Source organism: Pristiophorus japonicus, chromosome 17 (assembly GCF_044704955.1).
Source record: "Pristiophorus japonicus isolate sPriJap1 chromosome 17, sPriJap1.hap1, whole genome shotgun sequence".
In the NCBI taxonomy this organism is placed as follows: domain Eukaryota; kingdom Metazoa; phylum Chordata; class Chondrichthyes; family Pristiophoridae; genus Pristiophorus; species Pristiophorus japonicus.
In genome coordinates this window covers 72,398,536-72,470,624 of record NC_091993.1, presented here as the reverse complement: position 1 = coordinate 72,470,624, position 72,089 = coordinate 72,398,536, and the positions used below count along the sequence as shown (strand labels likewise).

Here is a 72,089-nt window from a genome sequence, read left to right as displayed (position 1 = left end):
TGTATCCTAACATGCTTATACATGACTGTAATAAGATATGACCTGTAACCACCAGCATACCTTACCACCAGGGGTGCACTTGCAAGAGACAGGTATATAAGGACAGGTCTCAGGCAAGTGCAGCATTCCAGAGCTGTGAAATAAAGGTGCAGGTCCAGAGTGACCTTGACTTCACTACATGCCTCGTGTGAATCTGTACTGAGGGGACAGGACTTTACAGTGGCGACGGGTTACGGGATTACAGAATCCACAAAATGGCGAACAACGGATCAGATGAAAAGTACAATGCGGGAGACAATTGGGAGGACTTTATAGAAAGGCTCCAGCAAAACTTTGTAACCAAAGACTGGTTAGGCGACGATAAGGCAGACAAGAGAAGAGCCCATCTCTTGACCAGCTGTGGCTCGAAACATATGCTTTAATGAAGAATAGTCATAATTCTCATAACTGGATCAAAGGATTGTGGATTTAACACCTCACACCAGGACTTGAGTACATAGCCTTGGCTGACACTTCAGTGCAGTACTGAGGGACTGCCGCATTGTCAAAGTTTTCGGCCCTTTGTCTCTCCAGGTGGACAATCATTAAAGATCCCAGGGCAATATTCTTTCCTCAACCAACACCACCAAAAGCAAATTGACTGGTCATTTATCTCACTGCTGTGTGAGGGATCTTAGTGTGAACAATTTGTCTGCTGTAGTTCCCGAATCAACGTCCAACAATGAATTATTTGCCTCTGAAGGACTTTGAGGATGTGAAAGGTGCAATATAGAACATAGAACATAGAAAATAGGTGCAGGAGTAGGCCATTCAGCCCTTCGAGCCTGCACCACCATTCAATAAGATCATGGCTGATCATTCACCTCAGTACCCCTTTCCTGCTTTCTCTCCATACCCCTTGATCCCTTTAGCCGAAAGGGCCATATCTAACTCCCTCTTGAATATATCCAATGAACTGGCATCAACAACTCTCTGCAGTAGGGAATTCCACAGGTTAACAACTCTCTGAGTGAAGAAGTTTCTCCTCATCTCAGTCCTAAATGGCTTACCCCTTATCCTAAGACTGTGTCCCCTGGTTCTGGACTTCCCCAACATCGGGAACATTCATCCTGCATATAACCTGTCCAGTCCCGTCAGAATTTTATTTGTTTCTATGAGATCCCCTCTCATCCCCCTAAACTCCAGTGAATACAGGCCCAGTTGATCCAGTCTCTCCTCATATGTCAGTCCTGCCATCCCGGGAATCAGTCTGGTGAATCTTTGCCGCACTCCTTCAATAGCAAGAACATCCTTCCTCAGTTTAGGAGACCAAAACTGAGCACAATATTCCAGGTGTGGCTTCACCAAGGCCCTGTACAACTGCAGTAAGATCTCTCTGCTCCTATACTCAAATCCCCTAGCTATGAAGGCTAACATACCATTTGCCTTCTTCACCGCCTGCTGTACTTACATGCCGACTTTCAATGACTGATGTACCATGACACCCAGGTCTAGTTGCACCTCCCCTTTTCCTAATCTGCCATCATTCAGATAATATTCTGCCTTCGTGTTTTTGCCACCAAAGTGGATAATCTCACATTTATCCACATTATACTGCATCTGCCATGCGTTTGCCCACTCACCTAACTTGTCCAAGTCACCCTACAGTCTTTTAGCGTCCTCCTCACAGCTCACACCGCCACCCAGCTTAGTGTCATCGGCAAACTTGGAGATATTATACTCAATTCCCACATCCAAATCATTAATGTATATTGTAAATAACTGGGGTCCCAGCACTGAGCCCTGCAGCACCCCACTAGTCACTGCCTGCCATTCTGAAAAGGACCCATTTATCCCGACTCTCTGCTTCCTGTCTGCCAACCAATTCTCTATCCACTATCCAGTACATTACCCTCAATACCATGTGCTTTAATTTTGCACACCAATCTCTTGTGTGGGACCTTGTTAAAAGCCTTTTGAAAGTCCAAATACACCACATCCACTGGTTCTTCCTTGTCCACGCTACTAGTTACATCCTCAAAAAATTCTAGAAGATTTGTCAAGCAGGATTTCCCTTTCATAAATCCATGCTGACTTGGACCGATCCCGTCACTGCTTTCCAAATGTGCTGCTATTTCATCTTTAATAATTGATTCCAACATTTTCCTGACTACTGATGTCAGGCTAACCGGTCTATAATTACCCGTTTTCTCTCTCCCTCCTTTCTTAAAAAGTGGTGTTACATTAGCCACCCTCCAGTCCATAGGAACCGATCCAGAGTCGATAGACTGTTGGAAAATGATCACCAATGCATCCACTATTTCTAGGGCTACTTCCTTAAGTACTCTGGGATGCAGACTATCAGGGTCCGGGGATTTATCGGCCTTCAATCCCATCAATTTCCCAAACACAATTTCCTGCCTAATAAGGATTTCCTTCAGTTCCTCCTTCTCACTAGACCCTCGGTGCCCTAGTATTTCCGGAAGGTTATTTGTCTCTTCCTTTGTGAAGACAGAACCAAAGTATTTGTTTAACTGGTCCGCCATTTCTTTGTTCCCCATTATAAATTCACCTGAATCTGACTGCAAGGGACCTACGTTTGTTTTCACTAATCTTTTTCTCTTCACATATCTACAAAAGCTTTTGCAGTCAGTTTTTATGTTCCCAACAAACTTCCTCTCATACTCTATTTTCCCCCTCCTAATTAAACCCTTTGTTCTCCTCTGCTGTATTACAAAATTCTCCCAGTCCTCAGGTTTGCTGCTTTTTCTGGCCAATTTATATGCCTCTTCCTTGGATTTAACACTATCCTTAATTTCCCTTGTTAGCCATGGTTGAACCACCTTCCCCATTTTATTTTTACTCCAGACAGGGATGTACAATTGTTGAAGTTCATCCATGTGATCTTTAAATGTTTGCCATTCCCTATCCACCGTTAACCCTTTAAGTATCACTCGCCAGTCTATTCTAGCCAATTCACGTCTCATACCATCGAAGTTACCTTTCCTTAAGTTCAGGACCCTAGTCTCTGAATTAACTGTGTCACTCTCCATCTTAATAAAGAATTCTACCATATTATGGTCACTCTTTCCTAAGGGGCCTCACACAACAAGATTGTTAATTAGTTCTTTCTCATTACACATCACCCAGTCTAGGATGGCCAGCCCTTTAGTTGATTCCTCAACATATTGGTCTAGAAAACCATCCCTAATACACTCCAGGAAATCCTCCTCCACCGCATTGCTACCAGTTTGGTTAGCCCAATCAATATGTAGATTAAAGTCGTCCATGATAACTGCTGTATTGCAGCTACCCTAATTTCTTGTTTGAGAACAAAAGTTTGTTCTCAATTGGTCAGTTGTTTCGATGCTGTTTGTAGAATCATTTCTTTATTCATTCTCCGGATATGGGCTTCGCTAGCAAGGCAGGCAAGTATTGCCCTTCAGAACGTAGTGGTAAGCCGCATTCTTGAACCGCTGCAGTCCGTGTGGTGAAGGTACTCCCACAGTACTGTTAGGGAGGGAGTTGCAGGATTTTGACCCAGTGTCACAATTACTGCGCTGTGCATAAAATAACTGTCTATATAAGCACACTGATTGCACTTCAAAGACATTCATCGTGTTTGAAGTGCTTTGGAATGTATCTGAGAGACGTGATAAAGTGCTATATAAGTGCAATCAATGGGCTGAAAATGTAATGGATGATTCTTTTTTTTTAGTGATTTGAATGATTTTTCGGTGACAAAAGTGAAAGATAAGCTCCCTCTCACAGTTCAGTTGGTAAGTGTATTCGCCAGTGAAGAACAATGCCATACAGACTAAAGTACCCCTGTGATCAATCCCTTGTGTATGCTGAGCTAGCCATCTCAGCTGAGATAGCAGTGGGAAAATAATCAGTCTGGGATCAGCCGTGGCTCAGTGGGCAGCACTGTCACCTCTGGATCAGAAGGTTGCGGATTCAAGTCCTACTTCAGAGACTTGTGCACAAAAATCTAGGCTGACACTCCAGTGCAGGTGCTGAGGGAGTGTTGCATAAGAACATAAGAAATTATAGCAGAAATAGGCTATCTGGCCCCTCGAGCCTGCTCTGCCATTCAATAAGATTATGGCTGATCTGATCATGGACTCAGGTCCACATTCCCGCCCGCTCCCCATAACCTCTTATCCCCTTATCGTTTAAGAAACTGTCTATTTCTGTCTTAAATTTATTCAATGTCCCAGTTTCCACAGCTCTCTGAGGCAGCGAATTCCACAGATTTACAACCCTCTGAGGGAAGAAATCTCTCCTCATCTCTGTTTTAAATGGGGGGCCCCTTATTCTAAGATCATGTCCTCTACTTCTAGTCTCCCCATCAGTGGAAACATCCTCTCTGCATCCACCTTGTCAAGCCCCCTCATAATCTTATACGTTTTGATAAGATCACCTCTCATTCTTCTGAATTCCAATGAGTAGAGGCCCAACCTACTCAACCTTTCCTCATAAGTCAACCCTTCATCCCCGGAATCAACCTAGTGAACTTTCTCTGAACTGCCTCCAAAGCAAGTATATCCTTTTGTAAATATGGAAAACAAAACTGCACGCAGTATTCCAGGTGTGGCCTCACCAATACCTTATATAGCTGTAGCAAGGCTTCCCTGCTTTCATATTCCATCCCCTTTGCAATAAAGGCCAAGATACCATTGGCCTTCCTGATCACTTGCTGTACCTGCATACTATCCTTTTGCGTTTCATGCACAAGTACCCCCAGGTCCCGCTGTACTGCGGCACTTTGCAATCTTTCTCCATGTAAATAATAACTTGCTCTTTGATTTTTCAAAAATGACCCAGCCTCCACTGCTCTCTGGGTTGGAGAATTCCAAAGATTCACGACCCTCTGAGAGAAGAAATTCCTCCTCATCTCAGTTTTAAATGGGCGACCTCTTATTCTGAGACTACACCCCCGAGTTCTAGATTCCCCCATGAGGGAAAACATCCTCTCTGCATCTACCCCGTCAAGCTTCCTCAGAATCTTATATGTTTCAATAAGTTCACCTCTCAGTTTTCTAAACTGCAATGAGTATAGGCCCAACCTGCTCAACCTTTCTTCATATGACAACCCCTTCATCTCAGGAATCAATCTCGTGAACCTTCTCTGGACTGCCTCCAATGCAAGTATATCGCTCTTTGAATAAGGAGACCAATAGTGTACACAATACTCCAGGTGTGGTCTCACCAATACCCTGTACAGTTGTAGCAGGACTTCCCTACTTTTATACTCTATCCCCTTTGCAATAAAGGCCAACATTCCATTTGATTTCTTAATTACTTGCTGTACTGCATGCTAACTTTTTGAATTTCATGTACAAGGACCCCCAGATCCCTCTGTACTGCAGCATTTTGTAATCTCCATTTAAATAATAATTAGCTTTTTTATTTTTCCTTCCAAAGTGGATAACCTCATATTTTCCCACATTATACTCCATCTGCCAAATTGTTGCCCACTCACTTAGCCTATCTATATCCCTTTGCATATTATTTGCATCCTCCTCATAACTTGCTTTCCCACCTATCTTTGTATCATCAGCAAATGTGGCTACATTACACTCGGTCCCTTCATCCAAGTCATTAATATAGATTGTAAATAGTTGAGGCCCCAGCACCAATCCCTGCGGCATCCCACTAGTTACTGTTTGCCAATGAAAATGACCCATTTATCCCGACACTCTGTTTTCTGTTAGTTAGCCAATCCTCTATCCATGCTAATATATTACCCCTAACCCCGTGAGCTCTTATCTTGCGCAGTAACCTTTTATGTGGCACCTTATCGAATGCCTTCTGGAAATCCAAATACACGACATCTATTGGTTCCCTTTTATCTATCCAGCTCATTACATCCCCAAAGTACTCCAGCAAATTTGTCAAACATGATTTCCCTTTCATAAAACCATGCTCACTCTTGTTGACTGCATTATGATTTTATAAATGTTCTGCTACTACATCCTTAATAATGGACTCCAGCATTTTCCCAATGACAGACATTAGGCTAACTGGTCTCTAGTTTCCTGCTTTCTGTCTCCCTCCTTTCTTAAATAGGGCTGGTACATTTGCGGTTTTCCAATCCGCTGGGACCTCTCCAGAATTCAGGGAATTTTAGTCGATTACAACCAATGCATCCACTATCTCTGCAGCCACTTCTTTTAAGACCCGAGGATGCAGGCCATCTGGTCCAGGGGATTTGACCATCTTTAGTCCCATTAGTTTGCCTAGTACTTTTTCTCTGGTGATAGTGATTGCGCCCCCTCCACCCTCACAATAGCTCCTTGATTATCAATTGTTGGGATCTCTTTAGTGTCTTCTACCACGAAGACCGATACAAAATATTTGTTCAAAGTCTCTGCCATTTCCCTGTTTCCCATTATTAATTCCCCAGTCTCATCCTCTAAGGGGCCAAAGTTTACGTTAGCTACTCACTTCCTTTTTATATACCTTTAGAAGCTCTTACTATCTGTTTTTATATTTCTTACTCTCATAAGTTATCTTCTATCATTTTTATAGTCGTCTTTTGCTGGTTTCTAAAAATTTCCCAATCCTCTGCCCTTCCTCTGCACAACATTGTATGCCTTTGTTTTCAATTTGATACTATCCTGTACTTCCTTAGTTATCCACGGATGGTTCATTCTTCTCTTAGAGTCTTTCTTTCTCACTGGAATTTTTCTTTGCTGTGAATTATGAAATAGCTCCTTAATTGTTTGCTATCTATTGTCTTAACATTTAATTTATTTTCACAGTTCACTTTAGCCAACTTTGCCTTCGTAACTTTGAAATTGCCTTTATTTAAGTTCAGGACACTAGTTTGAGACCTAGCTTTTACACCATCAAACGGAATTTGAAATTCTACCATGCTATGATCACTCTTCCTAAGAGGATGCTTTCCTATGACATCATTAATTAATCCTGTCTCATTACACAATGCCAGATCTAAGATAGCCTGCTCCCTGGTTAGTTCCACAATGTATTGTTCAAGGAAACCATCCTGGATACACTCCATGAACTCTTCCTCAAGGCTACCTTTGCCAATTTGATTTGTCCAATCAGTATGAACATTAAAATCACTCATGATTATTGTCGTGTCGGATGTGCTGTCATGAGGTGGACATAAAATATCCCATGACACTATTTTGAGGAAGAGCAGGAGAGTTATCCCTGGTGTCCTGGCCATTATTTATCCCTCAATCAACATCATGAAAATAGAATATCTATTCATCATTGTAGCGTATGGAGAAAGAGTCAGACTGAACACCGTGAGCTCAAAGTAAAGTGTGACCTTAGTCTTTTATTGCAGATCTCCAGAATGCCTCTCCAACCTGTGAAGCACGCTTAAGTACCTGTGCTCCCAAGGGATTATGAGATCCCTTGGGACTCCGGGGAATGAGCCCTCTGGTGGCTGTACAGAGTATATACAAGTCTAGCAACATAACAACATTTCCCCCCTAAAGTCAATAGTGTAACTATTTACAATGTGAGTTGATCTGGGGCCCTTCTTGCCCAGGTTGACCGTCTCGGTGTGAAAGCTGGTGTTGTTGAATCATTTGTTGGACCCTCGCTGGGCTACTGTGCAGCTGGCCTTGCTGGGCTGCCTGGTGTGTTGGGCCCTGCAGGGCTTCTGTGGATAATGGGTTCTGCTTCGTGGTCAACCGTGGTGTCGGTTGCCACTGGTGTGTGTGTTGGGGGATTAAAAAAGGTAGGGTCCAAGGTGGGTTGCTCAGGGTAGTCTGTGAATCTGAGTTTGATTGGTCCAAGTGTTTCCGGTGAATGAGTCCATTTGAAAGTTTGACCCGAAACACCCTCTTCCCCTCTTTGGCCACGACAGTGCCAGGAAGCCACTTGGGACCTTGCCCATAATTTAATACAAATACAGGATCATTAACTTCAATCTTGTGTGACACATTTGCGCTATCATGGTATGCACTTTGTTGAAGCCACCTGCTCTCTACCTGTTCATGTAGATCAGGGTGAATTAATGAGAGCCTAGTCTTAAGTGCTCTTTTCATGAGCAGTTCAGCAGGTGGGATCCCAGTGAGTGAGTGGGGTCTCATGCGGTAGCTAAGCAGGACTTGGGATAGGCAAGTCTGCAGTGAGCCTTCAGTTACCCTCTTCAAGCCTTGCTTGATGGTTTGGACTGCTCTCTCTGCCTGACCATTGGACGCTGGTTTAAACAGGGCAGATGTGACATGTTTGATCCCATTACAGGTCATAAATTCTTTGAACTCAGCACTGGTAAAACATGGCCCCTTGTCACTCACCAGGACATCGGGTAAACCATGTGTGGCTAACATGGCCCGCAGGCTTTCAGTAGTGGCAACGGACGTGCTAGCTGACATTATCTCACATTCAATCCTCTTGGAGTACACGTCTACAACCACAAGGAACATTTTACCCAAGAACGGGCCTGCATTTCGACGTGTACCCTAGACCACGGTTTGGAGGGCCAAGACCATAAACTTAGCGGCGCCTCCCTGGGTACATTGCTTAACTGCGAGCATGTATTACATCTGTGAACACAGGACTCTAAGTCCGCATCGATGCCGGGCCATCATTCATGGGATCTGGCTATCGCTTTCATCATTACGATGCCTGGGTGGGTACTATGGAGACCATTGATGAAGGTGTCTCTGCCCTTCTTGGGGACCACTACTCGATTGCCCCACAGAAGGCACTTTGCCTGATTAGACATTTCATCTTTGCGCCACTGGAACGGTTTTATCTCTTCCTGCGTTTCCACTGGGACACTGGACCAGCTCTCGTGAAGCACACAGCTTTTGACTAGAGATAATAAGGGGTCCTAGCTTGTCCAGGTTTTGATCTGCCGGGCAGTGATGGGTGATTGCTCACTCTCAAATGCTTCCATAACCATGGCTAGATCTGCGGCTGCGCCATTTCCACCCCCGTAGTGGGCAATGGCAGCCTACTGAGAGCATCGGCGCAGTTTTCTGTGCCTGGCCTGTGGCGGATGGCGTAGTTGTATACGGACAACATGAGCGCTCATCTCTGGATGCGGACCGATGTGTTGGTATTTATCCCTTTGCTCTCGGAGAACAGGGATATAAGTGGCTTATGGTCAGTTTCCAATTTGAATTTTAGCCCAGACAGGTATTGATGCATTTTCTTTACCCCATAGACACATGCTAATGCTGCTTTTTCAATCATGTTGTAGGGTCTCGCGGCCTTAGACAGACTCCTGGATGCATAAGTAACCGGTTGCAGTTTCCCGAAATCATTAGCTTGTTGCAATACACACCCGACGCCATATGACATGCTAGTCCCAAACACTTACATGGATCATACAACACAAGCAATTTGTTTGAGCATAACAATTTTCTCGCTTTTACAAAGGCATTTTCTTGGCTTTTGCCCCAAACCCATTCGCCTCCTGTTCGTAGTAAGACATGTAGTGGTTCTAGCAGGGTGCTGAGACTCAGTAAGAAGTTACCAAAGTAGTTCAAGAGTCCCAGGAACGACCGCAGCTCCGTCACGTTCTGTGGCCTCGGTGCGTTCTCGATTGCCTCCGTCTTCGCATTGGTGGGCCTGATGCCGTCCGCTGCAACCCTCCTTCCCAAGAACTCCACTTCAGGTGCCAGGAAAACGCACTTCGAGCATTTTAACCTGAGTCCCATGTGGTTGAGCCGACTAAGAACCTCCTCCAGATTCTGCAGATGCTCGACTATGTTCCGACCTGTGACCAAGATGTCATCCTGGAAGACCACGGTGTGTGGGACCGACTTCAGTAAACTTTCCATGTTTCTCTGGAATATCGCCGCCGCTGATCAGATTCCAAATGGGCATCTGTTATAAACAAAAAGACCTTTGTGCATGTTGATGCTGGTGAGGGCCTTCGATGATTCCTCCACTTCCTGCGCCATGTAGGCTGAGGTCAGATCCAGCTTCGTGAACGTCTTTTCTCCTGCCAGCTTTGCAAAGAGGTCGTCGGCTTTTGGAAGTGGGTATTGGTCCTGCAGGGAGAAACAATTGATAGTTACTTTGTAATCTCCACAGATTCTGACGGTGCCATCTCCCCTGAGAACTGGGACAATAGGACTGGCCCACTCGCTGAACTCGATTGGTGAGATGATGCCGGTCTATCTCGATCTCTATCCTTTCTCTCATCATGTACGGTACTGCTCTCGCCTTGTGATGAATGGGTTGCGCCCCCGGGATTAGGTGGATCTGCACTTTTGCTCCTAGGAATTTCCCGGTGCCTGGTTCGAACAGTGAAGGAAATTTGTTTAAGACCTGTGCACACGAAGTGTCGTTAGCGGGCAATAGCACTCGGATGTCATCCCAGTTCCAGCGTATCTTTCCCAGCCAGCTCCTGCCGAACAGCGTGGGACCATCGCCCGGTACCACCCAGAGTGGTAGCTTGTGCACTGCTCCATTGTAGGAGACCTTTACGGCAGCACTGCCGATTACAGGAATCAATTCTTTCGTATAAGTTCTTAGTTTCGTCCGAATTGGAGTTAAGACTGGCCTTGAGGCCTTGTTGTACCACAACCTTTCGAAAGTCTTTTTGCCCATGATGGACTGGCTCGTGCCCGTGTCCAGCTCCATTGACACCGGGAGTCCATTTAGTTCAACCTTCAGCATTATCGGGGGACAATTCGTGGTGAATGATTTAACCATGTACCTCTGCCTCCTCTATCAGAGGTTCTGTTTCGTCGTGATCCTCTGTGGATCTGTCCTCCTCTGCAACGTGGTGGTTTGCAGGTTTAGCAGGCCTAGCAGTTCACCTGCACACTCGTTGGATGTGTCCCATTGTTCCACAGCCCTTGCAAATGTATCCTTTGAATCGGCATGAATGGAAACGATGATCACCCCCGCAGCTCCAACAAGGTGTTAATGGCCTTGCATTCATCACCCTTGATGGTGGACTCTGAGATATCTGCGGATGTGTAGCTGCAGGTATGTGTGACCTGCCCTGTACGTTACAATTCAAAAACAACATCACTTTGTTCACAGTACTTGTAGCAGCACTTGTGTGCTGAGAGATTTGCTTCGTATTGTCACTGGTGGCAATGAACACCTGGGCTATCACTATGGCCTTACTCAAAGTTGGGGTCTCTCCGGTCAAAAGTTTGCAAAGTATGGTTTCATGGCCAATGCCAAGTACGAAAAAGTCTCTGAGCATGTGCTCCAAATGTCCTTCAAATTCGCAATGTCCTGCAAGGCATCTTAGCTCAGCGACATAACTTGGCACTTCCTGGCCTTCAGATCTTTTGTAGGTGTTGAATCAGTACCTCGCCATCAGAACGCTTTCCTTCGGGTTCAAATGCTCTCGGACCAGTGTGCACAAATCGTCGTCCAATTTCTCCGTGGGTTTCGCTGGAGAGAGCAAATTCTTCATGAGGCCATACGTTGGTACCCCACAGACGGTGAGGAGGATCGCTTTACGTTTGGCAGCGCTCTCTTCCCCATCTAGCTCGTTGGCCACGAAGTATTGGTCGTGTCGCTCCACAAAAGTTTCCCAATCATCTCCCTCCGAGAATTTATCCAGGATGCCCACTGTTCTCTGCATCTTTGGGTTCGCTATCTGCATCTCGTCGCCAGTTGTAGTGTATGGAGAAAGAGTCAGACTGAACACTGGGAGCTCAAAGTAAAGTGTGACCTTAGTCTTTTATTGTGGGTCTTCAGAGTGCCTCTCCAACCTGTGAAGCCTCCTTAAATACCTGTGCTCCCAAGGGATTATGAGATCCATGGAAACATAGAAACATAGAAACATAGAAAATAGGTGCAGGAGTAGGCCATTCGGCCCTTCTAGCCTGCACCGCCATTCAATGAGTTCATGGCTGAACATGCAACTTCAGTACCCCATTCCTGCTTTCTCACCATACCCCTTGATTCCCCTAGTAGTAAGGACTTCATCTAACTCCTTTTTGAATATATTTAGTGAATTGGCCTCAACAACTTTCTGTGGTAGAGAATTCCACAGGTTCACCACTCTCTGGGTGAAGAAATTCCTCCTCATCTCGGTCCTAAATGGCTTCCCCCTTATCCTTAGACTGTGTCCCCTGGTTCTGGACTTCCCCAACATTGGGAACATTCTTCCTGCATCTAACCTGTCTAACCCCGTCAGAATTTTAAACGTTTCTATGAGGTCCCCTCTCATTCTTCTGAACTCCAGTGAATACAAGCCCAGTTGATCCAGTCTTTCTTGATAGGTCAGTCCCGCCATCCCGGGAATCAGTCTGGTGAACCTTCGCTGCACTCCCTCAATAGCAAGAATGTCCTTCCTCAGGTTAGGAGACCAAAACTGTACACAATACTCCAGGTGTGGCCTCACCAAGGCCCTGTACAATTGTAGCAACACCTCCCTGCCCTTGTACTCCAATCCCCTCACTATGAAGGCCAACATGCCATTTGCTTTCTTAACCGCCTGCTGTACCTGCATGCCAACCTTCAATGACTGATGTACCATGACACCCAGGTCTCTTTGCACCTGCCCTTTTCCTAATCTGTCACCATTCAGATAATAGTCTGTCTCTCTGTTTTTACCACCAAAGTGGATAACCTCACATTTATCCACATTATACTTCATCTGCCATGCATTTGCCCACTCACCTAACCTATCCAAGTCGCTCTGCAGCCTCACAGAATCCTCCTTGCAGCTCACACTGCCACCCAACTTAGTGTCATCCGCAAATTTGGAGATACTACATTTAATCCCCTCGTCTAAATCATTAATGTACAGAGTCCCTTGGGACTCTGGGGAATGAGCCCTCTGGTGGCTGTACAGAGTATATACAAATCCAGATACATAACAATTATCACATTGCTGTCTGTGGGAACTTGCTCTGTGCACATTGGCTTCCGCGTTTCCTACATTATAATAGGGACTACACTTCAAAAAGAAAATTACTTAAGCACTTTGGGACATCCGGTGATTGTGAAAGGTGCTATATAAATGCAAGTCTTTCTTTTTCCTTTTTGGGATCCTGCTCCTGATTGCTACCCAGCGACTCTTGCTGGGACGTGATCATATGTAGATGTTGGTGATTACAGGATGTGCTTGCCTGTGATGTTCCCACAATTAAATAGCCTGCTAACAGTCTCTGTCTGCTGCATTTAGGGAGATACCAGAATATGCCTGGTGTCCCAGCTTGAGTCAGCACTTTCACAAGAGGAGTGAATTGGGGGGAAAAGTGTAAGGAAGTGAATAAGTTTGTAATACACAACAGATAACTGAGGAGGCCTATTGGCACAGATCTTGGGTGGAGCTGAATTTTTGCTATACTCCATATTGCACCCCGGTGTCAGGGGTATTAAACTGCTTCAGATAGGCACAGGCTCCAGTTGCGGCGCCTGCCTCAGTTTGCAGAGAGGGGCGGGGGGGGGCTGCGGGATGGAAATCACAGTGGTACCTACCTCAGGTTGGGGGCTAGATGTGCTGCCATTAAAAATATTTTAATTAGAAGTGTTGCTAGCTCCTGAAATAGCAGTTTGCCTATAGAAATACAAATAATGAAAGTCTTGCATTTATATAGCCCCTTTCATGACATCAGGATGTCCAAAAGCGCTTTACAGCCAATGGAGTACTTTTGAGGTGTAGTCACTGTTGTAATGTAAGAAACGCGGCAGCCAATTTGCGCATAGCAAGCTCCCACAAACAGCAATATGATAATGACCAGATAATCTGTTTTAGTGATGTTGATTGAGGGATAAATATTGGCCAGGACACTGGGGAGAACTTCCCTGCTCTTCTTCAAATAGTGTCATTCGATCTTTTACATCCACTTGAGAGAGCACCTCATCCGAAAGACGGCACCTCTGACAGTGCAGCGGCTCCCTCAGTACTGCACTGGGAGTGTCAGTGAAAAGATTTCAGTAAGGAAATCGGCTACGTACAATTTGCCACCATGTCCCCCTGAAGTTCTTAACAACATTGGATTCCAAGAACTGGCAGGTGTTCCTTGTGCCCGAATGTAATTTTTCTTTCCGTTCTTAACATTTGTGCGTCTCTGGAAAGGCCGGCATTTATTACCAATCCCTAGTTTCCCTGAGAAGGTGGTGGCGGCTTTGATACAACTGCGTGGCTTGGTCGGGCACTTCACACAACAGCTAAGAGTCAACCTCGTTCGTGTGGGACTGAAGTCACGTAGATAAGGACGGCATATTTCCTTCCCAAAAGACATTTAGTGAATCAGTTGGGTTTTTACGACAATCTGACAGCTTCGTAGTCATTTTTACTGATACCTGCTTTATGATTTCCAGATTTTTTTAAGTTGAATTCAGATTCTCAAACTGTTATAGTGGAATTTAAACTCATGGGGAGCCATTTTGTCTTTGTGCGATAGTGTAAAATGGGTGCTAGAGAATAGGCAGCCCGTTTTATATCTCTCCCCAGTATTATTTCTAATGACGAGTTGGGAGAGATGTAAAATGTGCTGCTGATTCACCTATACCCATTTTACACCTAAAGTCAAAATTACCCCCATGTTCTCTGGATTATTCATCTTGGTTTCTGGATTACTGGTGCAGTAACACGACCACAATACAAGCGTACCCTGCCAGGAAATACATTGTATGACATTCTTCCTTCAGGTGCGTGTATGATGTGCCCTTCCCCACTTCCGGCAGGAGTTTTGTTGGGCAGTAAACAGTCAGAGTCCTGGCATAATCGGGTCATGCCCAAATTCTGCCCGCATCCATTCAGAATACCGCAATCTTCGTACAACCAGGAATTTCAGGGCTAAGCTATCCTGGTAATATTCCTCCATTTCTATCGTGCGATGTCATGCTTTAAAAAAAAATTATTTACTCATTCAGGGGTGTGGGCGTTGCTGGCAAGGCCGGCATTTATTGCCCAGCCTTAATTGCCCTCGAGAAGGTGATGGTGAGCCGCCTTCTTGAACCGCTGCAAATTGTGGTGAAGTTACTCACACAGTGCTGACTTTGTTGCAATGGTTTGGTACAGTTGAGTGGCTCGCTAGGCCATTTCAGAGGGCAGTTAAGAGTCAACCATATTGCTGTGGGTCTGGAGTCACATATAGGCCAGACCGGGTAAGGACAGCAGATTTCCTTCCCCAAAGGACATTAGTGAACCAGATGGGTTTTTACGATAATCCGGTAGTTTCATGGTCACCATTACTGATACTAGCTGTCACGGGAATTTTTTTGCTACAACCTTCTTCCCGTCGCGTGGTGTAACCGTTACGACAGAGGATGCCGCACGGAACAGGGAGGAGCGTGGGTTTGCTACTGTTTAATTACTGTGAAAAGAAAACAACTCTTGTACCAACAGGGAAGTCCCACCATCTTGGCTTTGAGGCTTGGTAGTAGCATGTAATTCACACCGAAATATAACCAACCATATAACCTCTTTAAAGAGGCATTGCCTGCATGAAAAAATATCTGGCCATTTTTTTCAGAGGGTAAAGAGCCATGTATCACTTTTTATGATGTCACAAGCATCTCGGTGTCATCCTCAAATGAGAAGAGATTTTGCAAACACTCCTGCAGGGAGGTCATGCAGACTTTATTTTAAATAAAAGTATAACATTTATCAATAGTTGAAGACATTTGTTGACAGGTTGGAGAAATTAATGATAATTTCTAATTGGGGTGCATTTTCCCAGGTCCCACCCGTACAATGTAGGAGGGACCCAGAAGATAGCAGAAAACCCAGAAGGTCAGACATCCCGGCATGGTCTCCACAGCGTGCATGCAATGTCACAGACGGGTTCCCTGCCCGGATGTCAGCCTAATTTCCAATCATGCAGGGAATTCAGAGAAGGAGGCCACAGGATGGTGGGTGGGGGTCCAAGGCCAGAGGGATGTCTGATCCCCTGGGGATTTGTCTGATCCCCGGGGCGGGATCTGATCGGAGTTGCGAACCCCAGGGGAGGAGATCCGATCTCTGACCCCGGGTCTCAGTCTCGAACCCCGAGGAGGTCCGATCTCTGATCCCGGGTCTCAGTCTCGAACCCCGAGGGGTGGCCGATCTCTGACCCCAGGTCTCAGTCTCGAACCCCGAGGGGTGGCCGATCTCTGACCCCGGGTCTCAGTCTCGAACCCCGAGGGGTGGCCGATCTCTAACCCCAGGTCTCAGTCTCGAACCCCGAGGGGTGGCCGATCTCTGACCCCGGGTCTCAGTCTCGAACCCCGAGGCGTGGTCCGATCTCTAACCCCAGGTCTCAGTCTCGAACCCTGAGGGGTGGCCGATCTCTGACCCCGGGTCTCAGTCTCGAACCCCGAGGAAGTCCGATCTCTGACCCCGGGTCTCAGTCTCGAACCTCGAGGGGTGGCCGATCTCTGACCCGGGTCTCAGTCTCGAACCCCGAGGAAGTCCGATCTCTGACCCCGGGTCTCAGTCTCGAACCCCGAGGGTGGCCGATCTCTAACCCCAGGTCTCAGTCTCGAACCCCGAGGGGTGGCCAATCTCTGACCCCGGGTCTCAGTCTCGAACCCCGAGGCGTGGTCCGATCTCTAACCCCGGGTCTCAGTCTCGAACCCCGAGGGGTGGCCGATCTCTAACCCCAGGTCTCAGTCTCGAACCCCGAGGGGTGGCCAATCTCTGACCCCGGGTCTCAGTCTCGAACCCCGAGTCGTGGTCCGATCTCTAACCCCAGGTCTCAGTCTCGAACCCCGAGGGGTGGCCGATCTCTAACCCCAGGTCTCAGTCTCGAACCCCGAGGGGTGGCCAATCTCTGACCCCGGGTCTCAGTCTCAAACCCCGAGGCGTGGTCCGATCTCTAACCCCAGGTCTCAGTCTCGAACCCCGAGGGGTGGCCGATCTCTAACCCCAGGTCTCAGTCTCGAACCCCGAGGGGTGGCCGATCTCTGACCCTGGGTCTCAGTCTCGAACCCCGAGGGGTGGTCCGATCTCTGACCCCGGGGCCGAGTTACAATTCAGAGTGTTCCAGGAGGGAGGGAGCGATCCCTGGGGAGATCAGATATCCGACCTCAGGGAGGGCCGGGCTGATAGTGGGGAAGCTTTGAGGGGGGGGAGCCAGGATGAAACACTCCTGCTCCTCCCAGCCCACAAGCATTGCTCCCTGAGGCTGAGGCTGCCTTGTTGCAGCCACCGGGAGTCCCAAGCCCCGAGATCTCCAGCCGCCTACATTAAAACCTGCCGGTTAAAGTAGAGGCGTCAGGCCTCATTATAATATGTAAATTGCCAACCCACCTCTTGGCAGCGGGTTAGCTGCCCAAATCCCCCATCTCACCTGAGTGAAAGGTGAAAGTGGGCAGGTGAGAGGCAGGTTGGGATTCACATTGTTCCAACGTTCACACCCCCCCCTCCCCCGCTCTCCGCTTTTACCTCAGAAAACTCCAGCCGATGAATCTAGGGTAAGAGCCAAGGCCCGTATTGAAAAGCACCACTGAAGCTACAAAACAAGGATGAGATGGGACCAGGCTTGTATTTTAGAAGCCTGTAAGGTTGTAGGAGGAATGATGACATTGTGTGAACTCACTCAACTTCCCTTCTCCCCAAATCAACACACACACAGCTGAGAAACTGTTTACCTTGGGCCCAGCAACAACAATGAAGGTCAGCAGGGGGCGGGTGAATGGATTGTTCAGCTGTAACCGTTTCACATAGACACTGGGGAATGTTCGGAGGGGGCTACTCAGTGTGGTTGCCAACTCTGGTTGGGAGCATTCCTGGAGGTTTCATCACATGACCTCCCGCCACCCCATCTGTTCCAAAAGCTTTTCCCCCACCATTTCCTTATAGCTAATAAATAGAAGTGTTCAAAGCACATATTTCTTTTTAATGCCCCTCTGACTCTTCCCTCCCCCCCCCACACCCCCGTTGCTTACAGCAGCATCCAGGAGATTAATCTTTAATTTCTGGGGACTCCAGGTCAATCCTGGAGGGTTGGCATCCCTATTGCTCAGGGAAGCGAGCGAGGCTGATAACACAACAACAACAACTTGTATTTATATAACACCTTTAACGTGGTGAAACATCCCAAGGCGCTTCACAGGAATATTATGAGAGTAAAAGAATTTGACACCGAGCCGCATAAGTAGAAAATAGCGCAGGTGACCAAAAGCTTGGTCAAAGAGGTATGTTTTAAGGAGCATCTTGAAGGAGGAAAGAGAGGTAGAGAGGCGGGGAGGTTTAGGCAGGGAGTTCCAGAGCTTGGGGCCCAGGCAACAGAAGGTATGGCGACCAATGGTTGAGCGATTATAATAAGAGATGCTCAGGAGAGCAGAATTAGAGACGAATACAGTTTTAAGAGTGAGTTGGACCAACACTTGACTCAAAAATCAGCTGAAGGATATAGGCAGTGAAATGTGTATTCTGTCTAGTCACGTAATGCCCTTTACTGGTCCTGCACATTCTTACAGAATTAATTTTAATCTGAAAAGTTGTAAATAAGGAGGTGATGACTGAGCTTCTTTCTGTCCTTCACACGCTCATTGATGTACTTTCTGAGTCAATAACACTGAGCTGTCACACGCTGTTGGAATATAATGGAAAACTTTGGAGTTTATTTGTGAAAAAATAAATATGTTAACTCTAATTATTCAACACTTTCTGCATTTGCAATGTTTACTAAAGTGAATGCACTTCTGCACCAGTTTTACATCTATCGTGCATTGACAAGGGTTCAGCTAAATACAAGGGTGTGCAGTTAATCAGGAAACTGCAGTCCTGTGAGTCTGAAAACATGGCTTTCAGTCTCAGTGCATGAGCTATGTACACGCACAGGAACTCAGCACACTGCAGTAGAACAGTGAACTTTCTGTACTGACAGTGTCACATCCATGGGCATTCAAGTACAGTATGCATCCTGTTAATCTCAGTCTGGTTCAGATCCATATATAAACAAGTGTTGGATAGACTGTGTTAGCACAGCAACATATTGCTGGTTTTGGTTCCAAATTTACATTAAAGTACCCAATAATCTAACAAAGTATAGGCAGTTCCAGGCCTATATGCGTTGCAGAATGACTTAATAGGCTGTACTAATACAATGTTACTTGCAGTCCCAAATCTATATGCGGGTACTCAATGGCCTGTCTCAGCACAGCGTACATACTGTTAGGTTCAGTGCATGATCTATGTACTGTCACTGGTGCAAAGTGCTTTACTATGCATGCTATGTTCAGTTTCATTCTCAGGATCTTTTCCGTATCCATATCCATATATGGGTGTGACTAAACTGTACTAAGACAGTGTACATGCTGTTAATGTCAGAGATGCAATTCCCAGTCTAAGCGCTAGATCCAAATCCAAGATATAACTGGATGCAAGTTGCCTTCTTGTGGCAGAAGCCTTGAAGCAAGTGTCACATTCAGACAAAAACAAGTCTCTTTCCAAAACTTCCAATGCTTCAGCGATGTATTCTTCTTGCCTAATACTCACGAACACCGTCAGTGCCAAGCCCGCTAGCACAGGCCATCCATGTGTTGGAACGATCTGTTGTACTTAAATGGGTCAAGATCAGTGGAAGATGAAGGAGTTATACGTAGATCCCTTCTCGGTTAAAACTGGAGACCATTGAGTTCTGGAGATCCTCAGTTTTGGCAGGAAGCACTTCACACTGAAGGAAGTCTGGATGGAGCAGAGACCCTGTGGAAGGAGAGAAGAAATGTGGATGAATTACATTAGTGCAAGAGTAGGGCCATCAAAGGACCAAAAGAGAAAAATTCTAGCATCTTCCTTGACTACTAACAAGAATTTGGATGGAAATGGGAATAAAATGGCCAGTCAGTCTATTCATCTCACCCTCCAGAAGTGACTGTGTCGCACGACTGCCTCAGCCTCAAGCCTAAATACCACACTAACCTCCAATGAATTAGAAATCTGTCCATTTCTTTTTTTGACTGCAGCTTTGTGACTCAAAGTGTAAATCTGGCACATGCGTCAGAGGAGTGGAACCCCAGGAATTTTGGTACCTCACTATTTAGACTCAATCATGCAGAATGACCATTTGGGTGAGGTACCAGAAACCTATTGATGCCCATAGAAGTGTGCCCTACAATAATTCACTGCCATCAGGACAGGGGGAGAGAGAAGAGGCATGTTATCTGCTTTAATCAGGGTATCTCTGTTAAAAGGGTACTTACAGTGGAATGGAAAAGTCCTAGGGCTAGACTTTCCGCTTCACATCGCCCATTTATGGCCCATCTATCACCCAAAATGGACCTCTATCGCCCATTTTGAGCAAAAAGTGGAAATTAGGCCCAAAATATCGCCGGAAAAATAGGCCCCCAAGTTTCCACTTTGATCGCTGAGATGATCGCCCAAATGATCGCCCACACAAGGCCCATCCCAAGTTTCAGCACTTAGCATGCACTTCGCTGGGCTGATGCAAGGCCCAAAAGAGTGCTCAAAAATAGTTGCTTTTTCAAGGCCTTAGAGAGGGAAATGGGCACTACGGACGCCATTTTTAGCCTCTGAGGAAGGGTGGAGAATTGTTCTAAGTTATTTAGAGAATAAAATTGATGTAAATTGTACTCAGAAATTTGGGACAGGGAAGATATTATCACATTATCTATGCTAAATAAATCTCATGATATATTGGAATTATTTAATAAACAGTTTTTACACACTGAAGTTATTTAATGATATTCCGTGCTGAAACAGAATAAACAAACAAATCTGCATGAAGAACTGTATATCGTAAAACTTATGTAAATAATAGAGAAGGTACAAAAGTTGTAGAAAGTTTTTTTTATTAACAAAAATATTTTTTTTTAAAGAACTAATGAACAACACCCTCCCTCCAACCCGCCACCCCCCACACCAACCCACCCTTCCCTCAAAATCCCCAAAACATTAGAAGAAGAATAAATTGAATATTTTAAAGAACAAGTGGCCATTTAAGTAATGACAACAAGTGACCATTTCAGTCATGCTAACAAGTTACCATTTCAGTAACGCTAAAAAGTGACCATTTCAGAAAGAATGGAAAGTGAACAGTTAAGTAATGATAAAAAGTGAACAAGTGAAAATTTAACTATTGAATACAATTGGCCAATTTAGTAACAATAACAATAATAATAGTATAATAAATTGATAACAGCAAGCGAACATTTTAAAACAAGTGAACTAAATAGAAAAGGACTCCCCCCTCCCTACCTGCGGCGACGTTTCCCTCCAGATCCTGTCCCACCCCGTGTTCACACCCCACCCGCCTGTTTTGGTCTACGCAGACCGACACCAAGACGTCGTGCAGAGTGGGATGTCAAGACTTCCTGCCGTGGTGGAGGTGATGGAGAGGAAGCGGAAGCCTGAGGCTCTACGTCCAGAGGAACTGTGCCCTCCGTACTCGCTTGCGTGCTGGAGTTTCGCTGCGAGCAGACACGACACCTTGGGGTGCAGCGCCGTGTCCAGCCAGCAACGCATGCCGTAGGGCATTGGTTGCTGCTGTTTGCTGCCGAATAGCCTCCAAGATCTCCCTTGCAGTCAGTGACTACTCAGAAGACCAGTTGGAGAAGTTCTGGCAGAACTCGCTCCAGGATGCTGGAAACTGGCTCAAGTTCGCAGAGAATCCCTCGAATCAGTGGGATAAGGTCGTGACCAATCGCGACCGTCTCCCTGCACACGGAAATCAAACTCTGTCTGGCCCTCCAAGGCAGGCGATTGCTCGCCACACTGACCAGACCTCCGTGGGGTCAGCGTTTGCAATGTGACACGCCTTGGCATCGCCACCTGCACACCGCTTGGTCCCGGTGCTTCTTCTATCTCAACCGAGATGGCCGCAGGTTGATCACCCCCCACAAAAAAAATATTTTCTTCTTCCGTCTCCGTCTCCTCCTCCTCCTCCTCCTCCTGCTGAAGCACAGCAGCAGGAGTCTGCAGTGGCTCCTCCTCTTCTCCTGCCTCCTGTGATGCTGGAGACGGTTCAGTGGTAGTGGACTCCACTGACTCGACGACCACTTGACCTTTAATTTGATAAACAACGATTAACTATTCAAATCATTGCATTACAATTTTTCTCGAAGTCAAAACATTGCAATGCTTTCATTTACCCCATATGCACAGGTGATCACAAGCTTTAACATGACCTAACATGACCTCATTCGAACATCTATAGTACATCAGATTATATTATAATTGCATAACATTACATTGTAATTGCATAACATTGCATAACATCAAATTACATTTTAATTGCATAACATTACATGCGTAACTACGATATTTTCAGTATCTACTAATGATTCACACATTGCACAATGCACATTTCTCATTACTCACATGTCTCAAGGGAGGGTTCGGCCACACCACGGGATGTGACCGAACGGCTTTCTGGCCCCACCAAGGCCACCGCGAGCCCCTCGTAGGCACTCTGAGTGTGCAACATGACAGAGCCCCCGCCTGTACTGCGCTGCTCCTGATTATTGATCGAGATCTTCTGTAAATGATATGATAACATTGCACGGCATAACCAAATGGATCAGGCGATTTAAGACATTGAAGACATTTAAGACTGACAGATTAAGATCTTCTATTACAAATTAGCATTACGTTGCATATTTCACATTACAACATTTAACTTTATGCTGGGTTGCATAAATGTATTCATAATTTAGTTATGTTTAAATGTAACCAAATAACATTGCAGATTCTTGTTACTATTTAGATCATTATAAATTTCAACTTACTCTCGCAGCTGCCAGTAGGCTGTCCCAACATTTGCGGCATTGGTCCGGTGTCCGGGCTTCATTAGATGCCAACGTGGCCACGTCGGCAATCTCTGCCCTAATCCTCCGATATGCACGGGGTGGAGGTTTCCCATGCCCACCCCGTGTCAGATCCTTGCCATGCTTGCGTATTCAACAACAGTGATCACAGTCCAAAAGTAACTCTTTGGATGTGAAGCACTTTGGGGTGTCCTGAGGTCACGATAAGGTGCCATGTAAATGCAAGCACTTTCTCTGAAAGAGCAAAATGGGCACGTGCGCATTCCCCTGAAGACAGTGGCATCCACTGGCACACATCACCGTGAGAAAGTGAGGTACGGCCCAGAAAGAGGAGAGGGAGAATTTCAAAGGTTAAGAGCATGACCACAAAATGATAGTAATAAACAAGAGCATGAAAAAGAGTGTTGACGCTAAATCATGGCCATTATTATTCACAACATATGCAAAGATAAAGGGGCAGAAATTCGGTCACGCCTCTGTTGCAACGATTATCCGGGTGGAGCCATAAAAGGAGTGGCGTGGAGGCATGCCACTTCAGGGAGTAGCGCGAGCTGGTGCAGGAGGGTGACGGCAGCGAAGAGTGATGTCATCAAAATTCAGGTTGGTGATTGGACCATGGGCAGATACAGCAGGAGCAGCGAGGTGGGGGGCGAAGGAGCAGCAAGAGATTGTAGAGGGACGTGATCGGGGCCCAGAAGAGGCGTGAGTTCGGGCCCAGGAGCAGCACGGGCAAGCTCACACTGCGATATGTGCGCGCACTAGGTCCATGCAGCAGAGCAGGTCTCCAGTTGTCTTGGATAACCCTTGTCACTGGACCAAGACCTAGCTCTGTCAAGCCCATGTGGTGGCTGGTGTGCAACGGCCATGCACAGGCATCTTCCACCCTTCAGGATGTAGTTCGGTACCTAAAATATTAGGTCCTTCATTGAAACAACTGTGAACTCATCCTGTTTTGGAGTGGAAGCAAGTCATCCTCGTTTCGAGGGACTGCCTATGATGATGATGAATCCGGGCGGAGCGGTAAATTTTGCACTGGCAAATGGATTGTGTCTGCTGCTGCAAAATTCATCAGCTGGGCCCGGAGTGTGGAGTGGAGCGCTAAGGGAGGTGTTCCACACCTCTTTTAGGGCGCTAGGCCGGCTGAGCAACTGAAAATCCCGAGCTAAACAGCCGGTCTCAGAGCTCCCCAAGAGAGGCCTGGGGGAAAAAAAACCCTTTAAAAAAAGCACCAAAAACATTCCCAATACATAACTCTCGCCACCACAACATAAATCGCAATAAAACCCCCCAAAAAACAATCACATTTACCTGAGGTAGGCATTACTTACCTCACTGCGGCCGCTACAGATCGGAACGGCAGCTTCCACCGACAGTTCCACCAGGGCGCGCTGCGGAGTGCTACGGGGGGGCAGCCAAAGATTGAGCCGGTGTTGCAGCCAGGGGCGTTGCACACCGGCTCGCCTCTTCTGGGCGGTAATGCTCCGCGCCCCCTCGAAACCGGCACCGAATGTCCCGGTGGGGTGCTGGAAGCTGGTCGTCTGCCCGACCAGAAGTGCCTACCGCTGCCATTGCTGCCCCTCTGGGGCGCTAACAGGGATGGCAGAAGACCGAAAATCCAGCCCAAAAAGTTTATACAGTTTGAGTAAAAAATATGTATTACCTTATATAATAAATTACTATTATAGTCATGTTACCTCAGGACTGCTACGTGCTCAAATCTCTGGAGTGGGGTTTGAAACCCATGACCTTCTATCTGGGAGGCGAGAGTGCTATCACTGAGCCATGGGGTTTCATTCACAGGTGTAAGGCAATAAGGCAAATGTTTATAAACATCAGGAAGTAATTGCTCCAGAGCGAACTCCTGCTGCTGAAGGTGACAGATTACCTGAGGTAGCAGACACCAATCACGAGCTGCAAGGATTGATAGCTGAGGCTCCCAACGAGCTCCTGTCTGCAGACTGATGTGCAGAACTTCACACGACCATCGATTTTGAAGCAGGGTGCCAATGAATCAAAGGAAGAGTGTGAATATACCAGGAGCGAGCACAGCTCTGATCCCTTCCTTAATCCCTGATGTGTTGATAACTGTCTTGAAACCTTGAACCATTTCAGCAGCAGCCAAATGGCTTGAGGCCAGTTGACAGCAACAGTGCTGGAGCCGTCAATCGTTTGGAATCACTTAAACTGGCTACAGTGTGGTACAGATAGATACAGAAAAAACTAATTTCGGGGGAGAAATTGGGGTCATTTGCGCCTTCTGTTAGTGTCTCGGGGGGCGCTAACGGGTCGCAAATGACATTGCGACCGGGCGTGGTGTCGCTAACGACACACGCTAAATTCAGCGGGGGATTTGCTGCGGCATTACAGCGTTGCGCCCCGATCTCCTGCGCCCGGAGATTGTGACGTCATCGGCGTGCGCATCACCCCATTAGCGCCCCGGATCCTAAATTGGGTTTTGCCCCCTGAAGCTGCGCCAGACGATATCAGCGACAGCTGCAAGGGACGCGTACCCGGCGGCCAGACAATACCGGGGTGAAATTTAAAGGTGAGGTGGTCGGCTGCTGCTGAAAACAATTTCCCGTTTCGCTTCCCGCTCCGGTGCCGCTTTGGTCGTGGGGTCGGTGCAGCGATCGCTCAGCCCGGCACTCTGCTTGTGTGTCGGGCTGATCACGCGGCACTCCCACTCCCCAGAGCTCCAGGTACATGGCTTCCTATTATGCAGTGTGTGCAGCTTGGGCCCTTCCCTTTAATTCAGGGAAGAGCCCCTTCGACCTGTGTCTAATTTCAGCTAATGGCCTTTTATACCTATAAAGCCACGGGTGACTGTTAGAGGTTGCACTGCATTCAGATGTATGTTTTCCTTTCTATGTTCATGTAATGTATGCACCTGTGAGTACGCTCACACGTTTGTAGAGCTGTTGAAGAGGTGGGCGCCGGAGGGACTGGAGTGCATCATCACCCCCGGCATCCAAATTTTAATTTGATCTTAATGTCTAAAGTTTAATTTGTTTAAGTTGTCGGGTTTAGTGCCCACCCCCCCCCCCCTCCCTTTTAGCCAGGGGGCACTTGTATAATTTGTGTTTTAGTGCCCTCAAAAAAAAACAAGGGGGCACTGGAAAAGTTTTTGGAGTGTGCCCCCCCCCTTTAATCAGGGGGCACTTGATTACTGATACAACTAAAATAGTTGTAGAGCTGTTGAGTTGGGAGAGGCTTAGCCGGTCATGTGATGCTCACAAGACTCAATAAAACCCCAGCCATTTGGGTTTGAGGGATCCACGATGAGGCAGGTGGTTGTGAGCCTGGTGGATAAACTGGTAATGTGTAGTGTGATTGTTAAACCTTTTGCTAATAAACCAACTAGTTCTTAATAGCAATGTGTTGTTATGAATTCTTAAGCAAAGAACCCATGAAACAAATACATTTCAGTTCAAGAGGCCCATCATCCCTCTCTCGCTCGCTGCAGAACTCTAGGACAATCATAACCCCAGTCCTTTCCTCAGTGTGTGAAGGTTCTGACCACAGCCTGCTGGATCACTTGCTACAGCTGGTATAACAGTGGGTATGGAGGACGCTGCTGGTTTAGGAAGGTGATTCATCTACTTTATTAACTTGAGCGTCCCTTCCATCATGACCTCCCGCTTCTCCTTATTTACTTCCAGCATCCCTTCCCTCATCACTCTTCAAGCTGTAATTTTCAATTTTAATTTTGTGTGTGTGTGTGGGTGGGGGGGTGGGGGGGTGGGGGGGATCCCTGCAAATATTGGCCCCATTCTAACTTCAAAATGGCAGTGTCAGCTGCTGAAAGGAAATCAGTGCCATCATTGCAGAAAATATGTGTTTCATTAATCTTCAGCAACATAAATAACGTGCAGTAAGTCAACAAATTTTGAATACGGAAATCGGACAACCTCACAAACTCTCTCCATTCTCTGGGACTGGAGATCAATGTATATTCTCTTCTCACAATAGTTTCACAGCCCAACAACAACAACACCTTGCATTTTTATAGCACCTTTAAGATAGTAAAACATCCCAAGGCGCTTCACAGGATCGTTATCAAACAAAATGACACATAGTCACATAAGGAGGTATTAGGATAGCTGACCAAAAGCTTGGTCAAATAGGTAGGGTCTAAGCAGTGTCTTAAAGGAGGAGACAGAGCTAGACATGGAGAGGTTTAGGGAGGGAATTCCAGAACTTAGGACCTAGGCAGCAGAAGGCACTGCCGCCAATGGTGGAGTGATGAAAATCAGGGATGCACTAGCAGCTAGAATTGGCATTAGTTTCACAGCCCAAGGGGCATTACTTATGTGTGAGCATGAATGGGGATTAGTAGGCAATTTTACCATTGAGTGCATGATAACCAAGCTCAGTTGTATCCTCACCTATGCAATTCGGTGTTCTACAATATCAACTAGACTATGGGCAGATGTGGAAACCTAGGCTGATATTTTTGTTCCTGCTTCTTGGTCCAGGGCTGCTGAGGTCAGTTGCAATTCAGCACAGATTGAACTTGGGATCATCCTAGTCTGTATGGCTCAGTGCCAAACTATGCAGAGCCTTTATACACTGAGCTTCCGCGCCCTTCTTTCACAGGGCAATGGTCTCTCGTCGATCTGGCAGGTGGAACGTTACTCACCTGTGTTCCTTTAATCCGCACCCAGTCTGTGAAAGTCACAGTTAAGGCTAAGGGGGCTGTGAGGTTACTGACCACATTTTTAGGCCCTTGTTGGAAAGAAAAAGACAGACTTGCATTTATATAGCACCTTTCACGTCCCAAAGCACTTTACAGCCAATGAAGTACTTTTGGTGTGTAGTCATTGTTGTAATGTAGGAAACACGGCAGCTAACTTGCGCACAGCAAGCTCCCACAAAGAGCAATGTGATACTGATCAGATAATCATTTTTCTTTAGTGATGTTGATTGAAGGATATATATTGGCCAGGACACCGGGGATAACTCCCCTGCTCTTCTTCGAATAGTGCCGTGGGATCTTTTACATCCACCTGAGAGGGCAGGCGGGGCCTCGGTTTAACGTCTCATCTGACAGATGACACCACCGACAGTGCAGCGCTCCCTCAGCACTGCCCTGGAATGTCAGCCTAGATTTTTGTGCCCAAGTCTCTGGAGTGAAACTTGAACCCACAACCTTGCCCGTTTATGCTGATTTTCCTCAGTGAAACTGCAGCACTATCCGAGACCATGAACCTCAGCCTGGACCTGGGCCTCCTTCGTCTGATTGCACATGGATACAGACTTCTCCATACATGTAGTCCTAATCCCATGTGTCTGCCCAGTTCCCATATCTCTCTATTTCCCTTTCCTTCAAACACCAACCTAACCTATTTTCAAATGCTGACAGGGTCTCGGCTTCAATTACTAACATCCCAATGCCTCACAATCCTCTGTGTAAAAAGTTTATCCTGCTTTCTACCCTAAATCTCTTACATTTAATCTTCTATCTGTGTCCTCTTGTTCTAGACCCTCAAACATTGGTAACAGTTTTCTATCTACCTTGTCTCATCCCTTCATAATTATAAACACCTCTATCAAATCACCCGATAACTGGCTTAGCCCCGCACCAGGTAGTGCATTAACCCACCAACTTCGATTTTTAGCCCCATTTCCTCCCTCCTACATCCCAACCCATCTGCGTTTTACATGGACAGTCAGGGTTTAACACCCCATAAAAATCAGCGTAGATTCACATTTCTCATACTCTCAACGGCTCTGTGCAAGGGTCTAAAAACCGCTCCTGTGCTTAATGGGTTAGATTATTCATTATTAGGTGGCGAGGAGACAGTCAGGTGGGAAGGTTTGACTGGACTTGGAATTCGCCAGAAGCTTTTGTGAGGTAGAGCATTTCCTTTCAGCGTGACTGATCTGATAGTTGGCATATGATTAAAAAGCTAATTGTAATGAATGAAAATGGTAATTGTAGTGTTAACAATGTTTAATTAATTGTGGTGCGACTAAAATCAATAATTATCTGCATTCATGGGGTGCGAGAAAAATAAGACAGTAATTCAGATGAGCGTTTACCTCACAAAAACAGTCAGAATCCAGCTGAAATTTCCCAACTGGTTCTCTCCCTCTCCACCTACTCAGCAATCTGTCCCTGCCAAGCACAGGGGTGTTGATGTGCTGAGGCAATGCACACGTACACAAACCGAGCTGCATTGGATCATGAAATGACTTTGAGGAAGACAAAGGGGTCAATTTTAAACTGGCGTGCCCAGCGTCAAACTGGGATTGGCTGGCCATTAGGGAGACCGACCTACTTTCACTTCCAGTGATTTTAATGGGAGTGAGAATCAGGTGGTCTCGAAAATGAAAGGCTGATCCCCAAGGCTAGTTTAAAGGCCGGGCTAGCCCCTCCCGGAAGTTTAAATCTGTACTGATTACTGGCAAACAAGGAGAAGGGGAAACTGGATTCAAAACATTAACTTTGGCTGTAAAATGGAAGGACTAAATTCCCAGATCTAGAATCTGTAATGTTGGATTGAAGTCTGTATATTTTCATATTTAAGAAAGAAAGGTTTGCATTTTAATAGCACCTTTCATGACCACCGGATGTCTCAAAGCGCTTTACAGCCAATTAAGTACATTTTCATATTTCAAATATTTGTAGGATAATTCTCTTTATTGGCTTGAAGGGAAAAATTAGAATAGACCCCAAAATGCTGGAAAAGACCAAATGTACAATGTTCCCGTTAAGCTGCGTGGCCCCGCTACGCTCTGGAGGTCCTGCGCAGGCCGCTCACCGGCTTTTCAATAAAAGTAACCGCGCACGGGTGAGAAACTGAATAGGCTGTGCGGCTAGATAAAGGGTCCACTAAACCCAAAATAAGTTACAAATGAAGTGTCAACAATCAGAAATTTCTGGGCAGATCACGCCCACAGACCCTCCAGAAAATAACTCTTTTGTTTTCCGTGTGCGTGCCTTCTTCAACATTTCTTAACACAGCCCCATGGTCTAAATGCATAAATGTGTATACTTTACAGCTAACGTTATGGCAATCTGTGTCCCACTGCACTCTCAGTGTAATGATTTATTTCCACATGTCATAGGTCTATTTTCGGAGTTGTCAGTTTTATTTTGGGAGGGGGGTGGGGCGGGTGGTGCCGGCATTTTGAAACTGTCGGTCAGGTTTTGCTAGTTTTCTAGGTTGGTGTGTTGTTGCAGGATAGGCGCACTGGCGTCAGTGTTCTCGCCCAGGCCAACATCCCCAACATAAAAGCACTGAGCACACTCGATCAGCTCCGATGGGCGGGCCACATCATTCGCATGCCTGATACGAGACTCCCAAAACAAGCGCTGTACTCGGAGCTCCGACACGCAAGCGGGCCCCAAGTGGAACTGCTTCAAGGTCACCCTCAAGGCCTCCTTGAAAAAGTGCAACTTCCCCAGCGACACCTGAGAATCCCTGGCGCAAGACCGCTCAAAGTGGAAGAGAATAATCCGGGAAGGCGCCGAACACCTCGAGTCTCTTCTCCAGCAACACGCGGAGACCAAGCGCAAACGGCGGAAGGAGCGCACGACAACCCAAGCACCCCACCCACAGGTTCCTTCAACCAACGTCCTTTCAATCACCATCTGCCCAACCTGCGACAGAGACTGTAAGTCCCGCATCAGACTGATCAGTCATCTGAGAACTCATTTTTAATGTGGAAGCAAATCATCCTTGATTCCAAGGGACTGTCTAAGAAGAAGTGTTGTTGCCTATTTTATTTAGAGATTAGTGAATCTTTGTCCAGGTTTTCAAAGACCTGTTGATTTTGAGACCAAGGCACAGAAATGTATCTGTGTAGCGCCCGTTTTTTGGGCGGTACTTGGATGACCAAGGCTCCATTATGGTGAGCAGGAAGCGTGTGCACATTTCCAGCAAGCAGCCGTTGCTCATTATTTCTCTAATTGAGCTGTCCCAATCCATCAGTACGAGCTTTTACCTGCCCGAGGCCTCATTGTTGTTTCCTGGCTCCTTTAGCCATGTTAGGTCTACTGCCTCATCGTCTGGATCCAAGCCCCAACATTGCCCATTTATTAAGATCCTACGGCCACGATTTAAAGCACAGGAGGGAGTTCTCCTGCCAATAATCCTCTCTCAACTAACATCATGACAAACAAAATTAAATGGCCATTCATCTCTCTGCAGCTTGTGGGATTAGAAACATAGAAACATAGAAAATAGGTGCAGGAGCAGGCCATTCAGCCCTTCTAGCCTGCACCGCCATTCAATGAGTTCATGGCTGAACATGAAACTTCAGTACCCACTTCCTGCTTTCACGCCATAACCCTTGATCCCCCGAGTAGTAAGGACTTCATCTAACTCCCTTTTGAATATATTTAGTGAATTGGCCTCAACTACTTTCTGTGGTAGAGAATTCCACAGGTTCACCACTCTCTGGGTGAAGAAGTTTCTCCTTATCTCGGTCCTAAATGGCTTACCCCTTATCCTTAGACTGTGACCCCTGGTTCTGGACTTCCCCAACATTGGGAACATTCTTCCTGCATCCAACCTGTCCAAACCCGTCAGAATTTTAAACGTTTCTATGAGGTCCCCTCTCACTCTTCTGAACTCCAGTGAATACAAGCCCAGTTGATCCAGTCTTTCTTGATAGGTCAGTCCCACCATCCCGGGAATTAGTCTGGTGAATCTTCGCTGCACTCCCTCAATAGCAAGAATGTCCTTCCTCAAGTTAGGAGACCAAAACTGTACACAATACTCCAGGTGTGGCCTCACCAAGGCCCTGTACAACTGTAGCAACACCTCCCTGCCCCTGTACTCAAATCCCCTCGCTATGAAGGCCAACATGCCATTTGCTTTCTTAACCGCCTGCTGTACCTGCACGCCAACCTTCAATGACTGATGTACCATGACACCCAGGTCTCGTTGCACCTTCCCTTTTCCTAATCTGTCACCATTCAGATAATAGTCTGTCTCTCTGTTTTTACCACCAAAATGGATAACCTCACATTTATCCACATTATACTTCATCTGCCATGCATTTGCCCACTCACCTAACCTATCCAAGTCACTCTGTAGCCTCATAGCATCCTCCTCGCAGCTCACACTGCCACCCAACTTAGTGTCATCCGCAAATTTGGAGATACTACATTTAATCCCCTCGTCTAAATCATTAATGTACAATGTAAACAGCTGGGGCCCCAGCACAGAACCCTGCGGTACCCCACTAGTCACTGCCTGCCATTCCGAAAAGTACCCATTTACTCCTACTCTTTGCTTCCTGTCTGACAACCAGTTCTCAATCCACGTCAGCACACTACCCCCAATCCCATGTGCTTTAACTTTGCACATTAATCTCCTGTGTGGGACCTTGTCGAAAGCCTTCTGAAAGTCCAAATATACCACATCAACTGGTACTCCTTTGTCCACTTTATTGGAAACATCCTCAAAAAATTCCAGAAGATTTGTCAAGCATGATCTCCCTTTCACAAATCCATGCTGACTTGGACCTATCATGTCACCATTTTCCAAATGCGCTGCTATGACATCCTTAATAATTGATTCCATCATTTTACCCACTACTGAGGTCAGGCTGACCGGTCTATAATTCCCTGTTTTCTCTCTCCCTCCTTTTTTAAAAAGTGGGGTTACATTGGCTACCCTCCGCTCGATAGGAACTGATCCAGAGTCAATGGAATGTTGGAAAATGACTGTCAATGCATCCGCTATTTCCAAGGCCACCTCCTTAAGTACTCTGGGATGCAGTCCATCAGGCCCTGGGGATTTATCGGCCTTCAATCCCATCAATTTCCCCAACACAATTTCCCGACTAATAAAGATTTCCCTCAGTTCCTCCTCCTTAATAGACCCTCTGACCACTTTTATATCCGGAAGGTTGTTTGTGTCCTCCTTAGTGAATACTGAACCAAAGTACTTGTTCAATTGGTCTGCCATTTCTTTGTTCCCCGTTATGACTTCCCCTGATTCTGACTGCAGGGGACCTACGTTTGTCTTTACTAACCTTTTTCTCTTTACATACCTATAGAAACTTTTGCAATCCGCCTTAATGTTCCCTGCAAGCTTCTTCTCGTACTCCATTTTCCCTGCCCTAATCAAACCCTTTGTCCTCCTCTGCTGAGTTCTAAATTTCTCCCAGTCCCCAGGTTCGCTGCTATTTCTGGCCAATTTGTATGGCATTTCCTTGGCTTTAATACTATCCCTGATTTCCCTTGATAGCCACGGTTGAGCCACCTTCCCTTTTTTATTTTTACGCCAGACAGGAATGTACAATTGTTGTAATTCATCCATGCGGTCTCTAAATGTCTGCCATTGCCCATCCACAGTCAACCCCTTAAGTATCATTAGCCAATCTATCTTAGCCAATTCATGCCTCATACCTTCAAAGTTACCCTTCTTTAAGTTCTGGACCATGGTCTCTGAATTAACTGTTTCATTCTCCATCCTAATGCAGAATTCCACCATATTATGGTCACTCTTCCCCAAGGGGCCTCGCACAATGAGATTGCTAATTAATCCTCTCTCATTACACAACACCCAGTCTAAGATGGCCTCCCCCCTATTTGGTTCCTCGACATATTGGTCTAGAAAACCATCCCTTATGCATTCCAGGAAATCCTCCTCCACCGTATTGCTTCCAGTTTGGCTAGCCCAATCGATGTGCATATTAAAGTCACCCATTATAACTGCTGCACCTTTATTGCATGCACTCCTAATTTCCTGTTTGATGCCCTCCCCAACATCACTACTACTGTTTGGAGGTCTGTACACAACTCCCACTAACGATTTTTGCCCTTTAGTGTTCTGCAGCTCTACCCATATAGATTCCACATCATCCAAGCTAATGTCTTTCCTAACTATTGCATTAATCTCCTCTTTAACCAGCAATGCTACCCCACCTCCTTTTCCTTTTATTCTATCCTTCCTGAATGTTGAATACCCCTGGATGTTGAGTTCCCAGCCCTGATCATCCTGGAGCCACGTCTCCGTAATCCCAATCACATCATATTTGTTAACATCTATTTGCACAGTTAATTCATCCACCTTATTGCGGATACTCCTTGCATTAAGACACAAAGCCTTCAGGCTTGCTTTTTTAACACCCTGCTCACAAATTACATTACATATGGGCTCGAAATTGGAGGATTTACCGTCCGCTGTCCCCCTCCCTGAGCCTAATTCAATACTCGGCGGTACTTTGCCAGGGATTGCTGCCAAGAATGGGAGCTCTTGCCCGCTGCCGCCCAGAAACGGCGCGTTAAGTCCCATTTTTGTCGCCAGCTGGTCTTTCCCAGATTTTTCCATGAAACATCCGCCCAAAGTACTGGCAGGATCTCAGCGGTTCTTTGGACGGTACTTGGGCGGAACTTGGCTTTCACCAATTTCGGGCCCATAGTACTTACAGCACAGAAACAGGCCATTTGGCCCACCCAGTCCGTGCTGCTGTTTATGCTCCACATGAGCCTCCGCCCACCCTACTTCAGCTAACCCCATCACCATACCTTTTAATCACTCCTGTCTAAGCATGGAGAATCACCCAATCCCAAACCTTCCCTTTTGTTCTTTCCTTCCCCTCCCCCTGCCCCTGCACTTGCTTAAAACCTGTTACACCGCTAACTTTTTCCAGTTCTGACGAATGGTCATCGGCTGAAACGTTAACTCTCTTTCTCACTGCACAGATGCTGCCCGACCTGCTGAGTATTTCCAGCATTACCTACTTTTATTTCAGATTTGCAGCATCCGCACTATTTTATTTTTGTTTTATCCCTTCAATATATCCTTCTATTCCTTTCTCCCTCATGTGGTTATCTAGCTAGCCCTTAAATGCATCGACACTATTTGCCTCAACTACTCCCTGTGGTAGTGAGTTCCACATTCTCACCGCTCTCTTGGTAACAAAGTTTCTCCTGAATTCCCTATTGGATTTATTAGTGACTATCTTATATTTATGGCCCCTAGTTCTGGTCTCGCCCACAAGTGGAAACATCTTCTCTACATCTACCCTTTTGAACCATTTCATGATCCTCTATCAGGTCACCCCCTCAGTTTTCTCTTTTCTAGAGAAAAGAGCCCCCGTGTGTTCAATCTTTCCTGATAGGTCTAACCTCTCGATTCTAGTAAATCTGTTCAGCACCTCCTCCAGTACCTCTATATCCTTTTTATAATATGGAGACCAGAACTGTTCACAGTCCTCTAATTACAGACATTACATTTCAAAGCATGGGATTGCAGTTTGGGATTTTTCTGGGAAATGTGACAAGTGGTTAATTTTTTCCCTTTTTTCAGTTCCACAGTATAGAATCAGCTCCTTAATCAAAGTAACAATGATGAAGGTATCATTAACGAAGCTGGAAGTTAGTTATAATTAATTGCTAGATGCCAGCAGTAGGGTGAATGGATTTCCTCTTTAAGAAGCCCACGGCCCAGACAGAACATCTACTAACAAAACGATGCCTCATTGAACCTGCTGAAAGGTGGCAGCATGAATAATGGCCCTGAAATCCCGTCCTCCCCGGGTCCGTACGGAATGTGTATGGACCTGGGAAGGTATTGCAAAAGCCGATTTTCAGCGCGCAATGCGCATGCGCCGAAAACCGTCTTTTCCGATCTGTCAAGTTTCTGGTTTGACAGATCTCCCGCATCTCTGGAGCGAGGATATTCCTACGGCAGAGATTGAGCTATTTGCCCATCTCTTGCCCTGCGAATGTCCTCAAAGCTCTTGCGCTTGGTAAAAGCAGGCGCATAGCCTACGTTTACCAATGTAAGAGTTTTAAAACATATCAAAAACATATAAAAATCAAATTTAAAAATACATATTTGTTAAAAACCGTGCCCATTCAGGTAATTTTATTTTAAACCATAATTAAAACTTTTTTAAAAAATCGGCAATTATTTATTTTTCAAAAACATTTTGATCAACTTTAATTTCTATAATGTATTTATGTGAGGTGTTTTTAAAAATGGTTATGTAGTGTTTGGACTTACGAAACTCCTATTACTATGAACGAGAAAATATTTTACCGTGATTGGGTGCCCAGGCTCACATGACTCCTATGGACATCCCAACGTGAACGCCCTCCGTTGTGCAAGAAGAGGAGGCCTGGAGTCCGGAATCACTGGTGCGCGTTCGACCAAAAGGAAAGTGCGCATCTTTTCTCCTATTTTTAATCGAACGCCCGCGGGAAGAAACCACTGGGATTTCAGGGCCATTACCACAGGGAGAAAGAACTATCAATCATGGCATGTACCACGCAATCAGCTGAACAGAACTGTAATTGCAATTATTTTTCACACTGAACCCCAATTCAGATTGGTGAAGTTTTCCACACTCAACATGACATCCCATTATATGGAGCAAAAGCCTTTACCATGCATGCTGTGATACAGTTGCTGTTTCCCAGGGGAATGCTCAGTGTGTGCTGGGGTATGCTAGCATTCACACACTTCACTATTTGGCACAAGTTTTTCTTCTACAAACGTGGCCTGTACAGCAGGGATGCCTGAGCCTTGGTGAGTCTGCCCTCAACGCCTTGCATTATTGGTCCAAGGTTTTCATCTTCATTAGCCGCACAGTCGTAACATAGAGCTTTAGATGTCACACATAAATCCATGATCCCATTAGTGTGGTTATATCTCAAGTTGCTGATACCAAGAGCTCTTGTGATTCTGATTTGGGATTTATCCATGAATGAGGCAACAGCATTTCCCAAAGTGTCTGCTGTGGCTCAGTGGTAGTACTCTCGGCTCGGGGTCAGAAGGTTGTGGGTTCAAGTTCCCACTCTAAAGACAAAAATCTAGGCTGTACTCCCATGCATTATTGCGGGGAAACTACACCGTTAATGTTTTGGATGAGACATTAAACTGAGGCCCTGTCTGCTCTCTCAGTTTAGTCTGTAAAAGATCCCATGGTATTATTTCAAAGAAGAGCAGGGGAGTTCTCTCTGGTCTTGGTCAATATTTATCCCTCAATCAGCATCAGTAAAAAAAGCAGATCATCTGGTCGTTATCACATTGTTGTTCGTGGGAGCTTGCTATGTGCAACTTGGCTGCTCCGGTTCCTCCATTACAACAGTGACTACACCAAAATACTTCATTGGCTGTGAAATGCTTTGGAATGTCCTGAGGATGCTATATAAATGCAAATCTTTCCTTCTTCTTTCAAACCTCTGGGCCCAGAAATTCAAACAGGACAAGGCAACATATCGAGGCTAATTTTTCTGACATTCAATACTCTGGGTGCAAAGGTCATAAATAATGGGTAGCGACCCAGCTTTCCTCCCCTTTAAAGCTACTGTGAGATTTCCAGGGCTTTTCATAAGGCGCAGGCCCAGCAGAGCGAGGTAAAGGAGCTGGGGCCTTCCGGGCAAGGCTGTGCCTGGAACATGGTGCTCTGGACTGCCCGTGGACCCTTGTTGCCTGGACAGTCCTGGGGAAAGGCTAAGGAACGGCACTCATTTTTTAAGCCCTCTCAGAATTTCATGTGCAATCAGGACCTCTGGTTCCTGGTCTCCATTCAGAGATCTCCAACTCCGAGTTCCAAGATACAGGAAGAGGCCAGAAAGGCCTGGGGCATGAAAGGAAATCACAGCGAGCCTGTGGCGGTACAGGAGCAGTGCACTTCAGGCAATCACCCTGTTACTTTACTTCACTTCCCAGCTATGATATTCTTGCAAAGAATTATGAGCAATATCAAGTCACAGAGTTCTGCCACTTTTGGTGTAGGACCTGCTTCCATTGATATATTGGGGGGACTTTTAACCTCCCCCCGCAATGGGTGGGAAAGTAAAAAAATAGTAAAATTCTCAAACCCGAATCCAAATTTGTGAGCCAGGAGGAGCTCCGTGATCTGCCGAGTCGCCCCTTTGACCCCTGGGGGTAGAAATTCGGTAGAAATTTTGAGGTGCTTATGGCAGCGGGCTTAAATTTTGTGCCAGGAAATGGTTTGCGTCTGCAGCCGCAGCCGCAAAATTCATCACCTGGGCCCTGAGAGAGCAGTCATCATCATAGGCAGTCCCTCGAAATCGAGGAAGACTTGCTTCCATTCTCAAAGTCAGTTCTCAGGTGACTGTACAGTCCAAAGCCTTTGACAAGGTCCCACATAAGAGATTGGTGTGCAAAATCAAAGCACATGGTATTGGGGGTAATGTACTGGCGTGGATAGAGAATTGGTTGGCAGACAGGAAGTAGAAAATTGGGATAAACGGGTCTTTTTCGTAATGGCAGGCAGTGACTAGTGGAATGCCGCAGGGCTCAGTGCTGGGACCCCAGCTCTTTACAATATACATCAATGATTTGGATGAAGGAATTGAGTGTAATATCTCCAAGTTTGCAGATGACACTAAACTGGGTGGCGGTGTGAGCTGTGAGGAGGATGCTAAGAGGCTGCAGGGTCATTTGGACAGGTTAGGTGAGTGGGCAAATGCATGGCAGATGCAGTATAATGTGGATAAATGTGAGGTTATCCACTTTGGTGGCAAAAACACGAAGGCAGAATATTATCTGAATGGCGGCAGATTAGGAAAAGGGGAGTGCAACGAGACCTGGGTGTCATGGTACATCAGTCATGGAAAGCTGGCATGCAGGTACAGCAGGCGGTGAAGAAGGCAAATGGTATGTTGGCCTTCATAGCTAGGGGTTTTGAGTATAGGAGCAGGGAGGTCTTAATGCAGTTGTACAGGGCCTTGGTGAGGCCTCACCTGGAATATTGTGTTCAGTTTTGGTCTCCTAATCTGAGGAAGGATGTTCTTGCTATTGAGGGAGTGCAGCGAAGGTTCACCAGACTGATTCCAGGGATGGCTGGACTGACATATGAGGAGAGACTGGATCAACTGGGCCTTTATACAATGGAGCTTAGAAGGATGAGAGGGGATCTCATAGAAACATATAAGATTCTAACGGGACTGGACAGGTTAGATGCAGGAAGAATGTTCCCGATGTTGGGGAAGTCCAGAACCAGGGGATACAGTCTTAGGATAAGGGGTAGGCCATTTAGGACTGAGATGAGGAGAAACTTCTTCACTCAGAGAGTTGTTAACCTGTGGAATTCCCTGCCGCAGAGAGTTGTTGATGTCAGTTCATTGGATATATTCAAGAGGGATTTAGATATGGCCTTTACGACTAAGGGGATCAAAGGGTATGCAGAGAAAGCAGGAAAGGGGTACTGAGGGAATGATCAGCCATGATCTTATTGAATGGTGGTGCAGGCTCGAAGGGCCGAATGGCCTACTCCTGCACCTATTTTCTATGTTTCTATGTTTCTAATATGGGAATTACAGTCTCTGTCACAGGTGGGGCAGACAGTGGTTGAAGGAAAGGGTGGGTGGGGAATCTGGTTTGTCACACGCTCCTTCTACTGTCTGCGTTTGATTTCTGCATGCTCTTGATGATTTCCCTCCCGGATACTCTTCCTCCACTTTGGGCAGTCTTGGACCAGGGCTTCCCAGGTGCCAGTGGGGATGTTGCACTTTTTCAAGGAGGTTTTGAGGGTGTCCTTGAAACGTTTCCTCTGCCCACCTGGGACTCGCTTGCCCATGTAGGAGTTCCAAGTAGAGTGTTTGCTTCGGGAGTCTCGTGTCGGGCATGTGGACGATGTGGCCCACCCAATGAAGCTGGTTAAGTGTGGTCAGTGCTTCAATTCTGGGAATGTTGGCCTGACTGAGAACACTGATGATGCGTCTGTCCTCCCAGTGGATTTCCAGGATCTTGTGGAGGCAGCGCTGGTGGTACTTCTCCAGCGCTTTATGATGTCAGCTGTATATAGTCCACATCTCTGAGCCACATAGGAGGGCGGGTATCACTACTGCCCTGTAGACCATAAGCTTGGTGCCAAATTTGAGGTCCTGGTCTTCAAACACTCTCTTCCTCAGGTGACAGAAGGCAGTGCTGGCACACCTTGTCGTCAATGTCTGCCCTTGCACTCCTGAGGTATGGAAAATGGTCCACGTTGTCCAAGGCCGCGGCATGGGCTAAGGGAGGCATTCCCCACCTGTCTTAGGGAGCTAGGCCAGCTGAGCAACTGCCAATCCTGAGCTAAAGAGCCGGCCTCAGAGCGTCCTAAGAGAGGTCTGTGGGAATGGGGTTGGGGAATTGACAAAAAACCCACCAAAAACATTCCCAATACCGTACCGACGTCACACAAACATAAAGCGCAAAAATAAAAAAACAATCACACTTACCTAAGGTAGACATTCCTTCCCTCACCGCCGCCGGTACAGCTGGAACCATCAGCTTTCCCCGGCGGTCCCACTAGGGGGCGTTACAGGTCCCCCAGAAAACAACTGTCAAAACGGTGTTGCAACCAAGGGCGTTGTACACCGACGGGCTTGCCTCTCCCAGGCGGTACTGCTTCGCACCCCCTTGAAACCGGCACCGAATGTCCTGGCAGGGTGCTGGAAACTGGCTGCCTGCTCAGAAATGATTTCCACCGCCATTACCAGCACTCCGGGGTGTGATCAGAGGCGATAACGGACCAAATTTCCACCCCTTGATCTTTCCCGATTGCCGAGGACCGACCCCAATGGTCCCTGGCTGCGGCCTTCTGCCGCTGGCTTTCCTGCCTGGCGCCCAGCCAGTTTGTCAATCTGATCAGCGGGAAACGGAATTTAAAAGGCGATGAATCTGACAGGACCTCCGTGTTGACAGGATTTCCATGTTTCCCCCCACTCCCCCCCTCACCTCCCCATAAATAACGGGCCCAGGAGCCTGAACCTGGCCTGATGACTCCTCCCACAGCCCCGACATACTGACACCAATTGTCATGACCTAAACGCCATCCTGATTGAGTCCAGCTAACACAGCACAGGTCAAACCTGGTTCCCTCCTGCTCTGTGTCACTCAATGTACTATAGTAATAAAAACAGAAAATGCTGTCAATCTCAGCGGGTCAGGCAGCCGATGTGGAGCGAGAAACAGAGTTAACGTTTCAGGTCGGTGACCCTTCGTCGGAACCCTCTGTTCGGGCTCTCGAGGGGTGGTAATGGTGGTGGAAATCATTTCCGCCGCCGGCCAGCCTCCAGAACCCGAGTTCTGACGAAGGGTCGTCGACCCGATACGTTAACTCTGTTTCTCTCCACAGATGCTGCCTGACCCGCTGAGATTGCCAACATTTTCTGTTTTTATTTCAGATTCCAGCATCCGCAGTATTTTGCTTTTGTATTAGAGCTCAATGTACTGTTATTCTAACTAAATTAATTTTCACATCCATTGTTTAATAAATTGAATACAGAATTGTTTCTAGAAAATGGTTTGATGTGATTCACTGTAGTTATGCTGTAAAAGCCCAGCTACACTTTCACACTATTTACTCATAGAATATGAAGTATGTATCAATGATCTGCTTTCCTTTCGAATTGACAGGCACTTTGATGTTAATACTTGATCATGTGCAACTTCAAAAAAGTCTCTCAGAAGAAAGCAAAGCATGGTTTAAAAAAAAATAATAATAAAGTTCAGTTTAAGATCATCAACCTTTAAGCTACAGACCCAACAGGTACATGCTGTGAGAGCGGGTTGTAGATGGAGAAGAAAAATGTGTGATTATAGCCAAGATGTCACCATATTCAATGCACAACCTTCAAGCTTGCCCATGTTTATGTGCCAAAAGCAGGAGACAGCCCAAACAAAGCTTTCACTCGAGGCTCAAGATCTCCATGTCAAAAAATCCAAGTAGCATCAGCATAATAAATCACACTCACATTTTCACACGTACATTCGAAGGGGTCAGTTACATTGACAGGAATGCTTGTGATCACACCCAGGTTCGCAGAGGATATCACTGCAAATGTGCTCTGGGGTCCGTTGGATGTCCTGAGCTAAAGCAGAAGTTTATTTCTAATGTTTTGAGAAAGTGGATGCTACTGGCCAAGGACTCCAAGCATTGGAATCATTCCGACTCACAGTGTAAGTAGGCGATGCAGAGCTTGGTCCTCACTGCAAGTCATAAGAACATAAGAAATAAGAGCAGGAGTAGGCCATACAGCCCCTCGAGCCTGCTCCGCCATTTAATAAGATCAAGGCTGATCTGATCATGGACTCAGCTCCACTTCCCTGCCCGCTCCCCATAACTCTTTACTCCCTTATCGCTCAAAAATCTGTCTATCTCCGCCTTAAATATATTCAATGACCCAGCCTCCACGGCTCTCTGGGGCCGAGAATTGCAGGTATAACTCAGGACTCCGGAAACTGTAACTGCAGTCTAACACCCGGGCCTTTTTCTCTCAGAACACTTTTGTCAAAGATAGAAATACAAGCAATGAGTTACGTGTGCATAGATTTACCACCTTTTATCAGATCCAGAGGGTGGGACCAGAACGGTGTGGCTTGGGTCAAATACATGTTTAAAAATCGAGACCAGAACTGTTCTGTGGCCGCAACATTACACTACAGAGGATATAGAGGAGATTTACCAGCATGTTGCTTGGACTGGAAAATTTTAGCGATGAGGAAAGATTGCATAGGCTGGGTTTGTTTTCTTTGGAACAGAGGAGACTGAGGGAAGACCTAATTGAGGTGTATAAAATTAAGAGGGGCCTGGATAGAGTGGATAGGAGGGACCTATTTCCCTTAGCAGAGGGGTCAACAAGTAGGGGGCATAGATTTAAAGTAATTGGTAGGAGGTTTAGAGGGGATCTAAGGGGAAATTTTTTCACCCAGTGGTGGGGGTCTGGAACTCACTGCCTGAAAGGATGGTAGAGGCAGAAACTCTCACCACATTTAAAAAGTACTTGGATATGCACTCGAAGAACCTACAAGGCTACGGACCAAGAGCTGAAAAGTGGGATTAGGCTGGATCGCTTTTGTCGGCAGGCGTGGACACGATGGGCCGAAATAGCCTCCCTCCGTGCTGTAAATTATTATGATATGATTGCACCAGTATAGGTGCAATGTTCCCTGTGAGCTGCGCTTTGTTCTGCACAGCCAGTTTCTTTCAACGCGCAGTCCCTTTAAATTTCTGCGCATGCGCGGCATTTCCAATGTAGAAGCTTGTGAACGGCCTGTGCAGGATCTTGCAGATTACCGTGCGCAGCTTAGAGGGTACATTGTATAGTGGGTACCTTTATTTGTATACCATCTCTTTTTCTCTGGTATCGCAGAGTTTCCTGGCTGCTGCCTGTTTGCAAGCTCTTTGTTAAGATGCTGCAGGGCTCGGTGCAGTGCCCCTAACACGATGGGCGGAAATGGCCTCCTTCCGTGCTGTAAATTTTATCATTCTATGATTCTAACTCCCAGGACCAGCTCCTTTCTGCGCTGGTGGCGCTCACCTCCATTTTGAGGCCCTGGTTTTTTATTTTTTGGGGTCAGCCAAGCTTTGATATCCTAATGTAACAGTGTCAGCCATGGCTCAGTGGGTAGCACACTTGCCTCTGAGTCAGAAGGTTGTGGGTTCAAGTCCCACTCCAGGGACTTGAACCCATAAAAAATAATCTAGGCTAACACTCCAGTGCAATGCTGAGGGAGTGCTGCACTCTGTCTTGGCTGCTGGCTTTCAGATGAGATGTTAAACTGAGGCCCTGTCTGCTCTTTCAAGTGGATGTAAAAGATTCCATGGCACTTTTTGAAGAAGAGCAAGGGAGTTCTCCCTAGTGACCTGGCCAATATTTATCCCTCAAACAACATAACAAAAAAACAGATTATCTGGTCATTATCACATTTCTGTTTGTGGGAGTTTGCTGAGTGCAAGTTGGATGCCACGTTTCCCACATTACAACAGTGACTACACTCCAAAAATACTTCATTGGCTGTAAAGCGTTGAGACATCCAGTGGTCGTGAAAGACGCCATATAAATCCAAGTCTTTCTTTATAAAGCCTGTGCAACTGGATGATAAAAAAACACCAAAAAAAGGGATAGTAAATGAGGGGACCCCCCGCCCCTACAGAAACTAGACATTTGCTGCGCAGTTTACAACAAAAATAGAAGGTACATGTACAATCGCCTGCTCAGAAAACAAAATAAAAATCGGCAGATTGAAATTCAAAGCACATCTAAGTCACGCGCAAATCACGACCCTCCTTACACCTAAAACACCTGCTTTATTGAGGTACAGCAAATGCTCTGTCACACCTTCATGACAAGATGATGCAACAATCTCTGAGAGTCGAAGGTTAAGTGTTTTTATGAACATAAGTGGAAATGCCGCCTCTCTCTATTCGAGGCACGGTTATGGCTACTTCATCTTTGACCCTCTGTTGAAGCTTGCACTTAAGACACAAAGGACTGGATTTTTGTTTTGATTGCGCCTCTGTGAGTGCCCCGGGGGGGTGCTATTGGCTCTGGAAATGGTTACCGCCCGGGCAGCCAGCTTCCAGTGCTCCGCCGGGACATTCGGTGCCGGTTTTGCGGGGACACTGAGCAGTGTCGCCCCGGGAGCATCGCACTGGTGTGCAACGCCCCTGGTTTCGACTGTGCTGTGAAATTTGGTTGGAGTGGTGCCTGTAGAGTGCCGTAGTGGGACTGCCGGGGAAAGCAGGCGGTCTGAGCTGTCCCGGCTCATGAGGGAAGGAATGAATACATGAGGTAAGTGTGATTGTTTTTAGTTATTTTCTTTTTGCAATTTATCTTTATTGGGGGTCAGAAATATATTGGGAATGGTTTCTGTCTTTTGTGTCCCAATTTTGTTTTGTTGCTGTGAAGCCTCTGTTAGGATGCTCCGAGGCCGGCTCTTTAGCTCAGGATTTTCCATTGCTCAGCCGGCCTAGCGCCCTATGAGAGGTATGGAACGCCTCCCTTAGCGCTCCGCTCTACACTCGGGGCCCAACTGCTGAATTTTGTGGCTGCCGTTGCAAACCATTTCCCAGCGCAAAATGTAATGCCCACTGCCATTAGTGCCCTAAGAAGCCTCCAACCAAAAATCCAGCCTATAAACTCAGAAAGTATAAAGGGGCTGCCATTCCCCTTTAATTGGGGCCGCTGGTTTCTGGGGATTGAGCCATTCATATTTTATGTTCATTACCTGGAATTGAAACCAGTGTTTGGGGGATCATACACTTCGGTTTGGTCCGTTTCTTTGTGGGAATCAGTGACCCCGCTGAGGGATTGCAGTGAAAGAGCAAAGTGCCCAATGAACAGGCGTCTGTAGTTACTCACCCCTGGCCTCAGCAGGCCCCTCCTGCACCGGGAGGATGCTGACCTTGGTCCCCGTCTGTTGGATGAACTGGAGCAGGTTTGCCTGGCGCAGTTCCCTGGTCAGTTCTTCCATCTCGCAGCGCTTCCTCTGCATGAGGAAAAGAGAAGTTGCTTGGTTCTGAGTTCTAGAATGGATTAAGATGGAGGTAGCCCCTCATCACCAGAATGACACCGGGGCTCAGAGGCTTACACTTGAGTTTAGAAGACTGAGGAATCATCTGATCGTTAACATGTTAAAAGGATTTGATGGGGTAGATGCAGAGAAACTATTTCCTCTGGTGGGGGAATCAAGAACAAGGGAATAGAGTCTTAATATCAGAGCTCGGCCATTTAGGAGTAAAATCAGGAAGCACCTTTTCCCACAAAGGGTAGCAGAAATCTGGAACTCTCTCCCCCAAAAGGCTGTGGATGCTGGGGGACAATTGGAGCTTTCAAGACCGAGATCGATAGATTTATATTAGGTAAGGGAATCAAGGGATATGGAGCAATGGCGGGTAAATGGAGTTGATGTACACATCAGCCACAATCTAGTTGAATGGCGGAACAGTCTCAAGGGGCTGAATGGCCTACTCCTGTTCCTATGTTCATACAATCCTTCACTGGATTTGATCCGACATCCCAGAGGTGAAACGACAGTATTCTATTCTTCCTAACCTGCTTTCACATTGGCCTTAGATGCTTTCTTACAGAAATGATGGCTTCCCGGTGCTTAGACCTGGCAGCGATCGTGAGTTGGGCTTGCCAGATATGTTACGAATGGCTGTCCGAAGACAATGGGCGGCAGTGCCCAGGAGCTCAATCTCTAATTCCTGGAGACTCCAGGATAATCCTGAAGAGTTGGCAACCCCAGTTCCCATAAACAAGGCAACAATTCAGTCCTCGGGTATCAAATAACAAGAAATGCCGTGAGGAGCGATGAAAAACCATTTTTAAATAGATCATATTGTTCCTGGTGATTAACATAGAATTCCTCTATTGGCTCCTTTAACAAAGTTTAATCCATTTAAAATAGCAATTGAATGTTACATTATAAAAGTAGTAATGTGTTGCTAACATCGCACACTGAGATTACTTTTTGGTAATTTTTGGACATCCTGCTCTAAAACCAAACTGAAACCCTATTTACTGCTCAGAATCTAGTAGTAAATGTCCATTTTACAATTTAGAAACACTAGGCTGAAGGGCCAAGGTCTATAATGCAGGACACCACCAAGGTTGGAAAGTCAGGAGAGAAGGTAAGGCAAATGTAGTGATTCGATGACACTAAGTGTTCACTTTAAATGCCTGCAGATTGTAAGATGAAGGGAGGACTAAGGAAGGTAAAGAGTTCTTGTTTTAAGGTCCTGAAAGAGAATGAATTTGAGTTAGAGTTTTCCGAAACTTCCTCCAGCCCTCTGAAAACTCCACGTTCCTCCAACTCTGGCCTCTTGTGCATGCACAGCTTCCTTTGCCCCATCATTGGCAGCCGTGCCTTCAGCCATCTCGACCCCAAGCTTTGCAGTTCCCTCCCTAAACCTCTCTACGCCTCTCTACTTTTCTTTCCTCCTTTACGATGCTCCTTCAAACCCGCCTCTTTGACCAAGTATTTGGTCCTTTGTACTAATATCTCCTTCTTTGGCTTGGTGTCAATGTCTGTCTGATCACGCTTCTGTGAAGCGCCTAGGGAGGTCTTTCTGCGTTAAAGGCGCTATATAAATGCAACTTGTTGTTCATTTGAAGACAGTGAGGATGCAGAGGGGAAGGAGCAAGACCATGTAGAATGGTATATTTGGAATGTCTCGATAGGAGTTTAGAGAAGCACTGACTATAGTAGTATCGATAGAATAGAAAGAGACAAGTATACATGGGTTTACAGAATTCAGAATGATGTCTCATCAGCATTTGCACAGCGAGCTTTCATACTGTACACAATGATGGTCTGATTGCATTAACATTTAACTGACTGTTAAAACGGCCCCAAATAACAGCGCATACATCCGTGAATAGAGACCATTAGAGTAATGAGCACCTGAGAATATGTCTCTGACCTAATCAGCTGAGTCCTATAATCTCCTTTGTAAACCATGCATCTCATTTGAAGTGCCTTAGGGGTAAGTTTCGCCTGTTAGGATTTATATATAAAAAAGATATTTAAAGCACCTAATTTCTTGTGGTAATTACAGGTTTGTTGCTGGGCTCCTTGTAACGCGGCAGAAACCTATAGTGTGACTCTTTGTTCTGGAAGGCTGTGTGTCACGGGAGGTCAGCACCAATCCATTTATCCTGACATCGGGTGGTGCTTATTGGAGGCAGTGGGTGGCTGATTATTACCGTATTTTCAGGCAATGAGGCCGCTCCTAGACCTTCAAGAAAATGCATCTGCTGAAACTCCCTGATGGGGAAAGATGGTCCAGTCTGGGAACTGCTGGACAAGAGAGGAACTGAAGGCCATCAACTTGAAACATTGCGGTTTCTCCCCCCTGGTTGTGAAAGTCATGTGAGATCGTTTTTATTTTACATTTTCTTTACTAAGCATAAAGAAGGAAACAACATTTATGTCACATCTTATCACAGTATCAGGACATCCCAAAGTACTTCACAGCCAATGGATTACGTTAAGTACAAAGACTGTTATGTAGGCAAACATTGCAGCCAATTTGTACACAGCAAGATCCCAACAAGGTGCCAATTAATTGAATGACCAGATCATCTGTTTTTGGTTGCAGGAGAAACATTGGCCAGAACACCAGGAATACGCTTCCTGCTCTTCCTCATATAGTGCAATAGCATGAAAGAAGAAAGACAGACTTCCATTTATATAGCACCTTTCATGACCTCAGGACGTCCTAAAGCACTTTACAGCCAATGATATACTTTTCCGGAGTATCAGCTTAGATTTAGGTTGATACTCCAGTGCAGTGTTGAGGGAGAGCTGCACTGTCGGAGGTGCCGTCTTTCACATGAGATGTTAAACCGAGGCCCCATCTGCTCTCTCAGGTAGATGTAAAAGATCTCACGGCACTATTTCGAAGAGGAGCATGGGAGTTCTCCCCCCGTGTCCTGGTCCATTATTTATCCCTCAATCAGCATCACTAAAAAAAACCTAGGGGGCGAAATTTCCCTGCGCCCCGATTGGGGGCGGTAACCTTCTTGGACCGGGACTTTTAGTGCCCAGCACGGAAATCCCATCCCCGCAATGGAATTACTTTTACCACCCCTGAAAGGAAGCGGAGTGCCATCTCCCACGCTCCTCTTCCCGTAGGGGTGGTAACCGGGGTGGTACTGGGGCGGGGAGTCCTCGTCGCTTAAAGGGGAGAGTCGCTGTGCACTCTGCATGGCCGCTGATTGCCTCCACTGGGCCACCAGGGCAGCGTACAACCGAGCCAGCAGCCTGGAACCCAAAACGGAAGGCCGGGCTGCACAATGGCGGCCTGAACCATGCTACAGCCGCTATCGTTGAGCCGACCAGTGAGTCGGCCGGCAAAACAAGATGGCGGCCCGGGAAACTGGCATCCTCCCCTTTAAGCACCGCCCGAGAGCGGATGTCGGCCAGCTTCGTGACCCGTGGGGCGGTAAGAGGGTCGGTGCAGGTCGGTGAGGGGTCGCCGTGCAGGCCGGTGACATCATCGCTGGTTGCGCGGAGGCCTGGGGCGCTAACTGCATGGCAGCGCCTCCGCAAACGCCTGGGCAATTTCCCGGGAGGCGGTAGCGCCCCTTCCCTCGGGCGAAAGCTGTCACGCACCATGTTAGTGTCCCCCGGAGGAGCTAACGGGGCTATAAAAAGGCGCAATTTTGCCCCGAGATTATCTGGTCATTATCACATTGCTGTTTGTGGGAGCTTGCTGGGTGTAAATTGGCTGCTGCATTTCCTACATCACAGCAGTGACTACACATCAAAATTATTTCATTGGCTCCAAAGCGCTTTGAGGTTATAAAAGGAGCTATATAAATGCAAATTATTCAGTTATAATATCAAGCAGGCAATACATGTATGACACTAGGATATGCATTGGAATATAGAATGAATGTCGAGAAAAGAGGATCTTTAAAAGTCAGCACATGAACACTGATGTACACAGATGGAATTTCTTTGCCTGCTTTTTTAATGGATGCTCCAGTATCTTAAAATAAAATTATTAACACGTCTGTTAAAACACAGGAATTTCATATCAACACAATAAGCGCTGGTAAATTAATATTCAGAAGCCTCATTTCCAGGCAGAATAATTATTTATATTTTAAAAATTTATGATATTTTGGATTTTTCGGTGAATTTAAGGAGAGCTTAAAATCAGCAAGAATCACAAAAGCACACATAATAGACTGTGTTAAATGTCAGGGCTGATGTTCTCAGGAGCTTGCTGAAGTGTCAGCTTGACTCAGTTATTACACTCTCACCTGATGCAAAAGGTTATGGGTTCAAGCCCTGCTCCAAGACTTGAGCATGTAATCCAGGCTGACTCTTCAGTGCAGTACTGAGGGAGTGCCGCGCTGATAGAGGTCTGGGTCTAGAAATTCGGTCGCGTAGCACCTGCTTTCCAGGCAGCAAATGGCTTCCTCGGCCTGCATAGTGTGGGGCAGGAGGGATACACACTTTATGAACCGGAACTACGTTGCCCGCCATATTGGTAAACGCCAAAAAATTGGCGTGAAACAGGCATTAGGCCCTTTGCACGTGACAATAAGGTGCCGAACAGCTGCTTGAAGCTCCGCGAGGAAACCAGGGCAAACTCAGGAAAACCAGGCCTACTTTAAGGATTCCTTGTTAGGTCGCAACTAACAAAGTAAGGTGCCGAACTTACCCTCCGCCCCAAATAGGGCGGATAATTCGAATTAAATGTACATTCTCTGCCTGAATCCACGGGGTGGAAAATGGAGGGAAATTGCCCTCTTTTTGTGTTTTAATTCGTTGCGGCGGTGTTTGGGGCGGAAGTGAGTCGTGAGAGGGGTGGAAGTGAGTCGTGAGAGGGGCAGAAGTGAGTCGGGAATGGGGCAGAAGTGCGTCGGGAGTGGGGCGGAAGGCGGGCAGTGTCATCGGTTACCACTAACTCCTGACATGCCGCGTCTGACTGACACGTAACAGCACCCCTCCCCTTCAGTTAACGGGGAGGGCCACTGCGAGCTCTGCAGCCTCTTTATTGGCGCCCACCGGGTCAACCTGGAGGGCTTTGGCCGGGCCGGCACCCAAGGCGGGGAGCCAGGCTGCCTGTTGGTGTCCCGGCCGAAACCGTGGCCATCATTGTCAGGCAGACTTTGGAGTCGGCTGACAATTAAAATAAAATGGCGGCCACGGTGGCGCGTCCTCCGCTTTATGGGCGGACACGCCGCCCAGCCACTGGCAGCATTTCCGCCGGGAAAAGTTGTCAGGGGCACCGAGCGGTGCCGGCTCCACTCCTGCGGGGCAATTTCCCTCGCAGGGCGGAAAGGGGTCACCGCCGGGCAGTAAGGGATTGGCATGCGCCCGACGGGACGGGAACACGGGAAGCGGCGAAAAACCGTTTCCCGTCGCCCCCGGCCCGGGGGCAATTTCGGATGGGTCAGACCATCACCCTGCTCCCAGTGAGAAAGGCCTTACCGCCCCAATATCACCTCTTAGAAGCAGGAGTGGACCTTAAAGCAATTTCGGCCCCTAAGTTTTTAAAATATGCTTACCTGAATTTGGAGCCAGGAGGAGCAGGATGCTTACCCTGACCCAACATTAAAAGAATGAGGGCTACTGCTGTTGTGCAGGGCCCCCCAACCAGCCACCAATCGCACCCCCATGGCTAAACACCTCCCCTCACCGGCTTTCGATAGCCCGGCTACCACTAACTCCTGAGCTGGTCGCCACCCCCCCCTTCTTTTCCTACCTGAAAGCCGCTGCTAGCATCGCAGCATCTGATCTTCAAACACACTTCACCAGGCAAACTGCCTCTCACTCTCTCCGCCACCGTGGAAATGAGGCCTGAGGCCCACTATCGGGGTGACCCGGGACTCACCATTTAGGTGCTGGGATCATATGCTTCCCTCCTGTGGCTCAGTGGGTAGCACCCTCACCTCCAAGTCAGAAGGTTGTGGGTGCAAGTCCCACTCCAGGAACTTGAGCACAAAAATCTAGGCTGACACTCCAGTGCAGTGCTGAGGGAGTACCGCACTGTCAGAGGTGTCGTCTTACAGATAAGATATTAAACCGAGGCCCCATCTGCACTCAGGTGGACTTAAAATATTGCATGCCACTATTTTGAAGAGCAGGGGAGTTATCCCCCGTGCCTTGGCCAATATTTCATCATCATAGGCAGTCCTTCAAAATCGAGGAAGACTTGCTTCCACTTTAAAAGTGAGTTCTCAGGTGGCTGTACAGTCCAATACGGGAATTACAGTCTCTGTCACAGGTGGGACAGACAGTGGTTAAAGGAAAGGGTGGGTGGGGAGCCTGATTTGCCGCACGCTCTTTCCGCTGCCTGCGCTTGATTTCTGCATGCTCTCGGCGACAAGACTCGAGATGCTCAGCGCCCTCCCGGATGCTCTTCCTCCACTTTGGCCGATCTTTGGCCAGGGACTCCCAGGTGCTGGTGGGGATGTTGCACTTTATCAAGGAAGCTTTGAGGGTGTCCTTGAAACGTTTGCTGTGTAGGAGTTTCGAGTAGAGCGCTTGCTTAGGGAATTTCGTGTCGGGCATGTGGACGATGTGGCCCGCCCCAACAGAGCTGGTCGAGTGTGGTCAGTGCTTCGATGCTGGGGATGTTGGCCTGAGCGAGAACACTGACGTTGGTGCGTCTGTCCTCCCAGTGGATTTGCAGGATCTTGCGAAGGCAGCGCTTTGAGATGTCTGCTGTATATAGTCTCTGAGCCATATAGGAGGATGGGTATCACTACTGCCTTGTAGACCATAAGCTTGGTGCCAGATTTGAAGTCCTAGTCTTCAAACACTCCCTTCCTCAAGCGACCGAAGGTTGCGCTGGCACACTGGAGGCGGTGTTGGACCTTGCTGATAGTAGGCTCCCGAGGTATGGAAAATGGTCCACGTTGTCCAAGGCCGCGCCGTGGATTTTGATGACCGGGTGGACAGTGCCGTATGGCGGGATCAGGTTGGTGGAGGACCTTTGTCTTACAGATGTTTAGTGTAAGGCCCATGCTTTCATACACCTCAGTGAAGGTGTTGACGATGGCTCGGAGTTTGGCCTCTGAATGTGCGCAGACGCAAGCGTCGTCTGCCTACTGTAATTCAATGACAGGATGGGACGACCTTGGATCTAACCTGGAGGCGAAGAAGGTTGAACAGGTTCCCATTGCTTCTATAGTTTAGTTCCATTCCAGCAGGGAGCTTGTTGAGAGTGAGATGGAGCATTGCAGCAAGGAAGATTGAAAAGAGCATTGGTGCGATGATGCAACCCTGCTTGACCCTAGGCCAGACGTGGATTGTGTCTACATAAGAACATAAGAATTAGGAACAGGAGTAGGCCATCTAGCCCCTCGAGCCTGCTCTGCCATTCAACAAGATCATGGCTGATCCGGCCGTGGACTCAGCTCCACTTACCCGCCCGCTCCCCGTAACCCTTAATTCCCTTATTGGTTAAAAATCTATCTATCTGTGATTGAAAACATTCAATGAGCTAGCCTCAACTGCTTCCTTGGGCAGAGAATTCCACAGATTCACAACCCTCTGGGAGAAGAAATTCCTTCTCAACTCGGTTTTAAATTGGCTCCCCCGTATTTTGAGGCTGTGCCCCCTAGTTCTAGTCTCCCCAACCAGTGGAAACAACCTCCCTGCCTCTATCTTGTCTATCCCTTTCATGGTTTTAAATGTTTCTATAAGATCACCCCTCATCCTTCTGAACTCCAACGAGTAAAGACCCAGTCTACTCAATCTATCATCATAAGGTAACCCCCTCATCTCCGGAATCAGCCTGGTGAATCGTCTCTGTACCCCTCTCCAAAGCTAGTATATCCTTCCTTAAGAAAGGTGACCAAAACTGCACGCAGTACTCCAGGTGCGGCCTCACCAATATCCTATAAAGTTGCAGCAAGACCTCCCTGCTTTTGTACTCCATCCCTCTCGCAATGAAGGCCGACATTGCATTCGCCTTCCTGATTACCTGCTGCACCTGCAAACTAACTTTTTGGGATTCATGCACAAGGACCCCCAGGTCCCTCTGCAACGCAGCATGTTGTAATTTCTCCCCATTCAAATAATATTCCCTTTTACTGTTTTTTTTCCCAAGGTGGATGACCTCACATTTTCCGACATTGTATTCCATCTGCCAAACCTTAGCCCATTCGCTTAACCTATCTAAATCTCTTTGCAGCCTCTCTGTGTCCTCTACACAACCCGCTTTCCCACTAATCTTTGTGTCATCTGCAAATTTTGTTACACTACACTCTGTCCCCTCTTCCAGGTCATCTATGTATATTGTAAACAGTTGTGATCCCAGCACCGATCCCTGTGGCACACCACTAACCACCGATTTCCAACCTGAAAAGGACCCATTTATCCCGACTCTCTGCTTCCTCTTAGCCAGCCAATTCTCTATCCATGCTAATACATTTCCTCTGACTCCGCGAACCTTTATCTTCTGCAGTAACCTTTTGTGTGGCATCTTATCGAATGCCTTTTGGAAATCTAAATACACCACATCCATCGGTACACCTCTGTCCACCATGCTCGTTATATCCTCAAAGAATTCCAGTAAATTAGTTAATCATGATTTCCCCTTCATGAATCCATGTTGTGTCTGCTTGATTGCACTATTCCTATCTAGATGTCCCGCTATTTCTTCCTTAATGATAGCTTCAAGCATTTTCCCCACTACAGATGTTAAACTAACTGGCCTATAGTTACCTGCCTTTTGTCTGCCCCCTTTTTTTAAACAGAGGCGTTACATTAGCTGCTTTCCAATCTGATGGTACCTCCCCAGAGTCCAGAGAATTTTGGTGGATTATAACGAATGCATCTGCTATAACTTCCGCTATCTCTTTTAATACCCTGGGATACATTTCATCAGGACCAGGGGACTTGTCTACCTTGAGTCCCATTAGCCTGTCCAGCACTACCCCCCTAGTGATAGTGATTGTCTCAAGGTCCTCCCTTCCCACATTCCTGTGACCAGCAATTTTTGGCATGGTTTTTGTGTCTTCCACTGTGAAGACCGAAGCAAAATAATTATTTAAGGTCTCAGCCACTTCCACATTTCCCATTATTAAATCCCCCTTCTCATCTTCTAAGGGACCAACATTTACTTTAGTCACTCTTTTCCGTCATTATAACATTGCTGTTTGTGGGAGCTTGCTGTGCGCAAATTGGCTGCTGCGTTTCCCACATTACAACAGTGACTACATTTCAAAAGTATTTAATTGGCTGTAAAGCGCATTGAAATGTCCAGTGGTCATGAAAGACGCTATATAAATGCAAGTCTTTCTTTCTTTCCCTGCACTCAAATATGGGTGCTCTCGATTTGCTAGACCGTGGCCTTTTGGATGAGATATTAAACCGAGGCCACATCTGCCTACTCAGTTGGATGTAAAATTTCATATTGTACTTTTGTTTAAAAAAGCAGGGAGTTCTCTCGTGTCCTGGCTAACACTCAACCCTCGACCAGCACCACCAAAAGTGTATTAATGGATCATTCTTCTCTCTGCTGTTTGTGGGGCATTGCTGGGTGCAAACTGAATGCTGCGTTTGCTGACAAAACAAGACAAAACAAAACTTTGGTTCTGTCTTCACTAAGGAAGACACGAATAACCTCCTGAAAATACTCGGGGACCGAGGGTCTAGCGAGAAGGAGGAACTGAGGGAACTGAGGGAAATCCTTATTAGTCAGGAAATGGTGTTCGGGAAATCGATGAGATTGAAGGCCGATAAATCTCCAGGCCTGATAGTCTGCATCCCAGAGTACTTAAGGAAGTGGCCCTAGAAATAGTAGGACTCTGGAGTGGAGGGTAGCTAATGTAACCCCACTTTTTAAAAAAGGAGGGAGAGAGAAAACAGAGAATTATAGACCTGTTAGCCTGACATCAGTAGTGGGGAAAATTCTGGAATCAATTATTAAAGATGTAATAGCAGCGCATTTGGAAAGCAGTGACAGGATCGGTCCAAGTCAGCATGGATTTATGAAAGGGAAATCATGCTTGAGAATTCTTCTAGAATTTTTTGGGGATGTAACTAGTGGAGTGGATAAGGGAGAACCAGTGAATGTGGTGTATTTGGACTTTCAAAAGGATTTTGACAAGGTCCCACACAAGAGATTAGTGTGCAAACTTAAGGCACATGGGATTGTTGGGGGTAATGTATTGATGTGGATAGAGAACTGGTTGGCAGACAAGAAGCAAAGAGTGGGAATAAACGGATCCTTTTCAGAATGGCAGGCAGTGACTAGTGGGGTACCGCAAGATTCAGTGCTGGGGCCCCAGCTATTTACAATATATATTAATGATTTAGAAGAAAGAATTGAATGTAATATCTCCAAGTTTGCAGATGACACTAAGCTGGGTGGTGGTGTGAGCTGTGAGGAAGTTGCTAAGAGGCTGCAGGGTGGCTTGGATAGGTTAGGTGAGTGGGCAAATGCATGGCAGATGCAGTATAACGTGGATAAATGTGAGGTTATCTACTTTGGTGGCAAAAACAGGAAGGCATATTATTATCGGAATGGTGACAGAATAGTAAAAGGGGAGGTGCAACGAGACCTGGGTGTCATGGCATGCAGGTACAGCAGGCAGTAAAGAAAGCAAATGGCATGTTGGCTTTCATAGCGAGAGGATTTGAGTATAGGAGAGGGAGGTCTTATTGCAGTTGTACAGGGCCTTGGTGAGACCACACCTTGAGTATTGTGTGCAGTTTTAGTCTCCTAATCTGAGGAAGGACATTCTTGTTATTGAGGGAGTGCAGCGAAGGTTCACCAGACTGATTCCCGGGATGGCAGGACAGACATATGGAGAAAGACTGGATGGTCTAGGATCATATTCACTGGAATTTAAAAGAATAAGAGGGGATCTCATAGAAGCATATAAAATTCTGACGGGATTGGACAGGTTAGATGCAGGAAGAATGTTCCCGGTGTTGGGGAAGTCCAGAACCAGGGGTCACAGTCTAAGGATAAGGGATAAGCCATCTAGGACCAGGATGAGGAGAAACTTTTTCACCCAGAGAGTTGTGAACCTGTTCTCTACCACAGAAAGTTGTTGAGTCCAGTTCGTTAGATATATTCAAAAGGGAGTTAGATGTGGCCCTTACGGCTAAAGAGATCAGGGGGTATGGAGAGAAAGCAGGAATGAGGTACTGAAGTTGCATGATCAGCCACGATCTTATTGAATGGTGGTGCAGGCTCGAAGGGCCGAATGGCCTACTCCTGCACATATTTTCTATGTTTCTATGTTAAGAGTGGCAACATTTCAAAAGTAATTCATTGGCTGTGCAGTACTTAGGGATACCCTGAGGGGATGTGAAAGGCATGGTAAAAGATTCAAGCCTTTCTTTCTGTTGCACTCCGAGGGCTTGTGGGGAGAGGGTCTCTAGTTGCACGTTTTGAATTGTTCTCAGTTTTGCTTAGTTCCCATCGGAATGTCTCCAAGCAGCACAATGTAGGATAGAGGCAGCTCTGACAACTCAATGAGTTCACATTTAACAAAATGGCATTACTAATTTTGATAACCGCTACATTCTGAATGTGTTGAATGCAATTCTAAAATCTTGCTCCGTGCTCCCACCAACACAAGCAAAGTCAGACACTTTTTTCAAATGCAAAGTGATCTTTAACAGTAATAGGAAGGGCCTTAATCTGGCCCCTGTAGAATGCTCGCGTTGCGCCCATGCACAGCCTGAAAGTTGTGACTCCATAGCATGCATCCTTATTCCCAGCACATTGCCCGCATGAATGGCAGCCTGATTGACAGGATTGGCTCGCTGTTGGGCGGGGCACGATCAGAGGCTGCAGAACCAGGAGCTGGGTTAGTGGAAGCGCGAGCGGGGCACAGATCCCACCCGACCCCCGCCCGCCCATTTTTTGTGGTTTAAATTAGTCCCAGTGTATCTTTGATTATTCTTCTTTGGCCTCTCAGCTGCATTCACACCATTGACCAACCGTTTCTTGCTGAAGATCTCTCCACCACAATTCACTTTTGCTCCTCTCCCAAGGTTCATTCCCATAACATCCTGCCCAACCCCCATCATTTAGATGCCCCACACATCACCCTATCTCAGAATATGGGGTCAGTTGTCAAAACGATATGTAACATTGACATTCTGCTCAGCTGCCAAAATCCGGTACTAAAATGTCACCTACCTCCACCCCTTTCTCTCCCTCTCTGCTAACTCAACTATTTTCGGCACCTTTATTGCTTTAAGACTCAACTTGTTCAATGTTGTTCTCGCCAGTTTTTCTGCCTCCACCTTTCATGAGTTCAAAGTTGACTTGGGGCGAGCTCCGTCAGTGAGGTGGTGGGGGGGAGGGGGGACGCAGGGGAGGAGTTTTGTTCGGGGAAAACTGAAAGTTTTGACTCCACAGCGTACATTTTTATTCCCAGCGGATTGCCCACCTGGATGCCAGCTTGGTTGACAGGATTGTTGGACGGGGAATGCTCCAGAAGCCACAGCCCCAGGAGCTGGGTTAGTGGAAGTGTGGGCGGGGGTGGTCCAGATCTTAGGGAGGGCTGATTCTCAATCCCTGGGGGGGGTCAGATCCTGGGGGGTCTGGTCCCCGATCCCCAGGAGGGTCCGATACAGGGGCCCGCATCCTCACTTACGCTATGCCCTGCACTCCCATCATCCCTGTCCTCACCAAGCCCCACTACCTCCCCATGTTCCAGCACACTGACCTGATCCTCACTGTCAAATCCCTCCTTGGTTTCCTCATCATACTCGATCGCAGTAACTTCCTCCAGCCAAACATTCCTATGGACAGCCTTCACTCCTCATAGCCCGTTCACTCCACCCCACCATTGCTGGTTTCTTCTTCAGTTGTTGCACCCCACCCTCTGAGATGTCCTGTCCCAGAAGCTCCTCATCAGCCTTTCTCAACCTTTAAAAGCACCCTCAAGATCTTTCTCTTCAACAGTGCGTTCACATCTATACTCCCTCTCCCCTAACCCCTCTTTCTTGTCGCAATAGTCAGCATGTTATTCAACCACAGAGGCATCACAACATCCTGTCCTCCCCCAACACCTGCACTGGACATTGATTCCCCTGGAGCGGGAATACCAGCCAATATTCCTTTCCCTAAGCTAAGGCCAGTCGTAGCATCCCAACTTAGATCACCAACGCAGTCCAGACTGGCGATCAATCCTGGGATCTATTCCTGATGTGTATGGCTCGACTATTCGCTGTTTGAGCAGCCGCAATCGACGTTATTACTTATGAGGTGTCGATTGTCCCACTAAACCAACTTCAGTACGTTTTGGTGGATCACCCGTGGCATTGCTCATGCACTATGGTCTGGGAGATGGTTATGGAGCTTGGTTGCTAACCTGTTCCTCTATGCATTGCTCAAGGACTCTCTGTGGGGGCTTCACAGTCTGAAAGGGCAAATCCGGAAAATTGTAACTGCTGGTTAACTCCCGAGGCCATTCGGAAGGCAATTGTCCCCGCTTGGTAAATTCTGGCTCCAAGTGAGAATCGACCGAGCCTTTCATTCTGCTTCTTATACAGTTGTTTATCATTTGTAACAAAGTGTGATACTCTGATGCATGACATCTGGTTTGTGAATTCTTAGTGGGGTCAAAGTTCCGTGGGACATGATCCGGGCATAACCGCTGGGGTTGGAGCTGCCAATGACCTCTGACACTGACCCTCAGAGGGAACCGGATTGGGCTTAGCCGTGAAAGCTTCTGTAACCTGCCAGCACTCACTTTCACGGCTCACATCTGAATAATGACTGGAGGAAAGGCACCTGAGGAACTCTACCTCCGTTAGAGACTTCCCTAAGAGAGGGGAGGGCAGAGCAAGAGAGGGGAGGAGGGGGCAGGGGAGGAAAGGAGAAAGGAAGGAGAGGAGCGAAGAGAGGAGGGGAAGGAGGAATGAAAAGAGAAATGATAGGAGAGTAGAGGGAGGAAGGGGAGGGAGGATGAGAGAGGATCGAAGGAGGGAGGAGAGGAGGGGAATAAGGGAGGGAGGAAGGAGGGAGGAGAGGAATGTGGGAGGGAGGAAGGGCAGGAGGAGGGGGAAAGGGGAGGGAGGAGGAGAGGAAGGATTTGGGGAGGAGGGGAATGTGGGGAGGGGAAGGAGGGGAGAAAGGGGAGGGAGTAGAGGAGGGGAAAGAGGGAAGGGAGAAAGGGGAGGGAGGAGGAGAGGGAAGGGAGGAAGGGTTTCCACTCTGAACACTATCTTGTGACACTTTATGGAAACATGCATGGACATTAGGGTCAGACTCAGCTGTGATGCCCCACAAGGTACAATATCCAGACATAAATAACGAGCTCCTTTTGGCAAGGTACAGTTTCAATGAAAGCAACGGAAGGTGCTAGAAATGAGGAATTCTTTTTGAATCGTCTTCAGTCTGGAGAAAAGTGACTGCTGGTTATTTTAGCAGGGCGGGTTTGGGGGCAATGACAGTCAAAACGAAAGGCCTTGGAAGCTTTAGAGATTTAAAATTCAGGAGCTTGAAAAAAATTACAACACAGCTTTATTTACACAGAAAGGGGTCATTACAGGAAATTTGCCATTTACAAACAGATGCAAAACGTTAGAGTAATACAGAATGCAGCAAAACTGGTGGCTGACATTGTACATATATAGAATTACCAAAGAATAATTGTATATCAATTTGAAGTACGTTGGCTAAATTGTGAAAGCTCGGTAGACCATTAGGTTACGAGTAGTGTTGGGTGAGAGCCTAGGAGGAAAAAGCCGAATGTGTTCAGATTTTGCACTTCAATCACAATATAGCATCTGAGCTCACTGATAGGGATAGTGAGGGTCGAGGGAGAGAAGGGTGTGTAACACAGCATAGTGAGCACAGCCAGAAGTAAGGCAAATGAGTCCAAATACTTAATCCCTGTTAGATTTATAGATCTTTCTTCACGGAATCTTCCCCGGATAATCAAACATAACTGCAGGATGCCAAGCACCCCATCAATCTAATCCATATTTTATAATAATGGGTACCTATAATACAGAAAGATGGATCAGAGTGGGTATCTACCTGTCGAGCTGACCCCAGGACCCCACCATCTGAATCTCTATCACCTCAGGACATTCCCATTAAAAGTGCAACGAATTTATTCAGAGAGAGCAGAAGGGTTGCAGGTTCAATCACTGGTCTACCTTGAGCTAGTTGATCTCAACAGATCAAAGTCCTGCGATCCCTTTTGGAAAGGAGCAAGTGCAGACATCGGGAGGAGTTGGGTTTGGCTTTGCTGCGCCCTATTGGGTAAATAACCTGCTGACATTCGCTGCCAAGATTCACATGAGTGAGCTATTGAAGGGTGTCGGGGGGTTTGTTGGAACCTCATTTCTAGACTCCAAGAGAGGAGGGAGGGGGATAAAATTAAAAGTGAATTGGTGAGGTAAAACAAAGGCGTTGGAGACTCCTTTCAGTTAAAAATAAAGACTTGCCTTTATATAGCGCCTTTCACGATCACTGGATGGCTCAAAGTGCTTTACAGCCAAAGATGTACTTTTGGAGTACAGTCACTGTTGTAATGTGAGAAACGAAGCAGCGAACTTGCACATAGCAAGCTCCTACAAACAGCAATGTGATAATGACCAGATAATCTGGATTTTTTTTTGTTATGTTGATTGAGGGATAAATATTGGCCAGGACACCAGGGATAACTCCCCTGCTCTTCTTTGAAATAGTGCCGTGGGATCTTTTACATCCACTTGAGAGAGCAGATGGGGCCTCGGTTTAACGTCTCATCCGAAAGACGGCACCTCCGACAGTGCAGTACTCCCTCAGCACTGCACTGGAATGTCAGCCTGGATTTATGTGCTCAACTCCCTGGAGTGGGACTTGAACCCACAACCTGCTGACTCAGAAGCGAGTGTGCTGCCCACTGAGTCACAGCTGACACCAAAGGGAGACCGGCAGCGATTCCGGAGCAGGGATGAACCCACCCTCTTTAGTTGGCTGCAGGCCATGTGTGCAGTGTTGGAAATGTTCGACAGGGTGGGGGTCTCACACGGTGCCTCGCTCTTTAAACAATTTGCTGGTGTTTCCCGCCTTGGTGTCAGGGATGTACTCCGACAGCTGAGCACAGGAACGCACTGTGTCTGATTAGATGCTGTCAGATGGGCAGAAGGTGTAGGTCAGGTCGCCAATCCTCCAGGATGGTCCTGCAATCCCCAGGGATTAAAGGTCAGTCTCCTGGACCAACCCAGGAGAAAAATCATGATGGGATTAACAAAGAGTTGCGGTTTGTTTTATTTTCCTTGAACATTTTTGTTTCTTAGTTATCGGAGTGACTATTTGTCCTAACTCACACTCCTGTGGATGCGTCCCGACCCCGACTCCCGCCCTCCCCCAGCGCAATTTACACTAATCCTTTAGTTAGTGGGGGAGGGGGGGGGGAGAGGGGGGAAGAGAGAGCCTGTTTGGGGGGGGAGAAGAGAGTGAGACTGTTTCGAGGGGGGGAGGAGAGAGAGAGGGAGAGACTGTTTTGGGGGGGGGGTGGAGAGAGAGCATGTTTGGGGGTGGCGGGGGTGAAGGGGTGGGGGGGTGAGTGAGCCTGTTTTAGGGGGAGAGGAGCCTGTTTGAGTGGGGTGAGCCTGTTTGGGGGGGTGGGGGGGGTGAGAGAGAGAGAGAGAGTGAGAGACCATGTTTGGGGGGAGAGAGAGAGCCTTTTTGGGGGGGGTGGGGAGAGAGTGATGGGGTGGGGTGGGGGGAAGAGAGGGAACTCGGGGATGAAAAATCACGTTCATCCAACCCCCTTTACACCCACACCCGACTTTGTTGGATTGGATGACACATCATACCCAAGAAATCTGTTAATAATCCACACACTATGCCCCATCTCTGGCGGGCGGTTGGGTAAGGGACTTTGGCTGGGGGAGGGATGCACTTGTACTGGGGTAAGGAGGGATTTCAGCTGGGGGAGGGATGCGCTTGCACTGGGGTAAGGAGGGATTTCAGCTGGGGGAGGGATGCACTTGCACTGAGGTAAGGAGGGATTTCGGCTGGGGGAGGGATGTGTCCTTTCTGACTTTCTGATGTCCAAATGGACCATGTTACAATGTGAAAAGTCAGGCTGGGCGACTTCATTTACATATTCCAGAGAAACTTCAGGGTCTGGCTTATTTTCCAAAGGGACCAATCAGCAATAGGTCATGTGATAATGGAGAGCCAATCAGAGAAACGGCTGCAATTCAGTAAGTAAAAATAAACGCATCCATTAGTTACTGTAAGCTGTGGCTCAGTGGGTAGCACTCTCGTCTCTGTGCCAGAAGGTTGTGGGTTCAAAGGCCAACTCCAGGAACTTGAGCACAAAAACCTAGGGTGACAGTGCAATGTTGAGGGAATGCTGCACTGTCACCAACAATGTCTCCGCAAGATCCTGCAAATCCCCTGGGAGGACAGGCGCACCAACATCAGTGTCCTCACCCAGGCTAACATCCCCAGCATTGAAGCACTGACCGCACTCAATCAGCTTCGCTGGGCAGGCCACATGGTTTGCATGCCAGACACAAGGCTCCCTAAGCAATTGCTCTATGCGGAGCTCCTTCATGGCAAACGAGCCAAAGGTGGGCAGCGGAAACGTTACAAGGACACCCTCAAAGCCTCCCTGGTATCACCAGGTGAGACATCACCACTGACACCTGGGAGACCTTGGCCGAAGACCGCCCGAGGTGGTGAAAGTGCATCCAGGAGGGTGTTGAGCTCTTCGAATCTCAACGCCGCGAGAGTGAAGAGGTCAGGCGCAGGCAGCGGAAGGAGCCTGTGGTAAATCAGTGCCACTCCCCCCCCACTCTTTTCCCCGACGAATGTCTGTCCCACCTGTGACAGAGTCTGTGGCTCTCGTATCGGACTGTTCAGCCACCAAAGGACTCACTTTCTATACCGAGGTCCCGTCTACTCTCTCAGGTGGACGTGAAAGATCCCACGGCACTATGTCAAAGAAGAGCTGGGGAGTTATCCAATATTTATCCCTCAATTAACATAACAAAAACAGATTATCTGGTCATTATCACATTACTGATTTTGGGAGCTTGCTGTGTGCAAATTGGCTGCCGCGTTTCCCACATTACAACAGTGACTACACTCCAAAAGTACTTAATTGGTGATAAATGCTTTGAGACATCCGGTGGCCGTGAAAGGCGCTATATAAATGCAAGTCTTTCTTACTTGTAAAAATATTGGAGACGGAGAAAGGACTGTTTGGGTGACAGTCAAGAATCATCCAACCGGGTAATGAAGAGTCTATTCCCTTTCCGATTGGCTGTGGGGAGGCAGGGCGCTGAGAGGGTGGGCGAGTTGAGCAACCAATGGCGGGGCGGTTGGAGGGGGGAGGTCATGTGATGAAACTTCCAGGAATACGTCCAACCAGAGCTGGCGGTCCAAGGTCTAGGTGCAACCAATGTCCTCACTGTCTGCAGACTGGATAGGGGGATGACAAGCCAAGGTTCCTGTCCATTGCCACACGGGGGCCAGTAACGTGATACTGGGTGTCCCTGTGTTGTTGGACACCGAGGCCTGAGTGAGGCCTACCACATGACACATATCTTCAGTGCCTTCTAATGTGGGATCCAAGACTCATTCAGGCCCCGCAATTTATTGAAATGAGGATAGCTCCCCATGATGTGACTGGAGTACCTGGGCGAGGCTCCGATTACTGAGTGCTTGATTGGAACACTGGTGATGCTGTCGAAACTCATCATCCTGGTTAATAATCCGGTAACAGACAGAGGATCGGATTACTAAGGATGCTCGTGTGCACCGGGGACTTAGAGTGTGTCCCCCACCCCATGAGGTTTCCCCTGGGATAGCGCTAGCCTCCGATTGGTCATATTACATGTGCAATCAGGCTCTCTGACACTGAGTCGGTATAGGGGACAGCATCGGTCAATCCAGACACAGCACGCAAATGAGGTTTAGCGCTTTAAAATCTTTTCTCGTCAACCATTCCTTTTTGTGGGGTTTATTTCCAGCTGTGTATTATTTTACTGGGCTGGGACTGGGATGATAAGCACCGGAGACAGTTCCCTTATTGCCCTACATGTTTTCCTCCTGTCCGATGTTGCTCTCACGAAGGTGCTGCCAGGCTGCTCTACACCTCCAATGGCCTTCCTCTCTCCTTCCCCCTTAGCCAGCTCATGTCCTTCCGCTAGCCACCCGCCCCCCCACCCCCACAAAAACTACCCTGGGGTCAGAGAGTAGGGAGCCTCTGGGATGTGTGGTGCAGTGGGTGCTGACTGTCTTCAAGAGGGAGCTGCACTGGTTTCGGACTGGGGCAGAGATTGAATCATATCAAAAGTGGATTAACAGTTGATGTACACCTGGACCATGTGACCTCCGGGACTCATTCTGATTGGCTGAGGAGATTGGGGAGGGATTTTTCCAGAGTATTTTTAATCCCTTATTGGCCCTGGGTTTTTTCTTGTTTTTTTTGCCTCTTCCACAGGATTACATGGCTGCAGGGATGGGGGTGTGGGGGGTGGGGGTAGGGGGGTGAGGAGGGGGCGAGGAGGAGTGATGGGGGCGAGGGGGATGTCTAGTCAGGATGGTCCAGCCATCATAAGTGTAGGGCAGGTTTGACACACCAGCTGGTCTTTTCCTGCCTGTCATTTCCGTATGATCGTCTGCCAGCTCATACCTTACGTGTTCCCCTGATTTGTTTCCTTGTCCTGGGCAAGGGTTAGGGTTCGGTTGAGGCCTTGGAATGGAAATTAACCGGAGTCCTCACTGTTGGAGGAACAGATCTGTGACTGGGACCCAGAGCGGTGTGGAACTTGAGAACCTTACAACTCGTGAGGTCACAGATGGTAAATGTGCTGGGCTTACTTGGCAAAGGCACTGGGCAGTGTGGTGTCGGTCACATGGAGCACAAGGTGCCACCTTCAATCCCGGTCAGTGTTTGAACTAGTTGACTGTCACTGGGGTAGTAGTGACGTTGATATAGTTGGCCTCAACGCACCCGAGTTAGGGAAAAGGAAAAATAATCAGCTTTGCTCCAGCTACTGATTGCTATATAATGCCTCCTACCAGAACTCGTGGGTGTGTGAGGGTGAGTGTCTGGGTGTATGTGCATGTGTTTGTGTGTGTGTGTGCGGGTGTGAGGGGGGTTCCTGTACGGGTGTGAAGGGTGTATGTGTGCGGGAGTGTGTGTGTGTGTGTGTGCGGGGGGGTATCTGTGTGGGTGTGGGGTGTGTATGTGTGTGGGAGTGTGGGTGTGGGTGTGTGTGTGTGGGTGCGGGTCTGGGGTGTGTGCCTAATTTCGGTCAGAACAATATCTAGGATTCATATGTGATGCCCCAGTGGTTGAATAGCCAACTAACACAAAGTTTACGCTCACACTTGATGAATGATCAATTGGATGAGGTAATTGAGGATTGCCAACATCTTTAGGAGAGGATGGGAGGAAATTAGATTGGCAAAAGGACAAGCTGAGGGACAGAGTGCAGTAATACAGAGAGAACACTTATCTCTGGGCACAAGAGGAGGCAGCATTTTTACAGATTTATAGTCCAACAAAATCCACGGCTCGTTAGTCTCTCAGTATTGACAAGTAACACACACAAACACATAGAGGTCACCGGCACCGGGGACTGCCCGACATCCTCCTACAGACTGACCTGAATTTCACTTTCCACCCTCTCAATGGCCTCCTCCACCAGCCTCACATCGTCCTTCAGCTGGACAGCCTCCTGAGACTGAACCGTGATGTCCTCGGTCAGTGTGTGTACCTTGGCTCGGAGGCCCTGGCAGGCCTTGGCCGCCTGCCGCTCGGCATGCGACCTGGCGGTCTCGGTGTGGGCCTTGAGGGCCTGCACTTGCTCCGCACAGTCCCTCAGCTTGTGCTCGCACTCGCCCAGCCTGCCCCTCGTGGCCTCCAGCTGCCCCCTCAGCTCGTCCCCGTGCAGCCGCTCGGCCTTCAGCTCGTTCTCCCAGAATTCCACTTCCTGCGCCTCGGGGCCCCTCTGGTCGCACAGCTCCTGGAGTCGGCTCAGCTCCTCGCTGGCACCCGACTGGACCTCCGCCGTCGCCAGCTCCTCCTCCGCCTCCTGCCGCCGGATCTCCACCTCCGTCGACTCGAGCTCAGCCTGCAGACACCTCAATGTCTCCTGCTGAAGGAGCAGCAGCCGGTTCAGTTCCCCTGCTGGATGTGGGTCGCAACCCGCGGCCTCTCGCTCGGGCTCAGCACCTCTGACCTTGGCCTTGGCCTCTCTGCTCTTCCCGAAGGATTCCAGCCACTCGCGGGCCCCCTCGGCAAAGTTCAACGACTTCCTCTTGGCCTCCTTCAGGTGGCTGCTCTTGTCGCTCTTGTTCCGCAGCTTCGCCAGCGGCGGCAGGCTCTGCCGGTGAGCGCTCCTCTCCGGCCCTCGCAACTTGTCCGAGGCTGGCCGCAGGTTGAGCGAGGGCCCGGTGCGGTTCAGGATCAGCTGCACGTCCTTCGCTTGCTGGCCCCACTTGCTGAGGGATGGCAGCAGTTTCTCATCTGGCGTCAAAAGCCTCTCAACATCTTTCCACTTTTCCTTCAGGGTGTAGCGTCCAGTGCGACCTGCAAATCAGAGTGAAAGAAAGTTGCTGACATGTGAAGAAAGGGGCATGCGGCCCAAAGAGGCTGATCCTTCCAATAGACTGTGTATAAAGAAAGAACAAGCGAGTACTTTTGAAGTGTGGTCGCTGTTGTAATGTGGGAAACCCGACAGCTAATTTGTGCACAGCAAGCTTCCACAAACAGCAATGAGATCATCTGTTTTTAGTGATGTTGGTTGAGGGATAAACTTTGTCCAGGATACCGGGGAGATCTCCCCTGCTCTTATTCTTTTACATCCACCTGAGAGAGCTGACGGGGCCTCAGTTTAATGTCTCATCCGAAAGACGGCTCCTCCGACAGTGCAGCGCTTCCTCAGCACTGCACTGGAGGGTCGGCCTAGATTACTGTGCTCAAGTCCCTGGAGTGGGACTTGAACCCACGGCCTTCTGACTCAGAGAAGAGAGTGCTACCTACTGACACCTTGTTCTACTTACCTCATCACTGTCTCTTCTGAAAAGCCAGCTCTTCCATTTCTTCCTGATTCATAGTCAATTAAAACAAAAGGACTTGTATTGATACATCACCTTATTGTGGTCCCGAACTTGGTCAAAGCTAAGGCCCGCTGCGAGATCTGGCGGTCCTTTGGCTGAGAGATTCCTCCAAACGATCTGCAAAGATCGCCTGGCAGCAAAAAAGTGACTTACGCCGTGAATCTGGACAGCAGTGGGCAGGAGCTGCCAATCTCGGCGGCAAATATGATCCTCGGCAGAGTGCCGCCTAGGATTGAGTCAGGCTCAGGGATGGGGTGGGGGGGAACACATAAAAATAAAAATTTGTGCAAAAAAAAACACTGGAAAACATTCAGGGGATCCCATCCACCTGAATCGTTGCAAAAAAAAATTAATAAAAGAAGTTCACTAACCTTTTTTTGCAGGTCTTCATACTTAACGTCGGGGTTAGACCTGCCTCCTCGCAGCGGTCCTTCCCCTGCTGCCGCCGACACCCGCCCACACCAAACTGCCGGCTCGGCGGGCGGGAGGACACTTACGCGCCTTGTGCGCTAGCGGCTGTCAGCGGGCGATTCCCAGCGGTCCTCCCCTCCCCCGGCGGGAGGCCTAGTGGAAACTGGCACCGAGGGAAGACCGGCCAAAAAACTCTGCGGCAGCAGGCGGTGAGTGCACCACGTTCGGGCCCTATATCTCTCAGGACATTCCAAAGCGTTTTATATGCATTGACTACTTTTGACTGTCGTTATGCATGTAAGTGTTGCCACCAAATCATGCGTAGCATGATCCCGCAACCAGGAAGTGACATCATTGACCAGGTCAGCTGTTTTGATGGTATTGGTTAAGGGAGAAATGTTGGCTATGATACGAGGAGAACTCCCTGTTCTTCTAAACATGGTGCCGTGGGGTCTTTTAACTCCACTTGAAAAACACACACAGGTAGATGCAGCCTTGTTTAATTGAGAAAAAAAATCCAATCTATTCTTAGTCGAAAGTATTCAATAGTTGTTTTGCACAGGACATGGTCATTCCGGGTGAATGTCCTTCGGGCTTTACTCGACCTACATTGGCTCCCGGATAAGCAATGCCTCGATTTCAAAATTCTCATCATTGTTTTCAAATCCTTCCATGGCCTCGCCCCTGCCTATCTCTGTAATCTCCTCCAGCCCCACAACCCCCCGAGGTATCTACGCTCCTCTAATTCTGGCCTTCCGAGCATCCCTGATTATAATCGCTTAACCATCGGTGGCCATGCCTTCAGCTGCCTGGGCACCAAGCTCTGGAACTCCCTCCCTAAACCTCTCCGTCTCTCTAACTCTCTTTCCTCCTTTAAGATGCTCCTTAAAATCTACCTCTTTGGCCCTCATCTGCCGTAACTTCTTCTTATGGGGCTCGGTGTCAAATTCATTTGTTTTGTCTTAAAACGTTCCTGTGAAGCGCCTTGGGACATTTTACTATGTTAAAGGCGCTATATAAGTATAAGTTGTTGTTGTTACCCGCTCCGGCATCATACCGTGGGGAGGAGTGCGATGTACAGAGGGGTTCTGATTGGGAGCAGAGATGGACTGTGTGGAGTAATCATTTTGGTTACTATGTATGAATGCATTCTTTATGAATTGATTTACAGCGCTGCCTACATAATAGCCTCAAAATGGCCCTTGGCAATATCAGGAGACCAAAGGCACATTCCTTTCTCCATGAATTTAGCAGATATGAGGAATCATTTAAAATAAATGTCTTTAACACCTGCGTTAAAATGGCGGTCAGAGGAATGTCATATGAGCTCATTAAGCGTTTCCTCGGCTAGTATGACTGACGGTGATTCCGAGCCTACAGTGACCAGAGCAATTCCCCCCAACCCCTGATAATTATCCATGTTCTCAGTGGCTTCCAGGAGAGGGTGCTCTGACTTTGTTGAGTAGGCCGCAGTGCCTGTTGCTTCCAACAGAGGGAGACGTGGCCCCCTTGGCTGGTCACAGCGCGGCTGCATTTGACTAAAATGGCAATGCAGTGAGCAAGTGCTCGGCCTTGAATTCCCTCGGACTTTCTGCTGCTGCCCTGCCCGAACTTCATCGGGAAGTGTGGGAAAAAAGTCCAAGAGAATTCAGGGCCCTAGGGGGGTCATTTAACCTAACCCGCCCGGAGAGAAACTGATCGGATTAGATAGGCCGCTTGTTTTATACCTCCCCCCACCTCAATTTTACCTTCCATTCATGTCAGCCTGTCGAGTTAGTCCTGCAAATACAAGGCCAACATTCTTTTGTCCCTTCGGGACTATCTATAATCGTCAATATTAGCAACTTTACAAAGAACATCGGGGTAGAAATTCATTGCGACCTGTTTCCCAGGCACATAACCGATGGTACACATCCTGAGTCTGAACCAGGAGGCTGAGGCTTGCCCCAAATCGGGCCTCAGGCCTCATGGTGATAATTGGTGGTGAGCTGCTCGCGTCTGCAGAGGCAGGTCGCCCATTTCAATCCATCCAACTCGGGATGTCTGCCTCGCTGGCAGCGGCTCTCGGGTAAGTCCCAGGAGGGAACGATCTGGGCAGGTCAAGTGGCCCTTAGGTGGGTTCTGGGGTAGGGGCATGGGAGGAGTGGTGAGGGGACGGGGGTCGCAGCCGGCAGCAGCCCTCAGGTGAGGCCTTCTGCTCCTCCTGGCTCCACATGACCTCCTGTTGGTTAGGCCGCATCCACAACAGGAGTGCCTGAGCCGCACGACCCAATTTCAGGACGGGGTCCTAAAGCAGGTGTTAGCCCACTCATGAGTGTATTCAACGAACCTAACGCCTGTTTTAGGCAGCCTCCAGGGATGCCTGAAAAATCACCCGATCCAATATGGTGTTGGCCGTATTTCAGGTGCCTTTGGGGCATGTGACACAACCCCATGTGTATTATTGAGCTCCACCTAGTGGACTACTGTGGTAATGCAACTACTGCTGTAAACACAATAAAAGTCACATGATGTACTGGAGCCATTTTGTAGAATGTGTGTGTTTGTGATGTCGTAAAGGACATTGGCGAACGAGGATAGGATAATCAGATTCATTAGCTGAAATGTTCTTGCCTCCATTTTCCAATCCCCTCTTGATGTGAGAAAGGGAACACATTTCCTCTCAAACAGTCCCTGAACAAGGAGGCCCCTATTGCCAGTGCCGTGGGAGAGGGGGACCATTTCAGCTTTGAATTGGCCAGTTTCTGGAAGGCAGCCAATCCCAGAGCCATCCCAATATGGTGTTGGCCGTATTTCAGGTGCCTTTGGGGCGTGGGACATTGCCCTGTGTGGAATATCGAGCTCCACCTAGTGCATGGGCAAAATTGGCAGAAGGCGACACCCGGGAAGTATCTAAATTTTGGAGGCACCCCGTCACAGTTACAAAGTGCCACAGTAAAATTCCTTCCTTCCTTCCCTCACCCATGTTGGGTGGCTGCCCCAGGTAAGTAAGGGATCCTTAGTTTTATCGATAGAGCCATAGCGTACAAAAGCACAGAAGTTATGCTGAACCTTTTAAAAACGCTGCTTAGGCCTCAGCTGGAGGATTGTGTCCAATCCTGGACACCGCACTGTAGGAAGGATGTCAAGGCCTTGGATAGTGCAGAGGAGATTTACTAGAATAGTACCAGTGACTCCAGTTATGTGGGGAGACTAGAGATACTGGGGTTGTTCTCCTTAGAGCAGAGGAGATGATGAGGAGATTTTACAGCGGTCTTAAAAATCATGAAGGATTTAGATAGAGTAAATAGAGAGAAACTGTTTCCATTGGCAGGAGGGGCGATAACCAAAGGACACAGATTTAAGGTAATTGTCAAAAGAGATGAGGAGAAATTTATTTACGTAGCGAGTTGCTGTGATCTGGAATGCACTGCCTGAAAGGGCAATGGAAGCAGATTCAGTAGTAACTTTCAAAGGGGGAATTGGATAAATACTTGTAAAGGAATACATTTCAGGGCTATGAGGAAAGAGCAGGGGAGTGGGACTAATTGGGTCGCTCTTTGAAAGAGCCGACACAGGCACGATGGGCTGAATGGCCTCCTTCTGTGCTGTATGATTCCATGATTCGAAATAGTCTGACCCTGGGATTTCCAAAGGGGTCAGAGACACGGGCAGTGGGCGGCAAGAAGTTCAACTCAGCCCACAATCTCCCTCCCCCACCAGCCCCTGCCCCCACCTCCCCCACCCCCCCCACCCCACACACACAATTCTCCGCAGGAATTTCTGAACATGTGTCAAATCAGCATGGGCCAAATACAGAAGGGTGCCCATCCCCCTCCTCTCCCACATTATGCGCACTCTAGGCGAGGGAGGTCCTGCCAGTTCCGATCTAAGATGAAGTCAGGATTTTGAGGGATATTGGTCGCTGCTCCCAGATACCACCCATCACCAGGCAGAAAGAAGCTGTTCTTACCCATGGCCTGAGCCAGAGCTATGACCACCTCCTGGCACGTGGTCCTCTCATTGACCCCGCAGACCACTCGCTGAACTCCGTCCACCCACACCTTCAGTTCCATGGTCCAAAGCTCCAAGCGGGAGATGGGGAGGGCACGAGGGGAGGTCTCAATGCCAGACCTTCATGAAGACCTTCAATAGCCTCTCCACAGAGGGGTGCTGAGGTATCTTGCTGGGGGAAGACCGAATCTGGGAAAAGAAGAAAACATTGAAATCAGAGCTTCGAACTGAAAGAGACGACATGGGATTTTGTTAATATGAGCAATCGAACATCTTTAGTCTGACAGTGGCAACATAAAATAGAATAGCACAGGTTAAATTCAGGATAAACCTTCTCATCCTCCATTAGTATGCATCAACCCATACTTTAACACAGTGTCTCCTGCTGCACCATCTCCATCCCACACTACCTCATAACATGTCTTGTGTTTATTATACATGTACACAGTGCTGATATACCTCACACAGCAATAACTGCAGCGTGGAGCCTGTACACAGCGCTGATATACCCGATTACAGCAATGACTGCAGCGTGGAGCCTGTACACAGTGCTGATATACCCGATTACAGCAATAACTGCAGCTTGGAGCCTGTACACAGCGCTGATATACCCGATTACAGCAATGACTGCAGCGTGGAGCCTGTACACAGTGCTGATATACCCGATTACAGCAATAACTGCAGCTTGGAGCCTGTACATAGTGCAGATATACCTCACACAGCAATAACTGGAGCGTGGAGCCTGTACACAGCACTGATATACCCGATTACAGCAATAACTGCAGCTTGGAGCCTGTACATAGTGCAGATATACCTCACACAGCAATAACTGGAGC

The 72,089-nt window shown here is 47.6% G+C and overlaps 1 protein-coding gene across 1 annotated transcript; it reads right to left on the bottom strand.

Moving 5' to 3' along the window:
* Positions 1-19,405: 19,405 nt before the first annotated feature.
* On the bottom strand, positions 19,406-71,318 carry LOC139227996 (ras association domain-containing protein 8-like). The gene is made up of 7 exons (XM_070859147.1): positions 71,213-71,318; positions 65,394-66,319; positions 44,684-44,810; positions 39,776-39,845; positions 24,500-24,766; positions 23,943-24,012; positions 19,406-19,534 (listed from the first exon to the last, which is right to left on the bottom strand). The coding sequence occupies exons 1-7, from the start codon at positions 71,313-71,315 to the stop codon at positions 19,406-19,408; spliced, it is 1,692 nt and encodes a 563-aa protein (XP_070715248.1). The 5' UTR covers positions 71,316-71,318.
* Between the last annotated feature and the right edge of the window lie 771 nt (positions 71,319-72,089).

Excerpts from the sequence above, each read along its gene's own strand:
- LOC139227996 (XM_070859147.1), bottom strand. The coding sequence starts at position 71,315 with ATGGAACTGAAGGTGTGGGTGGACGGAGTTCAGCGAGTGGTCTGCGGG. Across the intron at positions 24,767-39,775 it reads GGAAGGAATGTCTACCTTAG|CACTGTTGCTGTCAACTGGC; the intron begins GTAAGTGTGATT and ends TGACGGCTCCAG. Across the intron at positions 19,535-23,942 it reads TCTGTAGCGGCCGCAGTGAG|GGTCTCTGCTCCATCCAGAC; the intron begins GTAAGTAATGCC and ends CTCCTTCCACAG.